Source organism: Aethalodelphis obliquidens, unplaced genomic scaffold, assembly GCF_003676395.1.
Source record: "Aethalodelphis obliquidens isolate GAN/ISIS:26980383/991018 unplaced genomic scaffold, ASM367639v1 scaffold3, whole genome shotgun sequence".
Taxonomy (NCBI): domain Eukaryota; kingdom Metazoa; phylum Chordata; class Mammalia; order Artiodactyla; family Delphinidae; genus Aethalodelphis; species Aethalodelphis obliquidens.
The window spans coordinates 57,020,654-57,092,742 of record NW_020837947.1 but is presented as its reverse complement, the minus strand read 5'-3'; the positions used below and the strand labels follow the sequence as shown (position 1 = coordinate 57,092,742).

The 72,089-nt window shown below is 39.6% G+C and overlaps 1 long non-coding RNA gene across 1 annotated transcript; it reads left to right on the top strand.

The window, feature by feature from the left end:
- The first annotated feature begins 19,390 nt into the window (after positions 1–19,390).
- On the top strand, positions 19,391–54,519 carry LOC113611157 (uncharacterized). The gene is made up of 2 exons (XR_003429369.1): positions 19,391–19,528; positions 51,663–54,519. It is a non-coding gene; the product is annotated as an uncharacterized LOC113611157 (long non-coding RNA).
- The last annotated feature ends 17,570 nt before the right edge of the window (positions 54,520–72,089 follow it).

The following is a 72,089-nucleotide window of genomic DNA, read 5'->3' as shown; positions in this document are numbered from 1 at the left end:
GTGAGGCTCTAAAAAGCTGTTTGTTTCTTCATGTGCTTGGGCAAGGCATTCAGACTGGGGCAGGTCTGAAGGTTCTGGGAGTGATGTCTTCAAGAAGATAAATGGGAGGGGATGCTTAATGTGTTTGAACATATTGAGAGGAAGTTTACACACCTGATTGAAAGTTTGGGGATAAATTAGCGATAGGCATATAGAGAACTTTGCAAACCTAAAACAATAAAAGAACTCCAGGGAAAAAGTTGCACAGGAGGCAATATTAATCAAAAGGTACTATATGGCTCAACCATGAACAGCATTTCAAATGATAATAATGAACACAATAAATGCTGATCTAACCAAAGTATGAAGTAGCTACCAGCAGGATGGGGCAGTGGAGTAACAGTACTACTGGGTTGCCTACCGGTGAACCCAGCCGTTTTTCCTGGTTACCTGGCAATGAGTTAACGGGGACGCATGCTCCCCTCTGCACAGGGTCTATCAAGACTGGTGCGTGACTTCCCGAGGCAGCTGGCACGGAGCTGCAAGGTGTGGATCTCCACTGCATACCACGTTCATCTGTATAAACCCCGTTGTTGTGTTCTCCCCACAAGGCCCCCGCACAAAGAGAGCAACAGGGGCAATGGAGGTGCCCCTCTCCAGAGCACATCCTTGATGTGTCTGGCCATGCCTGGCTCGAGCACGCCTCTCCGTGCGCCCTGCCAGTCCTTCCACTTGTGGGTTCTAGCCTGCACTGTTTGACGCTTCTGGCATTGCCTGAGCCCTTTCCCCAATTCCATTGCCAAAGTCAGTAAATAACACCTAAAACCAAAAACTCAAAGAGTAGTAGTACGAGTGGTTGTTTAAGGCTATTAGAGGTATTGAAATAAATACCAGAAGAATCAGTCAGTGCCTCTGGGAAGCAGGAAATGGGAAGCTGGGATGAGGGATTGCTATTTTTCCTAACAAATATTATAGAACTATGTGCATATATAACTTTCATAAGGATAAAAAATATTTTTTTGAAACGGTTACGCGACTTGCCTTATTGCTGTACTTCTCAAACGCTTAGTAAGTGGAAAATTCCTACGGGTGGAAGAATGTAAGCAGCATTTCCGAAACAGATGTGGCCCCAGAACTTTAACATTTCTTTCTTTAAACAATCACTTATTGACATCTCCAGAGGCACAAACGCTGCCATTTGATAAATCCTCTCTTACAGTAAAGCGCACACATGTATAGAAAGCAGACTATACTCGAGGCCTATAGGGGACACGTTGACGTGGTACTTGCTGAGCGCCCACCCTGGTCCTGGGCATTGTGTTAGATGTCTCGTGTGTGCTTCCTCATCTAACTGGATACTGATCAGATGTGATGCTTTAATTTTGAATTGGTCTCACAACGCATTCATTCAAGAGAAATTCAGTGAGTGTTTACTATGTGCCAGGCACTTCCGAGGGGGAAATATATGAGATACATATGGTTCCTGACTTCTCCGTGAAGATTCCGAGGCCCTCTGGAAGAAAAAGAGAATGGGTAGATGTGAGGGATTCATTTCCTCCAACCATCCTGCATTGCATCTATGGGGATCCGCTTCTGCATGTTTGAAAGTGACTTCTACGTTGACTCTTCAGCTGCCACATGATTTGCTACAAGCTGCCTCAGTCCAAGAAGTTTAAAGCCAACTGCCCGTGTCTTGATTCAAAAGGCACGCCCATGTTCATCCTTCCCCTAGGGCTGCAGCAGTGAGGAGTCTCTGCAATTTAAGCTGTTTTCTCCTGCTTTTGGTCTTTGAAGTACAGGAATCACCGCTATGCAGTAATGCAAAGGAACTGATTCTGCAGTGGAAGCTCACCAAGGTACCAACGAGATTTCTTCAGGACATTCGAACTTTACCTTTTCCCAGTGATGGGCCTGGGTCCTGTTTTTGCGTAGACTTGGAAGATAGTTTATTGATAGCTTAAGACACAAACTCTTAGTTTATACTGAACTCCTGAAACCTAATGAGAGGCATGAACTCAGAATATCCAAACCAGAATTCCTTTTGCTTTATGAGATAAAGTTTATTCAATTATTTTCTTACCTGTAAAGTTATATGTATTCGTTTTAGAACATTTTAAAATTATGGCAAATACAATTTTAAAAATCAACCATAGTCCTTCACCTAAAAACATCCATCTTACTGTGTTTTCTTACAAGATTTTTAAAGAAGCTTTTACCATATAGACACTGATCTTAATTTCTAGTATATTAATGGAACCATGGTGGGTAGGAAGCCACTGGTGGAAAACCTGCATGTACACCGACTGCTTCCCCAGGCCCTGACTCACGACGCACTTGAATTCCAGGGAGCAGTGCAGGCTCCTTGTGCTGCTGTGTCATTAGAGGTTCTGGACCACTTTATCACTCTGAGCATCTTCCTTTAGGATGTAAGTACTGAAGAGAAACAAATCATTTTAAAAAGGGAGAGACAAGGAGATATGGGTTTTGACTGCTAAAACACACAAAGGACATGGATTGCTGGCAGAGAAAGCCTGCATCAGCGGTGTGCTTTGCTGTATAGAGAGCCACTCTCCCCCTGGAGCTGATGGAGTTCGGGGGGACGGAGGCGCGCAGGACTGTCAGCTGTCTGTCAGGTGGGGGAAGGGTGCGAAGCTATATAGATTCCTCAGCTAGGGGTCACTAGGCGCCCTTCATATGCTGCAGGAGAAGACCGTTCAGCAATTGTAAACAGCTATACTGAACAAATGCCTTTGCATATACTAGCTTTTTGGCTTTTCTCTTTTGTTTAACGCTCTTAGCATGCCTTTCACTGTACTGACTTAAAATCTTATTCTTATTATTCAAACTACAGGTCAAGGGTGTTCATCACAATTTGTGTTAATTTCTTTTCCTTGGCTAAAATACCTCACCAGGTTTTTTTTTTTAATAAATAAGGGTGACGTTCTGAGTTATTTTTTACATTACACGTTTAAAATCATTCGAAATGTTTTGTGTTTCCTGCTAGTTTACATTAAAAAAAAAAAAAACTTAAATAGCCAGGACTGGGAATATAAATACTACTCTGAGAGCTGCTTTACCATTTAAAAAAAATCAGCGCCAATGTTCATTGAGTACTTGCTGGATGAGTCAGCTCTTCTTAGCTCTGGTTATAATATCATTCAGCTAAGTCACATCCCTCACATGGTTTCATTTCCTGTACTTCATCTAAAGGTGGTCAGAAAACCAAGACTGAGAAGGACAAATGATTTGGGCTTGGTTACCATAGAGTTGGGAGGGGTACCTGGGGACATCCCCCTTGGGGGACTGTGCAGGGGGCCCACCACAAATGCTACTTTGTAATAAAATTTATTTTTTTAGTCAGCAAATTATTGCCTGATTAGATGAAGCCTGCAGACCTTGCATGTAACCCAGCTAATGCAGCTGGATTAAAACCTCGCAGTTTGAATATAGACATCAAGGCCACGCTCAAAATGTAAGAGTGGCTTCTACCAATATAGTGTAAAAGGATTGATGGGTTCCCTTTGCCTCAGTGGCCAGGTTCCAGAACGCTTGGCCACCTCCGCAACATGAATTGGGTGCCCTGAATGGAGAAGAGCCAGTGACCATCTCTCCAGTGCAATCTGAGACAATAGCACACACACGTGACTGCGTGTACCAAGGTCTATGGCAGAAGGGCTGTTCCCCCACCGGGACCCACGGGTTCTTGGAGCGATGCCCACACCCCTTCTCCATCAGGAGTGGGGTGCGTCCTTGTTCAGAGTCTCCAGGTAAAATACAGGGCATCCAAATATTTCATGGGACATACACCCCCCCAAAATTATTCTTTATCTGAAATTCAAATTTAACTGGGTATCCTGTAGTTTTCTTTACTAAATCTGATAACCTTATTATGGTAGTAAAAAGAAATTACTTGCCTCTCTGGATAGGAATCCTTCATTTTCTTTTTCACTAGGTTTAGGGAAAACAGGAAAAGATATAAAATTTTTGCATGTGAGTCTGTGTTCTGTACTTGAAGGTTGACTCATGTAGAGAAAAAAAAAAAAAAAAAAACCCTAGAAAATTAGTGTTTGGTCAGACTAGTCCAAAAGTCTAAGAAGTCAAAATAATTGCTTTAGTCTGGAGTCCCAGGGTTATATATTCCCAGCATCTACTGCCATCCATGCAACTATTACTAAATAAATCAGTATAACGGCTCAGGCAAATGAGAATCAGGAAGGTTCCATCTTTGCTTTGATTGTACTCTTTTAGAAAATAACTTCCGCATGCTTTCATTTTATCCCTAGGGATTTTAACGGCAGAAGGGATACTATATAGGATAATAGTCTAAGATAGACTTGGTTTTATTTTTAAAATCTGACCATGATTGAGCATCTCAAAGATAGGTAGTCTTAAATAAATATGTAATATTATTCATATTGTAAATGTTTTTCCAAAAATTTTTATTACCTTTTTCAGGTCAGGCATGTTCATAACTGGAGAAGTTGGTTGTTTAAATTATCTGAATTGAAGAATACTTGGAAACTCCTTTTATGTTAAATTATTTTCTCTCCCTAGATGCTATAATACTTAAAAGATCAGCATGGGGCTTCCCTGGTGGTGCAGTGGTTGAGAGTCCGCCTGCCGATGCTGGGGACATGGGTTCGTGTCCCAGTCCGGGAAGATCCCACATGCCGCGGAGCGGCTGGGCCCGTGAGCCATGGCCGCTGAGCCTGCGTGTCCGGAGCCTGTGCTCCACAACGGGAGAGGCCATAACAGTGAAAAAGGCCCGTGTACTGCAAAAAAGAAGATCAGCATGCAATGTTCTTTTTTAGCTGGTCTCTTTTTAAGTCTTCAGAAAGGGATTATTAAAGCACTAACACTTTAAAATAGACCGCTTTACCGGGAGACTGGGCTTCAGACAGCATACGCAATAGGACTCTGAATTGGAGACACTGGAAAAAGAATGAGGTAGTAGTGGTAGGAAGCGGGGATCATACCCAAGAAAAATGTCAACTCCCCATATATGTGGCTATGGCTGGTCCTGACTCATGCTCTTCCTCTCCTCCCAAGTGTGTCTTGTTTACAGTTGAAGAGAGGGCTGATTTTCTGGGTTTTTTTTTTTTTTTTGCGGTACGCGGGCCTCTCACTGTTATGGCCTCTCCCGTTGCGAGCACAGGCTCCGGACGCGCAGGCTCAGCGGCCATGGCTCACGGGCCCAGCCGCTCCACGGCATGTGGGATCTTCCCAGACCGGGGCACGAACCCGTGTCCTCTGCATCGGCAGGCGGACTCTCAACCACTGCGCCACCAGAGAAGCCCAGGTCTGATTTTCTTTAACCAAATCCCTTTCCCTCCTGCTCTCTGAGGGAAAGGACCTATTCACCCCCGGCACCCGGCACCCGTCTGGTCTAGCGTAGGCTGCCAAACAAGCCCAATTCAATAACACAGTAGGATTCAAAAGAGCTTTTCCTGTTTACCACTAATTTGCTGTGTGACCTTAGGCAAACCACTTAACTTCTCTGGACCTCAAGTTTTATCATTATAAAATGCCAGAGTGGTGTTGGTTGGTCTGTCAGTCTGATGAAAAAAGAAAACTTTCATCACCGAGACCTCATAATTTATTTAGCAGAGAACATATATTGTCTCATCCATCACTGTTCTACAGCTCACTAGCCATATGTTCTTGGGTAATTTACTTCATCTCCCTTTGCCTCTGTTTCTTATTTACAAACAGGGAAAAATAATACCTACTAGGTATTATGATGTTATGATAATAAAATGAGGTAGCACATGTAAAACACTTAGAACGGTTGACACATAATAAATGCTTGGTACATTTTAGCTATTATCATAGTTAACAATAGCCATTAGTCCCTTTAAGAATAATTTTTATTTTAAAGAGAACATTTAGATATATCAACACTCCCCAAATATTGCAAACTCTCAAGTAAATTATTGTTATAGTTGGCATCTTCATGAAGACATAATTATTTTTGCTTCCCATTAATAATGTCTAACAAAAACCTTTAAAAAGTAGAAGTGCATATTATCAACACCAATTGCTCAGAATTCAGAGTGAATAAAGACATTCTTTTCACATATATTATATTCAACAAACTGGAAAAATAATCTTAATTCCCCCTCCCAAGTGACTCCCATACTTCAATATCTTGCCATAAAGCAGTTCTTAATATATTACAAAATACAAAGGAAATCCACACATCTATAAAGAAATGATTTTCAAATTAAATTTTTGAAATGCCAAATTAAAAATTTTACTTCACTAAACTAACTTTCAGTAGAAACCCATGTTATTTAATGGAATAGATTGTAGAGATCTGAACAAGGATTTCAACCAAACGCCCTTCCTTCAACTTCTTTATGAAACCTACTGTCAGCTGAAGGACCCTGTCCTCTTCTGTTACCTCTCATCTCTATCCTAGCATTCCTGGTGCATTTCCTAAATTCATCAGTTACTCAGTTTCTATTCATGCGAGTTTCCCCAGAAGCATATTAAAACATTTCAGTGTTGTTCTTAATAAGAAATGATTAAATCATTTATGACACTAATCCTGTCCTGTGTTGCAATGCATTTTCATTTGTCTTAAACATACATCTCCCTCGACTGTTGCATTTACATTATTCCATGTTATCTTTTTTCTTTTTGGAACGTAAAAAATATTAGCTCTGGAAGTGGTTAATGTGACGAAAAACACATTATAAAAAAAACATCCACCTCAATCCAAAGTGATGGTATTAAGTGGAATCCAGTGTACCATGGAATGCCTAATGCACACAAGATGTGGAGCGTGTCCCCTGGTCAGAACTTTTAAATACTAAGTAGCAATGAATGGGAGAAATAAATCAGATGGGAGGAGAGCTGGAATAATAAACAATGAAGATGCTTCATACTCACACCCCAGGAAAGCAATATGAAAACGTGATCCCGGCTGTCGCGAGCTACTACTAAGTGAAGAACTTCTTTGTAGCCCATCTAACTTAAAAAAAGAGGCAGAAAATATACTGGAAGAAAATAGTGTCCTTTCTTTGAGTCTCTCAGATTAGTTGTCAGCAAAACAAACTGCTATGTATCATCTGCTTAGTGACAGAAAAAATACATATTGAGATCAAAGATAATCAAAGTACACCTGGTTATTATTTGTAAAGACTTAACAGTAAGTTTTTAATGATTAATTTATCTGCCACATAACGCCTTAATAGATCATGTGGAACATCAAGGGAGGAATGTGGTACTGCATTTCTAAAGCCTCTTTCTATGTCTCTGAATGATAATAGGCATGGAAGCCGTCATTAGTCTTGTTAGACGATGGTTCCTTTAGGAATCTCCTATGTGTTACCTTTTAGAGGGAAGGTCAACGAAGCTGCCCCCTGGGACTCCCCTGCAGGAGACAACCAACACAAGCATAAACTGTATGGAAATGGCTAAATTATCTTTACTGAGACCTTGGTCTTTCGCATCAATCAAGTCCTTCTGAACTAGTAAAACAGACAAGCACCCCACTGGCAAAAGTGTTACTATTCTTATGCTTGTCATGACTGGCACTACAAATTTAACAATAAACAGGCAGTTGTTTGTCTTACTTCTTTAAAAAACAAAACAAGTGTGCCAAAAGACATACAGTTGCAAGGACAATTCATTTCAACGGGGAGCAGAAGGAAGAAAATTATTGCTAAGTGGATTCTGTGTCACTCTTTCTCTCAGTCCCTCCTGAAAAGACCCTTTATCCAGGAATCCAATCATAAGTGCTATGAGAACACATGGAGAAGGTAATACACATCTGACAGGCCAAAACAAAGCAAACCAGGACCCCAAGGCTGCCGTGTGGGAGGAGTGGCAGATTTATCCACCCTCACGTCCCAGCTTCCTGAGAGTGGAGCTGTGTCAATGCCTCATCCTGACACCTAACTCATGGGGGAATTATAAGTCATCAATACCAATGACTGTAAAACACTTTGTAAATAAAAATGGCTTAGAAGTTCCAATTAACAACGGAAAGTAACCCCTCTGGGAGGAACCACAGAGAAATAACTACAGCCATAAATAAGCAATGGTGAGTTTAGTTTCACCTCCTATTTCAATGCCATTAAAGATGGGCCTCCTTCCCATCTCCAGTCTGGAGACCTAGCTATGATTTCCTTTCTTATCCACACTACAAAATATCATGGCTTATGAGAGAAAGGGCTGATGAAACACAGGATTGAGCATTGCCTGCTGTTTTAATGTGAGTTCTCACATACTCGCACGCATATACCAACCTCTCCCCATGAGACACAACAACAAAAACCTGGGGAGATATAACTTAAAGCAGCCAACTGATGACCACGACGGATGTGTAGCAAAGTGGGCTCAGAAGCAAGAGTCCCAAGAAGTTGCTATCATGCATGTCTTTAGCGTACTTTCACGCTTGCCCCATCTAGAACCTTCATGGGCACGCACAATGCATTATAAGTGAGGTGCAGGAAGTGTCCATGGAGCCTGCAGTATGCTCCATGCATTGTACAGGTCACTTCCAATATAGCTCACTTGTACCTGTGAGGAAACAGGCTTGGGGAGCAATTTGATATGACCAAATTGAAACTCAATGAATAGCCATACAATACTTACTATATGTCAGGCATTATTCTGTGCATTATAAACATCAACTCTTTATTACTCAGAATAACCCTGTGAAGCTCACGCTATTATCATCCACATTTTTCAAATGAAGAAACCCAAACAGAGAGAGGTTGAATAACTTGCCCAAGGTCACGGCGATCTGACACTCGGCAGTTGGCCTCCCGAGTCCATGCTTTTAACCACTTCTCAAAGCTCGAACAAGAGCTCAAGCTCCCTGCTCCGCAACTCAGTGTCTACGGTCTCTGCTTGATTATAAAAATTTAAAAATAAACAAATAAGATAAGACAGGGCTGTGTATCCTGCAGGTGCTCACATACCTGGGCAATGACAGACAGGCAAACACTACAAGGTGATGGGAATCATAGGAATGTGAAAATAGTTGGGAAATACAAATAAAGAGCATTTAAATCAGACTGGGGTCTTAAGAGAAGTCTTTTTCAAAATGCTAATAAATTTTGGTTTCCATTTTCTTAGAAAATCTTGTTGTTTGTGCCCCTGTTTTATTGCAAGCCTTCTTGTAACCTTTGGTGTAACTACGCACGGCATGTCTACAAGTGTAACTTCAGATGTCAAATGAAACCAAATTAGCACCACCCTTAGCTTCCATTAAGGCTCCTGAAAGATCAGAGCCCACAGCAGCAAACACAGGCTTTCGGAGCTTGTCCAGAAACCAGGGCCAATCCCGGGGCTCCAGCGGCCTCTATGAAATGGCTTTAACTGTCAGGCCCCAGGCGTTTCCAAAGCAGCCTGAGGGGGATGGTGGCTTTGGCTGGCTCTACAATCACCGCAGAGATCCTGGCAGACAGAGGCACAGACAGAGGCACTGACAGAGGGCAAGGCAGTGCTTACTCCCCTGCAGGGACCACCTCTAGGAATAATGTCACCTCCAACCTAGGAGAAAGGTCCACTCACAGGGAAAGAGAAGCCATTGTAAATTTACCTCCCAAAATACAATGGAATCAGGACTTTCCTGGTGGCGCAGTGGTTAAGAATCCGCCTGCCAGTGCAGGAGACACGGGTTCGAGCCCTGGTCCCGGAAGATCCCATATGCCACGGAGCAACTAAGCCTGTAGTACACCGCAACTACTGAAGCCCACGCACCTAGAGCCCGTGCTCTGCAAAAAGAGAAGCCACCTCAATGAGAAGCACGCACACCGCAACAAAGAGTAGCCCCCGCTCGCCACAACTAGAGAAAGCCTGCGTGCAGCTACGAAGACCCAACGCCGCCAAAAATAAATTAATTAATTTAAAAAAATACAATGGGGGCTTCCCTGGTGGCGCAGTGGTTGAGAGTCCGCCTGCTGATGCAGGGGACACGGGTTCGTGCCCCGGTCCAGGAAGATCCCACGTGCCGCGGAGCAGCTGGGCCCGTGAGCCATGGCCGCTGGGCCTGCGCGTCCGGAGCCTGTGCTCCGCAACGGGAGAGGCCACAGCGGTGAGAGGCCCGCATACCGCAAAAAAAAAAAAAAAAAAAATACAATGGAATCTATAGGCGTTTCTAAACTTCATATTTCTCCGTGGAATCCTTTTTTGCCAAAGCATCACATAGGACCAGAGACCAGTAGAACACACTTAAGATAATGCTGTTTTAAAGTAATATTCTAGAACCACCTATAAACACATGTACTGTTCTCCTGGAGATAATTTAGAAATGATTTGGCAAATATAAATGTATTATTTTCACCAACACTAATGTCAAAAACAGTACCATTAGTGAGGACATTAAATCAATTCCATCAGGTTGCCTCACCAGAAGCACCAGAGTTTCATTCCAGCGAATAAATGTCTGAACTTCAAATAAAATCTGTGAAATCACTTTCAAGTCAATGGGACCAGTCTGTGAACAAAATAAAATGTACACCTGTTACTGCCATTCATTTAAGTAATCACAGTTTATAAATTTACACACCATGAAAAGCTTTATTCATGTTCATATGGTGTGAAAATTGCAAGAAAAACTTCAAATTAATTACCTTTTTTAAAACAAAGCAATTGAATTTTATCGCAGACAGAAAGGGAATTTATTCACATGCCATAAAACTTCTGGAAATACAGTCACGAAATATGACTTAGGAAAAGTGGCTCATGCCCTAACATGTCCCCAAAATGCAGAAGCAAATTCACCGGCCACAGCTGCAATCCATGGTCTTACAGCTTTGGATCTGGTCCTCTCCCCAGCTTAGCCTTTGGAAGATCTCAAAGGTAGATTTGACCCAACAATATGTTCTGTTTTTCTGGGTTTAGTCAGAAATATCCCCCAGGATCTACATAATCTGGTGACTCAGACCAAGAAGCTGAGCAGTTAAGGCAGTTCATCACACGTTTCCCCTCACACAACAGGAGTAGACACTGATTGAACCACATCTCAGAATCCATTTGACTGAAGGTGACAGGGACTTCTGGGACTGAGTCACTTTTTTTTTTTTTTCTTGGAAGTCTCTTTTTATTTCACACTGAAATAAGCTGATTAGTATGTAGAAAAGCAGCAGTCCCTTGATTTTCACAAACGTGTTTTGATTTTTTTTATTCTGGGCTTCAAGTCCCTTCCTGCATACATTTAACTCCAGCCCACTCCGCCAGGGGTGCATGTATTGGGTCGACGATTTGGGAGGGAGATGTACTTCTCCCTGGAATCTTGCTTACATTTGCATCTGAAAAAGACAAAAATGCTTTTGAGTAATTAGTCATCTGAAATTCTGCACATGAGGAAAAAATTTGCTTTTGGATATTTATGGGGAGAAAAAAATCTATATGGACAATGAATACAGTATTGATGTGTTGGGGGCAGGGATGGGGGTGTAGCACATTGTGTTGAATTTCATGCAAACAATGCTAAAAAGTAACATTGCCACTTTCTCATAAATAGTAGCTACTGTGGAAAAAATAGCACAAAGCTTTTTTTCCCACAACTTGAATTTCTTATATTAATTCTGTGATTTTAAAAAAGCCCTTTCTTTTTGACCTGATATTTTCATGCCATATTGAAGAAACTCATGATCAATATGTATTGATTTGATCACTAATTGCATTAATTTTGCTTTAGAAATTAGAAAGGCCCTAATGAGAATGTGAAGTCGCTTCAAGATAGTACATTACGGGTGGGCTAATTTAGCTGGACTCTGTGCATCAGATGATTTCATTATGAACTGTCAATTACCATACAAACGGATGAGATAAATAGCTTTTTTTCTGAGCAGATTTACATTTTTGAATTCATCTATAAATTTCAAGAGCTTAAGTTAATTTATATCCTACAACCATATTTAATATACAAATAGTTCAATCATGAATGCATTATCTGCATAAACCTTTACTCCAGGCTTTCAGATTATGCTTTGAACATGGGAAAACAGTTTTGTTTTCTTTTTTTTTAAAAAAAGTGTGCTCCTGTTGCATTTACTCTCTTAAAGAAAAATACGAAATGAATATTTTTGCTAAAATTTTCCGTACCATTGCTTAGCAACTGGTGCAATAAAACCAAGAGACCAAGATGTATAATGTTATTCAAGATTTATAAAATCATAAGGATATGAAATAGTCAAGCTGATTTTGAAATTGAGCGCAGATGCTAAAATAACATCCCAAGAAGCAAGAGACCATAGAGGCTTTTAAATTCTGTGAGTGTATTTCTGCTGTTCTTAGGAACCTACCTGTTCAATGGAATTAAATGAAAAGACTCCAGAAGGAGAGTTCTCTATGGTAAAATTCTATCTAATTTGGTCTTTGGGAACTTGAGTGCAGTATTGGGGTATTGGGGTATATGGGAGAAATGTGGTGAGAGGCAAAAGTGGAGAAAATTTTAAGATGTCCAGAATTCTGGGGTATTTTGAAGAGAATCAATGCATCAAAATAAAATCCATGAAACATTTCACATACAAATATTTGAAAGCTCATTCTCTTCTCAGAATGTGTATCTATCCACACCAAAGAAAATGAAATAGCAAACACTAGTGGATCCTTCACGCAGCCCTATGAAGTTCTGAAGCGGTAGTGATGATGAAGATGCTTATCTACTTTGTTGAGATTTAGTATTTGATGATAAAAATCATGGGCACACAGCCTTGGCACCTAATTCCTACATTTATTATTAGTTTATAAGTTTTTAAACTTTAGAAAATAGTCCAAGGGCTGAATTTAGTCCTCATTCATTATCTTGCCCACTGGCATTGTAAGACCCTATAACATGATATGAAAAAAAAAATCAATGGATTGTGAACTTATACATAGTTTAGGATAAAGTATATTTCACAAGCAAAGCCCTTATGAGACAATTTCAAGTTGACGGGCTCACTAGAGATCAGCTAGCTCCTGGGTACTCACTATGTGGTCTTGGATCAGCACCTAGGAGCCAATGTGAACTCTCTGTCCCCACTGTAGACTTACTGAATCCATATCTGAATTTAATACGATGCCCAGGAGATTCGTGTGCCCATTAAACTTTGAGAACACACATCTAGGCTTTCATCATCTTCTGACAAACATGGCAACGGAGGCAAGGAAAGCTTAAGAATTGTTCAAGGTGACAAAAGCCAATTCTCATCGGTCTGTAAGGCTGAAAGCTCTGGTGGTTAACGTGTGATGCTAAGTAAACCCAGTCATGGATCAGGTCACAGTTCACTTCGTTGATGGTTGGATGCTGGCTGAACTACCAGGCAGCTTTGGGAATTGCTTGCCGTGGTTACAAAGAGCGTGTTTGGAGTATGTTGATGGATTAGTACTGAGGTAGCACCACTCCAAGCACAATCATTCTGAATTTCTGCTCTTCAGAATCATTTCATCAGTCCAGCCCATAAGTATCCCCACACCCTGAGCCACTTTCTGTGGAGAAAATTCAAAATATGGGAGAATAGTTGTATCCTCAGTTTACCTACTCACAGAACAAAGTGTGACAGACAACTGTGACATATTTGTCAATATTTCACCACGTAGAAATGAGAACAGCAAGGGATGTAATAAGTGGAGGAATTTTTAGTGTGGTTACCTACAGCTGAGTATGTGGACGGCAAGTCAATAGTGGCCCAGTATAGACACAGCTGAGGGCACTTAATTAGTCACAATTACAACATTGTTCTAAGCTGCCTGCAACCTTGCTCTTTCCCTTTAGATAAACTCTTTTGAGTAAATACAATGTCAAGAAAATGGACAAGCCCTTTGACTTGCTAGAGCACCATGAAAGTGGTGTATTCTTCTTTCAATTGAAACGTGCTTTTTTCAACTGGACTTATTAAGGGGAATTAGACCTAACATTTACTAAAAATTCATACAGCCTACCATCCATACATTATTTATATTAGTTATGTAGTGTTAAATATGCAGCAAATAGTCTTTCTGTAAAAAAATGTATGCTAATAATTATACCAAATCTTACAGTTAGAGCCTTTCAGAGAATAAATACCTATACATATGTTTTGAGAAATACATATTTATGTACATCACTATTTATACCAACTCACTGATGTTTAATCATTTATAAAGGAATAAAACAATCCGGTCTGGCTCACATGGATTAGATATGATGTAGAGATTGTAACAGATTATATATACATTTTGCATTTAAGGTAGTGTTCCTGTATGACATAAGAAAATGTATGTTAAAAAATGATATTAACAGGCAATTGAAGTTGTGGGCGGGAAAAAGTGTCTAAATGACTTGGAGATGGGGAAGTCAGTTTCATAAGCTTTACAAAGAAAATTTAAACATTAGGGTTAGCATAACTTTTAAATACAAAGGAATAAAAAGTATGTAATTTTAATGAAATTTGGCGGAGAAAGGAAACATCAATATCATAAGTAATTATCTTTAAAAACATTTAAAAACTGTACTTTTTCCATTCTGCCACCTATGAAGGCTTAAGTCAGTATAAAGACTGTTCTCAAGAAACAGAAGCCATAGCAATTTTCTTTTCTAATTTTGCAGCTCTCATTTATTGCTTCACAGTAGCCAAAAATAAATGCTATAAATTTGCAATTCCATGATCTCCCAGTGACAACCTGATAATTCTGTATTTCAAAGACAAAGTGAGGGCTTCCCTGGTGGCGCAGTGGTTGAGAGTCCGCCTGCCGATGCAGGAGACACGGGTTCATGCCCCGGTCCGGGAGGATCCCACATGCCGCAGGGCGGCTGGGCCCGTGAGCCATGGCCGCTGAGCCTGCGCGTCCGGAGCCTGTGCTCCGCAACGGGAGAGGCCACAACAGTGAGAGGCCCGCGTACAGCAAAAAAAAAAAAAAAGACAAAGTGGGATGTATGTTTCCAGTTCCCGTACTGGGACTGGAGTTGGGTTTGGGGTTGGGACGAGGAGATTAATTTGCTCTGATCCATTCACCTGCTCTTACCTAGTTCTTTTGAGACCTGTGGTACAAGAAGGGCTCTAACTCATACTGGTCCCTCTGCAAGGTGTTCTAGCCAACTCCGCTAACCAGTCTCCATCAATCCATCAAAATTCATCAATGCCTTATTTTGCCCTTAACTAAACATTTTATGTTTAGTCGTATGGATTTTTCAGTGAAAAAAAAGTCTGGTTATCTGTTAAAGCACTTAGTAATCTTCACCTGGATTTCTTCACTATTTAAAAAATATATATAAGGCATTGCATTCACTGAAGATGATTAAAAGTGTGAACGGAATGGGAAGTATAGGGGACACGTAAACTCTTCCCCATGCCATCCCTCCATCACTGTGCCTCCGCTCCCCCACTTCCTCTTAGCTGCCCTTTGAGACACCTCCCAAATGTCCTTTTCCCTGGGGAGGCTGTCTAGATGGGTCTCCGGTAGCACTGGGGGTTGCCTGTTCTAAGCTGCCATGTTGCTTTTTACACACATATAATTAAGCCCTCAGCACACTGGGTTTAATGATTTAATCATTAGAGCTGCGGTATCTCAACCATCTCTGTATCTGCAGTACCTCACAGCAAGACATTTTTATTACATGAATGAAAATGTTGTAAAGGCCCTACAAAGGCATTCCAGATATTTGAATCTCTGTAAATCCAAAGATATTCATACTCTAATCACTAATATGGTTCTTGATTGTTCTGTTTTGGAAAGGTGGCTTAAAACACAGTTTCAGCAGAAACAGACTCACAGATACAAAGAACATACTTATGGCTGCCAAGGGAGAGGTAGCGGGGGAAGGATGGATTAGGAGTTTGGGATTAGCAGATGCAAACTATTATATAGAGAATGGATAAACGACAAGGTCCTACTGTACAGCACAAGGAACTATACTCAATATCCTGTAATAAACCGTAATGAAAAAGAATGTATATGTATAACTGAATCACTTTGCTATACAGCAGAAATTAACACAACATTGTAAATCAACTATACTTCAATAAAATAAATTTAAAAAAATAAAATAAAATACAGTTTCAGGTTAGCAGAATGAGATTCCATTTTCCTGGTATTACTGTCCCTTGTGGCCAAATCATGTCATAAGAGAATAATCAAAGATAATGTAAATAGGTTGGGGCACAGTCCTTAGCCAGGGAAATTTGAACAGTAGTTTAATCGCTTTAAGCCTCAGTTTTCTCATCTGTGAAATGGGGATAAATAACTGTGACCTACTTCATCAAGTTGTATAAGTGTGAAAGTATTTGTAAAGCAGAGCACAGTCCATGACACATTATAAATGCTTAACGCACATAGCTAACATTATTAACAATATTTTTATTGGCTAAAGGCAATCCACAGCTTCTTGTATGCTTTGGAAAAGTCTCCAGTGAATACCTTTATTCTTTCATTCAACAAACATTTATTCAGAACCTAGTATATAACTCTTCAGTTATTCAACAAATAATTGGTACATACTAGGTGCTCTAAAAAAATAAGACATTGTTTCAGTCCTCAGGGAGCTTATAAGCAAGAAGGTCGATAAGGAAAGTACACAAATAACTGTCATGCAAGGAAGAAGGCAAAACAGACCATGTGACTGACTTACAAGGCTAACTACGTCAGTCCTGCAGCCAGCAGTGCTCGCAAGAGACAAGGGCCAAGCATTTTCTTCTTTCTACCACCTGCATCAACACAGTACACATGTCACCCAAGGAAGGGAGGATGGAGACAGCAGCCACTCCACCTCCCTGCCTCCTGCAAAGATGAGCAGGGGCGCAAACACTCTGACCAATGTATGTCTGGTATTTGTTGGCTTTTGCAGGAAATGCGGTGTATGTAAAGTGAATCTCCTTTTATTTGGGGTGTTAGTCATCAGGTGTGCGGGAGTAGAAAATGCTTGACCTATTAAAATAATAAGTATACAGGGACTTCCCTGGCAGTCCAGTGGTTAAGACTCCACACTTCCACTGCAGGGGGCGCAGGTTCGATCCCTCCCCGGGGAACTAAGATCCCGCATGCTGCTCGGCGTGGCCCAAAGGAAAACAAAAAAGTAAGTATACAAGTTAATTTCTTCCCAAACTACTTCCAAGCTTCTTTGATTTAACTCAGCACAGGACCCCAGGTCACACCAGGCACACCCGAGAACTTGAAAATAAATGCTTTGCTGGTGGTGATGACTCCCTCGCGGTCTCTCAGAAGAAAGGCATTAAAGCCCAAGAAAGGCTTTAGGACTCAGTGTTTATTTTTATGGAACTAGATTCAATCAGGGTAGTCATTTAATGAGTTCAGAGAATAACTGAAATGACTTTGGGCTAGAATGTCACTGCCCTACTATCGTATTAAGAGATGAACATTTTCTGCCTTTTATGGACTGGAGATAAACTGTCTCCCACCAGTTATTAGTTTGAGATTACAATCAGCTCCGCAAAAAGCGGTGCTCCAAATAAAGCTACCTAAACTCTTCCTTAACAGCACAATCTCACCATCCGCGAAGCTTTCATGCTTACGACAAGTCCTGAGAGCACTTCTCGAAGCCCCGATTCTGCCCTAGGTTACCTGTGCACCTGGAGCCAAGCCGGGCCCTGAGTGTCTGGAATTCATCCTCCGCATTGCACCTGTACCCCTGGGGGCTGAAGTGCTGATTCCAGAGCTCCATCACGGGCAGGGCAGAGGATGAAACTTTCCCTCCACAGGTCGTCTGCTCGATGCCCAGTACCCGCTTGACCGGCTTCCTCCTCTGGCTTAGACGGGAAACCGTAGAACCACGTCTGGCAGGTTGCTCTGGAACTCTCCTAGCAGGGCAGCGTTAAGAACGGTGGTTTTTCACATTCCTCACAACCAGCAGAGGGAGTGAAGGTTCACAAGTCAACTGGAACAAAATAGAGACTGTCTTTTAAATTCTCGTTGATCAAAATAAAATCTGCTGGCTGTGTCTGGGTGGAGAAGTGTGACCTGTGTGGTATAGGTGCTGGCGGCCTGCTGATGTTTTGCTGGGTGAGGGTCCAAATGTAAAAGTCACAAGGGGAAAGAGATAAAGTCCAAGAGGAGGCAAAGGGGCCCGCGGTGGCGGCGAAGAACAAGGGATCGGGGCCGCGGGGAACAGAACAGAACACGGGACCCCTAGTTTATCGTTTCCAGTCATTCCCCCGAAAGCAGGCTGGGAGATAATCGATAAGCTTTCAAGAAGAAGAAAAACAGATTAACCAGCCGTGTTCTGGGTCCACCACCACCACCAATTCTTCCCTCCAGCTAGCTCGCCTCCATCCCCGCCACCCATCGGCTCAGCTACTTTTCCGGGAGAGAACGTGCCCTCATCCCAGAGCCGGAGCTGAACCTTTCACGCAGGTTACAGCAGCAGCCCACCATCACCTCGCTGACCTCCCGATCAGAGGCTGCCTTCTCATTCTACTCCGGCCCCACTGGCTTCCTGGCCATTCCTCAAAGGAGTCAAGTTTGTTCCCACCTCAGGGTCTTTGCACTTGCTGTTCCCTCTGCCTAGAACATCACTCCTTGAGGTACCTGCAAGGCTCATTCCCTCTTCTGTTTGCCTCACCAATGTTAATTTCCTTGACGACCTTATTTCAATTGCAACCCATCCCGTTTCCACTGTCCCTCCTGCTTTATTTTTCCTCATCTACATACCCTATTGTATGTCTTACTCTTTGTTTCCTGTCCTCCTAAATGCAGGGATTTCTGTCATTTCCTCACTGCTGCTGGATAAATGAATATGTGAGTGAATGAATGAATAAAAGAGTGAATGAGTTGGAAATTCAGTTATATATGCAGCATTCCAAGAAAGAAATGCAAGTATTTTCTAATGAAAGAGACATTATGTGCACATTGGGATTCTTTCAGCTTTACCTAAAAATGACTTGTTTCAATCACTAGCATCCGTGTTGCTATATGGATTGAAGTTCTAATTATTTGGCTCTTAGAACAAGTATATTCATAACTTTACCATATTGTCACAAATATCAGTTCCTCAGTAAGATAATGCTCTAGTCACCTCCTTCTACCATAACGTCTAATTACCTCTCTTGGGGTCTCACATTTCTTTGTGAAAAGCTAACATAGCTGATATATAACACTCATTCACAGTCTTTGTATGTTTGGTATGTGTGACCAAATGCCTTTTAATATGTTCCATACTGATATTACATGAATATTAGTGAATAGTCTAGTATAAATGTCTATGAGACCGCTTAAGTAAATATGTGTTTAGTTGGTTATGTTTTATGCATATTTAGAATTCGTTTGCATTATCCAACTTCACATGTATTATTTACCTAGTGGGAATACTCAGCTTTCTGCCACTCTATTTTATCCTATGTACAAATTCACGTATGTTTTACAATATGCATAACGCTTCCACTAAATCATCCTGATGTTTGGTATATTTATCATATTTTATGAGGTGCTTATCTACAGCTAGGCGTTTACTTAATCACTCATTTTTTGTTTGTTTTCTTTTTGCTTTTCCTCACTGTAGACAAGTATCTGTTGGAAAAAAAAAAACAATTTGTGAGAGTCCCCAGAAAGCGAGTAAGCTCCACAAAGAAACTTTCATAGCAGATTTCCTGAAGAAAAACTTAATGTGTCAAAAGTAAGTAAAGCATAATTAATTTCTTGAAAGTTTTGTTTCCTTCTCCAGCTCATAAAAAGAAACCTCTCTTGAATAGCGGTCAGAGTGAAATCTAATTGCATGATATTTATTATTTCATTCTCAATTTTAATTGCTGCAATTAAAATAGTTAAGTGTTTAATGGCTTTCCACTTCACATTTTAAAAATCTGGTCATTTATCTGAAAAGGTTAAATCTGAAGAACTAAAATTGAGAATAATTTAGAAGCTAAGGGCAGGGGCGGGGGGGGGTGGATGAATAATTTGGTTACTTTTTCCTGTTCAATCAGCGCCTCACGAGAGTTTAGGAATAATTCTATTTATTTGTCTTTCTTATGTGAAGCTAACATAGGTGACCTAACGCAGGCCCTTATATCCAACTAGTTTGCTGGCTTGTTTGCAGACTATTTGATTATGTTCTTGATTTTTTTCATTAAAACCTTTATAAAGGCTAAGTGGCAATTTCATGTTGGAGAAATAAAGCAGTGAAAATTACTGTCACATATCTATCACCTAAGTGGAGTACTCGGGACGCCGTGCTTCAGTACCACAGCTTAGTATGTCAATGCTGTCAAATAATGTAAAAATCTTTTAATAGATACTTTGGACAGGAATTTCTCTGCTATGTTTAACCTAGAGGAATACACGTGATTGCAATTTAAATTGCAGGAAAAAAGAATTTTTTTTGTTTTTTTTTTGGCTGCGCAGTGCGGCTTGAGGGATCTTAGTTCCCTGACCAGGGATCGAACCTGGGCCCGGCAGTGAAAGCACCAAGTACTAACCACTGGACCACCAGGGAATTCTGCAGAAAATTTTTGTATCTGTTTGGAATTCAAAGGAATTTATTTTGATGGATTGATTCTCTGCCTTAGAAGAGAGATATTTAGAATGTTTTCAGTTTTATTTAGAAGTTGCCAAAAGAGAGAGGTCTTGTGTACCCTTCACCCAGTTTCTCCCGTGGAAAAATCTTAGATAATTATAATACTTTAATAGATTTTAAAAGTGAAGATACTTTTGATAGGCCTGTGCCTTCTGAGGCAGGACAGTTATAATGACACAGAATCAAGCCCACGAATTATCTCTGAGAACCAGAAACCAAATGCCATGATTCTTGGGGCAGCCCCAAGAATTCAGCTGCAATGCTCTGTATTTCCATCTGGTTTACTTAAATGAGTCCAGCCTATAATTTGACCTATTAGCAAAAGAGAAAAGCAGAAAGAATAAAGCAGAAAGGAACACACCTTCCCCACCCCCTTCCCACCCATATCTGTTCCCCTTGCCAAAAACAGTATTACTGGAGAGATGTTTACGAAACCTGTGACTTCTCAGGCTTATTCAGCTTTGTAAGTTTTGGGGGTCTTGTTCTCACTGTCATTCAGAATGGACACTCCAGGAGGATGAGAACCAAGTCTGTCACAGATCTGTCCATCACCTAACCATTGTTTTGAATTTTATAGTCAAGTATTATGTAGCCATTTCTCTATTAAAGACTGCAGATTAAAAAAGAATCTCCTGTTTTTCTTGAATAGAGTAGAAAGAGTTATTCTATCTGAAAAGATGGATTCTACCTTGTCTGATGAATTGCTGGGGGAAAAATAAAGTTGATTCAAAAGTAGACTTGCTGCCCTCTTTTATTTTTTCTCTTTGGTTCTGAGTCCAAGAACCTTTAACCTTTCTAGTCTCTTGGAATGCATTTTGTCTCTTGTCTCATTCTGTACGTAATCCCCTTGGGTAGTTCCCTCCAGGCTTCAGCGTCAGACATGATATCAAAACCTTGTGACTAGAGCAATTAAAAACAAGGTAATCTCAAGGAAATATAAATTAAAATACATTCAATATATATCCACCAGAATGGCTAAAATGAAAAAGACAGAAAATGCCAAATATTAGTGAGGAAGTAGAACATTTGGAACTCTCTTATATTGCTGGTGTGAGTATGAGTACATACAACCACTCTGGAAGGTGGCTTATCTACTAAATCTGAACATTAGCACATCCTATGACCCAGAAAGTCTACTTCCAGCTTTATATCCAACAGGAGTGTGTGTGTGTATACTTTCACCAAAAGAGATATACTAGAATGTTCATAACAGATGGTTCACAATAGCCCTCACCCCTTCCTCCAGAAGGGAAACTATTCAATTGCCTATCAGCAGCAGAGTGAATAGATGGTGTTGTATTCATCAGTGGAACACGGCACAGCAGCAAGAATGAACAGACACAGTGTATGATAAATGCGGATGAATCTCATAAACAAGATGAAGAATGAAAGGAACCAGACCCAAAATAAGACGTCGTGTATAATTCCATTTACATAAAGTATAGAAACAAGCAAAACAGGAGACCAGCTATTCTCGGTGAGGAGGGTTAGTGAGAGGAAGGGGCCACAAGGAGACCTTCCAGCGGCTGGTCATGTTCTGTTTTCTGATCTGGGTACCAGTTACACAGGGGTGCTCAGTTTGTAAAAGTTCATCTTCTTATACACTTTACTTCTCCAAGAATATCACCCTTGAATAAAAAGTTAAAAAATAAAAATAAAAACAAGGTGTCGTCACCTGCTGGCTTCCTCTGGTTTCTAGCCCTCCTTCAGACTGGCGCCCACCCTTCTCCTACTTCCGTTATGCACGGAGCAGGTGCAGCTCAGTGCTTGTTTTTTTCTTCCAATTGCTGTTCCCCTGCTCAACGTGACCATCTGTTGGCTGGAGAAGAGGGCAGGGCCACTGGGAAAGCAACAGGGAAGGGGAGCAGGGACCTTCCCTGCCCAAGTGGGAAGGTCTCCCCCCCACCCTCCAAAGAGTTATGCAGACCTGACAAGGAAATAGAAAAGTCCTTCTGCATGTAAGGTTTAAAATCTTGTTTATGAGAATCTGCTTCAAAATGAAATTCCCCCCAGTGTAAGTCACTTATCCCGGTTCAAAGGCTGAAAATAATCTTTACTAAAAAAGTCATTTAAAGTCTCCTTAAAATACATCTTTTAACTCTTTAACCATTTCAGCAACACCATCTCTCTTTTCCTTTGTTTTCTCCTTCTCTCTTTAAAAATTATACTTTTAAAATTATTTTTCTCCATGTCTTTTCAGGCATAACAATTTTAAGAAGTCTCCCATTTTCCTTTAAAGCAGTGACTGCAGACAGAACAATTGAAAGTCCTTTACCCTGGTACAAAGTAGTCGCTTGTAAAGGATTTTCCAGCTTCATTTGCCTGGGAGAAGCCCCTTCCCCTCCAATTTTTGTAACAGTTCTGTATCTTTTCTCTGTGACCTTGGCAGTAATGGCAACTTTTTAACACATATTCAGCCAATATTTCTTTTCTGAGCACCTCCTTGGGACCGGGCACCATTGTAAGTACTGAGGACATAGTGGTGACAAAAGAGATAATTAAGCAGAGCTTACATTGTAATTGGGATGAGTGGAAATAAACAGGTAATTGACAAAAAGAAATATACTATCAGAAGGAAATTGGGATCATGAAGAAATGGAATCAGAATGATACTAAAAATCATATGTGGGCAGGGACCAGAGACTCCTTGAAATGGGTGCAGAGGGAAGGCCTCCTTGAGCATGGAATGCCTGGGTTGAGTCCTAGGTGACAAGAAAGAGCAGCCATGAGAAGATTATATTTGAGAGAGCATGAGAAACAGGCTGCAGAGAACATCAACTAGCTGCCTCCTTCAGACCAGCCATTTCCCCCAAATACAGACGCTAGAGCATATTGTCTTGTTGACTACTTTCCAAGGAGAGAATTTTGCAATTTTATGTCCATATCTATATTTATATAGATCTATATAAATACAAATATATATGTAAATCCATGAAAATACTTCTGAGAGACCAAGATTTAAAATAAGTTAAATTTAAGGAAAATATGGGCATAAGATATGAGATAATAAAAAAGTTAAAATAACTTTATTTGGTTAATACTCTATTCCTATATTAAATGAACAGAAAACTTGTTACCATTTATAATTTTAGGTACCTATACATAAATACATAGAAAGTTATAAGCTATCTCAGTTCTATTAACTAAGGAGAGTTCTTGAGGGCTATATCTGGATAAAAATACAAATTCATGAACTGGTAATTTTTATAGTTCCCCATCACAAGCAATAACTCAGGGGATCTACATGGGGCATCTGGTAATCAAACTAAACATTCCCAGTTCCAGATGCAAGACATAATTAATTGGCTAACTGCCTTAAAATGTTAGGCCTTAATGTTTATTAAAAATAGATGATGAAAAAAAAGAAAAAAGTTTAAAATTGTTTTTCATTTTTTCTGAAAAATATCTTTATTATCACTATCTTTAGCAAATTTGATTTTAAAATCACTTACTTTCTCCAAGTTTTGAGGTGGAGAAAATACAATACCGTAGTATCATGGGGAGGGGGAGAATTTCAATATTGGCCAAGAGAATTTTGAAGCAGTGAACTGGGATAAGAAAGGAAGTGAGGGGTGAGTGAAGGTCTCAAGTCAAATGGGGCAGAAGAAAGGACCCAAGTAGTTGTGACAAATAGAGGGAGGACAGCTGCTGACCAGCCTGGTGACCTTATTTATTATATGCAGAGGAGAGCTGGCCAATGACTGAAAGGAAGAAAACCATATCCTCCCTTGGGGACAAGGTATAAAGATCAAGGGATCTGTGAAGTCTTGTGTGTCTCACAATGATGATGACGGTGATAATGACCCAGCAGTCCCTAGAGTGTGACACCACAGTGAAGGGGAGGAAAAACATACCCACAAGGAAATGAGGAGCATTTTGCAGTAGATGGAAAGGCTTCATTTGATTTCAAACACTTTTGAAAGGAACCCACGCCTCTCCCAGATTAGAATTGTCTCCCTTCCTGTCACATCCCTTGAGTAGAACAAAATTTAGGGAATGTCCATAGGGTTAAGATTCTTTGTATTAGGGAATGGGGGGGCACCCATGCACTGGCAGCTTTTCCCTTCCTCCTGTGAAAATGTACCATATCCCTCTCTTAATAAAAAAACAGAAGAGGATAGAAGAAGTTTTAGACAGAGGTTATTACCATAATGCAAACAGTATTTTGAGTAAAAGGAAAGACGACTCTAGAAGTATGCTGTCTCTTAACAATACAAGGAGTCAGAGGAAACAGATGTTCCGGCTGTTATTCAGTCTTACACACCCACTCTCTTTCCTCATCACCTTCTCCATCACTTCTCAGTCATGAATAAGTTATAGCATTGACCACATTTTACTGTGTTTTGAATTCATTTTCATGGATCTATCTATCCATTTGAATAAAAATGCCCTGCTATATATCTCACAAAGAAAAGACCTTCTAAAAATGTAAAACCTTAAGCACAAGATGAAGAAAGGCATAAGGAGAATTTGGGTTTCAGGACTAATGCTATTTTTGTGGATTCTTCCAAAACAAGATGAAGCATGCACATCACCAGATAAATTTGGGTTTCATTCTATCACAAAAAAATTAGTCGTGAAACTGCATAAAAATTATTATCTTATTTTGGAAGCAGTAACACTCAGAAAGCATGCTAAGTGTGGATGACAGAAGGCCACCCATGCACTGATGTGTAATGTGAAATGAGGACCCCACAACAAAGTAGAAACTCTATACACTGAAACCCCACCTCACATGTAAAAGCATAAATAACAATTGCTGAAAAACTCTCTTCTCTGCAAGGTGTTTAGGACCCAAGATACTACTGAGATGAAGAGTTAAGAAAAGCGGTCACAGCCAGTGTTAGATTGCACATAACAGCTGCCACTGAGTCTGCCTGTGAAAGGTGTGAAAGCAAAGCTCACACATTGGTTCCCACATCCACAGCCTCCCTTAAGGGCCGCCGTTGGCAGCAAGAGTCAACTGTGCAAATGAAGTGAGTCATACTGAACAGAAACAGGCAGCCAGGGCAGGAAGCCTGTGACATGTCACAACCTCTCAGATGCCCTGGTCTCCTTCTCCTTCCTCCCAAGGTAAACCATTTGGAAAACTCTGAATTTTTTCTCATTATGAATTAATCTCAAAAAAATAGAAATTTTATTGATATTTCTCCAATCATCATTCCACTTACTTGTATAGACTGTTATTTTGGAGGCTACATTGCTAAAGCAACTGAGAGTCCCCAGATAGAGAATGATTTTGGAAATAAGGCTAATTCTGCTTAAGTACCATTTCATTTCAATTGAAGAAGACACAAATAAAGGGAAAGATATTCGTTGCTCATGGATTGGAAGAATTAATATTGTTAAAATGTCCATATTATGTAAAGTGATCTACATATTCAATGCAATGCTTATCAAAACTCCAATGGCATTTTTCACAGAAATAGAATAAACAATTCTAAAATTTGTATGGAACCACTAAAGACCTTGAATAGCCAAAGCAATCTAGAGAAAGAAAGACAGAGCTAGAGACATCATGTTCCCTGATCTGAAGGTATACTACAAAGCTATAGTGATCAAAACAGTAAGGTATTGGCAGAAAAACAGACACATAAATCAATGGAAAAGAACAGAGAGTCCAGAAATAAACCCACGCAAATATGGCCAACTAATTTATGACAAAGGAGGCAAGGATATACAATGGGAAAAAGACAGTCTTCAAAACATGGTGTTGGGAAAACTGGACAGCCACATGCAAAAGAATAAAACTGGGCCATATATCTTACACCATATACAAAAATTAACTCAAAATTAAGTAAAGACTTGAATGTAAAGCTAGAAATCATAAAACTCCTAGAAGAAAAACAATCTCCCTGAGATTGGTGTTAGCAATGTTTTTTTGGATCTGACTCCAAAAACAATTGCAACAAAAGCAAAATGAAAAAAATGGGACTACAGCAAACTAAAAAGCTTCTGCACAGCAATGAAACTATCAACAAAATAAAAAGACAGTTACTTAATGGAAGCAGATATTTGCCAACCATGTATCTGATAAGGGGTTAATATCCCAAATATGTAAAGTCATACACTCAATAACCACAGCGACAGCAATAACAATAACAACAACAATCTGATTTAAAAATGGACAAGGATCTGAATAGACATTTCCACATCACTAATCATCAGGGAAATGCAAAACAAAACACGATTATGCTTCTGCCTCAAGGATCTTTGCATTTGCTATTTCCTCTTCCCAGAATCTTCCTCCAGATTTTCGCATAGCTCACATCTTCACTTCCTTCAAAGCTCTGCCGAAGCCTGTATAAACTATCACCCACATATCCCCATTCCTTTCTAGCACTCATCTTTCTTTTTATCATAATGCATATCACCAACTGGGGGAATAGGGCAGTGGACACAGGACATAAAAGCCAAAGTGGACCCCGAGTGAGTGAGCCCCTCGGGAATCAGTAAGAACTTTCTCGAGGATTTTGGGGCCTGACTCACTCCTTCATCCTCCATTGTACTTGTGGGGTAGAGAGGCTTCAGTGGCGCCCTCTGTGTTACTTGACCAAACTTCCCTTGTATATAAAGCCTCTTTTAATGCTAACCTTTACAGAAATGTAGTGACTTGAAGACAAATATTAAGTTACTTACGAACTATGTCCAGGCTAAAAATAAAAAGGTAATTTCACCATTGTCTTCTAGAAAATTATTTCTTCCTTTCTGTTAAAAAGGTTTTCTTTCCCCCTCTGTGTTTGCTTCGGTGCCTCAGATTTCTTTTATTTCCCTTAAAAACAGAAGAAATCTAGAGTTAAAGCGGGTCTAAAACTGAGTAGTGAGGAATGTTCCTCATTGTCTACATATATTCATTCTATTTAAAACATAATGAACTTTATGTACATTAAACACGGACTTATCTTGCCAGTTCATATGTAACTTTTAAAAAAAATTTTTTTTACCTGGACCATTTTTAAAGTCTTTACTGAATTTGTTACAATATTGCTTCTACTTTTTATGTTTTGTTTTTTTGGCCACGAAGCATGTGAGATCTTAGCTCCCCAACCAGGGATCAAAGCCACACCCCCTGCATTGGAAGGTGAAGTCTTAATCACTGGAACGCCAGGGAAGTCCCCACATGTACCTTTTAGTATTACTCTGATATTAGAATTTCTAAGTTCAAATAATTATTTTTATAAAAATTTGGAGATGCAAGCCATACTATTCTTTTTTTTTTTGCAAGCCATATTATTCTTGCTACCCAGTCATAACAATATTTCCTGGTTAGTATCTTCATATTAAAGTACATAGGAAATTTATCAGACCTTATTGCAGCAATGTCTAAGTTACTGTTCAAAGTCTTTCTGTAGAAATGTGGTAGGAAACATTATTTGAAGCAAGCATGGCATTGTCTGGAGCTCAGAAGTCTATTTTGAAACAATAGACTTTCATGTAAAGATAATTTGATACCCTAATGGGTTTGAAGTCATAGTTAAACACACTTAACCCATCACACATCCCAGAATTAGTGTGCATACACCACGATTATGCTATTGTTGAAAAATACATAATGCAACTTGCAGATCTACGAAGGTGGTCTAGAGGAGAGCCCCCTTCCTTTACACTGCTCATGCTGTTGATCAGCTGCTCCAGTGAACCCAGAAAAGTTGACAATTAATGATAGGGACCCCAGGGTTTCACGAGAGTTTGCAGCTGTGATTCTCCTGGGTTCTGGCAGTGCCAGGATTAAGGCTTATTGGAGCTGCTGACGCCTGTGCTGTCTTGTCTAGCATCCTGGAAATGAAAAGGAGACAGAAATTGAAGAAAGGAGGGCTTGTCTCAGATAGTAACTCTTACCTCCATCAGCGGAAATGAGGTCTCTTCCCCAGCCCCTTCAATGAAATAACTCATTTCCATGACCACTGCTCCCCACTGCCAACCACTGACCCCTCTCTGCCACTCTCTTTTACATGGTCCTCCAATTCAAGAAACAAAATGTTTAGAACAATGACACAATCCCCCACTTTCATCAAACTTTCTGCTTCACGTGATGCTACCCACTAGAATACCTTAAGCCAAAGAAAGGTGATAGTTTGTTTTTGGTTTTTCTGCTTGTTTTTTTAGCAGTACGTGGGTCTCTCACTGTTGTGGCCTCTCCCGTTGCGGAGCACAGGCTCCGGACGCGCAGGCTCAGCGGCCATGGCTCACGGGCCTAGCCGCTCCACGGCATGTGGGATCTTCCCGGACCGGGGCACGAACCGTGTCCCCTGCATCGGCAGGCGGACTCTCAACCACTGTGCCACCAGGGAAGCCCCTTCCAGTGTATTTTTAATTTCAGTTATTGCATTGTTCATCACTGTTTGTTTGCTCTTTAGTTCTTCTAGGTCCTTGTTAAACGTTTCTCCATTCTATTTCCAAGATTTTGGATCATCTTTACTATCATTACTCTGAATTCTTTTTCAGGTAGGCTGCCTATTTCCTCTTCATTTATTTGGTCTTTTAGGTTTTTACCTTGCTCCTTCACCTGTAACATATTTTTTGGTCATTTCATTTTTTTTTTTTTTTTGATGGGTGGGGCTGTAATCCTGTCTTGCTGGTTGTTTGGCCAGAGGCATCCAGCACTGCAGTTTGCAGGCAATTGGGTAGATCCGGGTCTTGGAGCTGAGATGAGGACCTCCGGGAGGCCTTACTCCAATTAATATTCCCTGGGGTCTGAGGTTCTCTGTTAGTCCAGCGGTTTGGACTCAGTGCTCCCACCACAGGAGCTCAGCCCTGACCCCCGTCCTGGGAACCAAGATCCTGCAAGCCACGCGACATGCAAAAGAAAAGAAAAGAAAAAAAAAGGAGCAGTACAATAACAAATAAAAAATAAAATAAAGTTAGAAAGATAAAAAATATACTAGGAAAAATAAAAATACAGTTGAAACAACTACAACGAGGCATAACAGAACCACAACAGAAAAAAGAAATTAAAAAAAAAAGGTAACACACCAAAAGGAGCAGAACAATAACAAAGTATAAAGGATAAAATAAAATTAGAAAAATAAAATATTTATTAGAAAAAATAAAAATATAAATGAATTAGCAACAAGGTAAAACAGAACCACAACCTAAAAGAAGAAAAAAGGCTGGAAAAGACCTTGGCTGTGGGTGGTGGAGCTTAAGCAGGGGCAGGGTTTATGGTAGGGGCGAGGCCCAGGCTTAGGACCTGAGCAGCAGCGGAAAGGTAGCACATCGCGAGCCAGGCCTCTGGAGTGTGGAATTCCAGAGTTTGGAGGTAAGGCCCTGGGTGAGGGTGTGTGGGTGGAGTTTAGGCCCAGCACAGTTGGAGGAGGTCTCCGAGTGCCACCTCTAGAGGTAGGGCCCTGAGTGGGGATGTAGGGGCAGGGCTTAGGCTCTGCGATGCTGGAGGGAGCCTCTGAGGGCAGAAGATTAGGCCCAGGAGCCCAAGAGGCTCCCCGGTGCCCAAGTGGGCAGAGAAAGCACTGGCCACACCCCCTTCTGTTTCTCTGCTCTCCTGAGCGTCTGCCCCAGTCACCGCTGAATTGTGGGTGGGTCCCACCAGGTGTGGGAACTCCTCCCCTCCCCCCAATGCCCCCTGTTGGTCCGGCCTTTACTACTTTTGCTCCCCCTTCCCTCCTTCCCACTCCCTCAGGACCCGCACAGATGTAGGGGACCTCGGTGGGCAGAGGATCAGGCCTGGGATCTCAGCATGCTGGCCATGCTCCCTTCTGATCCTCTGCCCTCCCAACGGTTCCCCCCTTTCCCACTCCTGGCGTGGGATCCCTTCCCCTCCCCCAGCTGCCCCTCAGGGGGACCATTCCAGCCCCACCTCCACTTCTCCTCACTGCTCATTCCCTCCCACATCCTACCTGGTCCCTGGGGGTTCCTCCCATCCCCTTAAGTGTCCGTGGTCCCCCACCAGTGCCTGGTAGGTGCCCTAGTTGTGCAGAGACTCGAATTCCACATCCTCCTAGTCCGCCATCTTGACTCCGCCCACTATAATAGCCATTTGATGTCCAAAATGGTTCTTTTCAAGATCAATAATAACTGACATTTATTGAACACTTACTATTGAACACTTAACCACTATTTAAGCTTTTTACTTGTATTTACTCATTTAATCCTCCCAGTAACCCAATACTTAGGTATTATTATATTGGGGATTGTTATTCGTATTTCTCAAGTGACAAAAAGATTAAGTGATTCAACCAAGGTCACACAGAAAGTAGCTGAACAGGAACCAGACAGACTGGTTGCAGATTTGTAAGATTTTTTATAAGCTTTGTTTCTTTGAAACAAAAAGATCTATAATTGTAAAGAGTAAACAAAACTTAACGGCACACCTACTTTAACACAGAAACAAACAAACAAAAAACAAAAGAACAAAGGCAAAAGCCATTCAACGGTGTGCTGAACATGGTTTTCACTGTTGAACTCTTTCAAATTGTGCAGAGCACTCCAAAAGGAGACGATATACTCCCTCGAGAACTGAACCCGGACCCAGGTATGACTTACTGGGCAATCACATCTCATCCATTCATTTACGATTTGACGGATAGGACAAGGAACAGAAACTTAACAGTTAAATGGCAAACAGCTGCTGTGAGTGCCCCTCACCCCCAAACAACTACAGAACTCCTACTCTCACACCTTGCTATGATCTTTGATCACAGCAATAAGACTAAGATATTTCTGACGGAGTTAAATTTAAATTTCCCAGACAGATATGTAGTAAAAATATAGAGTTCATCTTTCCTTTAAACTATGTGAAACAAAGTAGGACATATTGACTTCACTAAGCATGGGATTTCACAGTGGATGGGCCTAACCAACCCTAAAATGTAATAATCTTCTTCTGACCAGTTTACAAGTGGAAGGACATCTTATAGTTTGGTCCATAAGTGAACTTGGACAAAGAAACAAATACAGGGATATAAAAATACAGGGATATAAAAGATAAGAGTAAATAAAATAGGTATAATACTGTACTGTTGCTTAGAGAATAACACACACACTCACACATGGAAAATTAATGCAACACTTATAAATTGGACTATGGTTTTAAAGAATCAAATAAGGAACTTGGATGGGAAATGCAGGGGCTGGCATGGAAATGATGAAGAGATCTATTTTAAAAAGAGATGACAGGGTAATAGAAGAACTCTTGTGGGTGAAACCCATACTGTGAACATATTTCCATATCAATAAACATAACTCTACAAGGCTGTTCTTAATGTTGCCCAGTAACTCGTAAAATTGTACAATGGTTTATGTGGTATCAAGGTGTCTCTGGCTTGTTCATTTTTGTAAACACATTTTGTGTGTTTGTCTGATCCTTTCCTTAGGGTAAATTACTTAGGCTACAGGGTGGAAATTGCCTTACTACAACTTGGTGTGTAAAAAAATACTAACTTTCTTATTTCTTACTGCTTATTAATTTTCTTCTTCTTATTTAACCTAGAATTGATATGATCTTGCTGAGGAATCTGTATTCCCACTCAATATTTGAAAAACCTTAAATTAGCTAATTAAAGATAATAACCTAGTCACTAGTTTAACTCAATCCTTTTCCGGCATAAATACACTCAGTTCAAAATTGAAGCCACCTATCTAGGCAATACCGTCTGCCCTCCGTATTCATGAGTTTCCCAGACATGCATATGGAGGCTGATTGCCTTCTTTGTGCTGTGCGTTTTATGTAAGGGACTTGAGCATTCGAGGATTTTGGTATCCACAGGGGTCCTGGAACCAATCCCCTGTGGATACCAAGGGACGACTGTACCTCTTCTCTTTTTAACTTAAAAAAAATTTTTTTTACTTTTTATTTTATATTGGAGTATAGTTGATTAACAATGCTGTGTTAGTTTCAGCAAAATGATTCAGCCATACATATAAATGTACCTTTTCCTTCTCAAACTCTGTTCCCATTTAGGTGGTTACACAATATTGCGCAGAGTTCCCTGTGCTAAGCAGTAGGTCCTTATTGGTTATCCATATTACATATAGCAGTGTGTACGTGTACCTTGTCTCTTGAGGTTTTTAAACTTTGCCTCCTCCTCCGCAGGACGCCATCTGGGTGCAGGGGTAGCTTGTAAATGGGAATAGCTCTGTGGGGGAAGGTCTCATTCTACTGGTCCCTGGGCACCAGCCTGAACTTGTGTAGCCCCATAAGCGGAGTCTGCAGCGAATAAATCCCTTGTTCTACTCTCTGGCCTGGGCCATTCCCAGAGACTGGTCTGGGAGCTTATCCACGCCCCACCCTCAGCGCACTGGTACCTTCAGGTTGCCCCTTCACCGGCTACCATCCTTGAAAGATGCACCACTTTAATTCTCAGTTGTGTACGGAATTCTTCCGCGGGCCTTTGACAATCGCTGCTTCATTTCTAGCTATGTACAGCCCATGGAGACCCACCCCTCTCTACTTTAAGCTACTCGTGTTGCCATTTCTACTCTCCCACTGGCACAGGACACTCTGCAAGTCTCCTGAAAGGGTAGCAAATGAAAAACAGAGGACATGCTTTGGTTTCCCATTCAAAACACTCCCTTTCTGTGATGTTCAAACGGGAAGGGTGGAAACAAGGACATTTGCCTTTGACTCCTTGCCTTCTCTCCCTTTCTCTCTGGCTTCTCCTCTTTAGCCCCAGGAAAGGCTTACATAATATTCTAGATTTTTCCCTGCTTTATCATCTATTCTGTGGTCAGGCCTTGAAGTTCTAACTCATTGAAATGTACACACTTTTCCCGTTTCTCATTAAAGTCTGGCTTTTGAAAAATCAAAAGAACTCGCTTTTAGGCTATTAATTCACAGTGGATTCAATATTCTCCGTTTTGAAATTTAAAGTTGGGCAATGATTCCCTTTTTTTGGCAGCCTCCCTCCCCACTTCCCCATGGCAATGAATTCCACTGATCCACTGGGTGGAGCAGCTGCCAAAGAACTCTAGAAAGGGCCTTGCCACATAGCACAGAGGTTTAATGTCTCACAAAACGCATCCCTCATACCACTAGAAGTAGAATTGTTGAGTCAAAGGAAATACGTTTTATCTATTCCTTATAAATTTGGCAGTATTTTAACTCTAACCATTTTCATCTTCATCTCAGCCATTATTCCTTAAAGACTTTTAATACCTTTACTAAATTATCCTCCAGTAGCATATGATGCATGTCCTTTTAAAATCCAAAATGTGTTAATATAAAAAATGAGTATTAACATGTTTTAATATTTGTCAAATTGATAAATAATAGTATCTCATTGCTTTAGCTGCTAAAAACTATGAACAAATTGGATGATAATTTGGTGGTTATATCCATTTATTCATTCGATAAAAATGTATAGGATTTTATATGTGTGTTAGGCAACGGAAAACATCCGCAAGACGTGACTCTATGACTCATATTCAAGAGGCTCACAGTCTAATGGAGACTGCTTGTAAATAAACAATTACCTTTGAGCATCAAAATGAAGAAGGACAAGAATGGGAATAGCACGTTAAATATTTTTTAAAAGTTCACAGGGCTTCCCTGGTGGCACAGTGGTTGAGAGTCCGCCTGCCGATGCAGGGGACACGGGTTCGTGCCCCGGTCCGGGAAGATCCCACATGCCGTGGAGCGGCTAGGCCCGTGAGCCATGGCCACTGAGCCTGCGCGTCCGGAGCCTGTGCTCTGCAGCGGGAGAGGCCACAACAGTGAGAGGCCCGCGTACCGCTAAAAAAAAAAAAAAAAGTTCACAAATACAAAATGATACTTTAGAACCTTATTTTTTACGAGAGAGATGGAGAAAAGGAGAAACTTTCTTTATTAAAATTTTAAAAAGTCAGCTAATAAATGTAGAAGGAATGATAAAAACAGAAAGTCATCGTTTTACTAGCACTATAAAAAAATTTGCTCAGTTAGGATCATCCTTGGATGCTAGAATTATTGGATGAAAGCTTGTTGGGAGCAGTATATGGAGAAATTGAGTTGAGAGACACTATTTACTAGATTACCAAATTTAACAACACTAATAGCAAAGACTGGCATCATGTGACTTTGATATGATTCAGTAAAGGATATACAATGTCATCTATGTAATATTCTTGCCCAAAATAATTAACCTAAATTAATCATAAAGAAACATTCAAGCTGACAAATTCAAATGGAGGGATATTCTGAAAACAACTGTCCAGGGTTCTAAGAAAACATCAACAACACAAAAGCTCCCTCTTTATCTACCCCCATCCTCCTCAAAAGACTAGGAAACTGTTCTAGATTAAAGAAGAAAAAAGAGATATAACAACTAAATAAAACAAGTTTTATTGTTGATTGGATCCTGAATCCAGAAAAACCAAAAAAGCCATTTAAGAAATAATTGGGCAATGAGGGAATATTTGTATAGGAGCATGCATATTAGATAACAATACTGTGTCAATATTAAATTTTCTGGTTGTGGTTGTGAAGGAAAATGTACTTATCATTAGGAGATGCATATTGAAGTAGCTAGAGGTGAACATAGTAATGTTTACCGATAATTCTCAAATGACAGATATAAAAATGAGGGTGGAGGGAGACAGAAAGCAAATATGGCAAAGTGCTAACAATCCATGGATCTAGGGGGAGAGTATATGGTTATCCATGGTGCCATTTGGTAAGCTTTTCATAGGTTTGAATTATTTGAAATAAAAGCTTGGGAAATTTTTTTAAATGATTGTAAAAAGAAAAATAAATAATTGCCGTACCTTATAAAAATGCCATGAGAAAGGTAGTGGTAATGGACAGTATGCCATAAAGAACAGGGTGGCACCAACCATTCTCCACCAAAAAATCCCTGAATAGTTAAAGCAATCTTGAGAAAGAAGAACAAAGCTGGAGGCATCACACGTCAGTACTTCAAACTATATTGCAAAGCTATAGTAATAAAAACAGTATGGTATTTACATAAACACATGCACATAGAGCAATGGAACAGAATAGAGAGCCCAGGTGTAGACCCATGCACATATGTTCAAGTAATTCATGACAAAGGAGCCAAGAATACACAATAGAGAAGGGATAGTTTCTTTAATAAATGGTGTTGGGAAAACTGGGCAACCACATGCAAAAGTATGAAACTGAACCCCTATCTTATGCCATATAAAAAATCAACTCAAAATGCATTAAAGACCTGAATGTAAGACCTGAAACCATAAAATTCCTAGAAGAAATGATAGGTGGTAAGCTCCTCGACATTGGTTTTAACAATGAATTTTTGGATTTGACATCAAAAGCAACACAACAAAAACAAAAATAATCAGGTGGGACTACACCAAACTAAAAATGGGTAAAGGAACTGAATAGACATTTTTGCAAAGAAGACATATAAATGGCCAACAGTTACTTGAAAAATCCTCAACACCACTAGTCATTATGGAAAAGCAAATCAAAACCACCATGAGATATCACCTCACATCTTTTAAGATGGCTATTATAAAAAAGACAAGAAATAACAAGTGTTGACAAGGATGTAGAAAAAAGGGGAATACCTGTGCATTGTTGGTGGGAATGCAATTTGGTACAGCTACTATGGAAAACAGTATGGGGGTTTCTCAAAAAATTAAAAATAGAATTACCATATGATCCAGCAATTCCACTTCTGAGAATATATTCAAAGGAAATAAAAACAGGATATCAACAAAATATCTGCATTGTTATGTTCACTGCAGCATTATTCACAAGAGCCAAGTTATGGAAACAACCTAGGTGTCCATCAGTGGATGAATGGATAAAGAAGATGTGAGATATATACACAGTATGTGTTTAATATGGGTATCCATATATATAAAATGGAATATTACTCAGCCATGAGAAAGAAGGAAATTCTACCCTTTGCCCCTACATGAATGAACCTTGAAGACATTATGCTAAGTGTAATAAGCCAGACCAAGAAAGACAATACTGCATAGTATCACTTCAATGGGGAATTAAAAGAAAAAAATCAGCCTCACGGAAAAAAGAGTAGAAAAGATTGATTGATTGATTGATTGCCAGAGGCTGGGGGTTGGTGGAAATAAGCAGAGGTTGGTAAAAGAGTACTAACTTTCAGCTATAAGGTGAATAAGGTCTGAGGATCTAATGTAAAATATGGTGACTATAGTTGACAACACTGTATTATACGATTGAACATTGCTAATAATAGAGTAGAACTTAAGTGTTCTTACCAAAACAATAAATAAATAACTATGTGAGGTTATGGACGTGTGAATTAACTAGATGACAGGAATCCTCTCACGACGTATCATTATATCAAATCACCAAGATGTACACTTTAAATATCTTACAATTTTATTCATCAATTATGCCTCAATAAAGCTGAAAAAAGAAGAAGAATGTGAGGCATGTTGCTACCTACTTGCAAACTTCTCTAGTAAATTGTTGAAGCAGCTGCACACCAGGAAGTGTGGGCCAAAGAAGCAAAATTCAGCACTTCTCTAACTGTGGATGTTTTCAGACAACTTCTTAGCTTCCTGGAACTCATAGACCCCAAAAGTGAGATGATTTGGTGAGCTCATAAGAATAAACAAAGTTTTAGCAGAAACTGAGTATCAAAGTTTTTCAAAGCATCTGAAACTCCCTTTGTAAAATTCTCACATGTAGACATTTCATAAATAAAAGATGCTAAGGATACTCCCTTGAGTAACTCAAAGTTATTATGATAATATAACACAAGGAATACTTCACGCTGATTTTAGGTACCTTTTTTTTTTTTTTTTTTTTGCGGTACGCGGGCCTCTCACTGTTGTGGCCTCTCCTGTTGCGGAGCACAGGCTCCGGACGTGCAGGCCCAGCGGCCATGGCTCACGGGCCCAGCCGCTCCGCGGCATGTGGGATCTTCCCGGACCGGGGCACGAACCCGTGTCCCCTGCATCGGCAGGCGGACTCTCAACCACTGCGCCACCCAGGAAGCCCTTTTAGGTACTTTTTAATCATAGAAGGGATTTCAGAAATTTTTTGCATCAGTGAGAATGCTTGAGTAAATCACTCGTGTGAATTAACATGTCACGGCAGAGAAGCAGACTCCCGATATAACAGATTGAAGGGACCAGGAGGGAGGACAAAATCCTCCTTGGAGGATTTGACATCTTAATTTTTCAGTAGACCCTGTGACTTAGGTGTCCACATTCTACTTGAGGTAATGTAGTTAAATATTGGTAACCAAGCTACTTTGGTTTTCCCATCACCATAACTTCTAGACCATGTCTGATACAAGAGTCCTGTGTTGTTGCTGCTGCTACTACTAGTACTAACAGTTAATGTATGTCACAACTTTGGTTTTTAAAGTATTTATGTAAATAATCTCCCCCCCTCAATTTTCCAAAATAGAAGTGGAAGTGATATATAAGATAACCAAATCTGAAGATATACACACTTAACACTCATGCTGCCATTTCTTTTCCCACACCAAAGGTAGACATTACTAATCAATCCTTCTTACTAAGCATAGATTTCCCTCAGAGTCTTTCTCAATTTTTAGTAGATGTGTAGGCATCCACTATCAATCTCTCGTAGTTAGCATTATAAGAAGTATATTTGCTATTTGGGATGGAGCACAACCTATCTTTTTACAGATAAAGAAATGCTCACAAAGGGATTGTACAGCAAATCTGTGGCAGAGTTAGGGCAACAGTATGTCTCAGCTGCCCACAGTATATCTCACCGGCCAGTGCTCTTTCTACAGCCCCACCTGTAGTTTGCCAGAATATGCCACCCAAATGACTAATCAGATTCTGGTTTCAAAATTTAAAAGCTAACAATGACTTTTAAATGTCATTATTCAGAAAGCTATTCTAAGAAAGAGACTTTGGTCCAATATATTTACTACCTCAGCTGGCCACCATTCTTTACACAGCAAGTATAATCAGTTATCCCTGGGGGGCAGATGATGATTTCAGCAGTTGGCGAAATACATGCATTTATAAAGACTGCTAGTACGTTCACATCCTACAAAAGTGCACACAGTCAATCTCAGAACGTCACCAGCCCTTCAAATAGAAGGATTCTAGCTACGTGGGAGGGGTAGCTAATCAAAGTCAGCTACGACTAATAAACATGAATAAGAAGAGCCCAAGAGAAGGACAGATGCTGGTGAGTACTTCTTACCATTTTAGACAACTCAGAATTCTAACCATTCTGCTAAAAACAGACAATGGACTCATTGCTGTTGTTTTACCGATGAACTATTCTCTCTGCTTTTTCCCAAAAGGCACCCTGGCAAACTTTGCTTAGTAAATATTGACACCTGTAAACCAAGCTGGCTAATGCCGTTGGCTCCCCAGCTATCTTCCCATCTGTTGCCTGAGAATTTTAAGCTACGTATTTGGGGACTCTTGCTCTCCTTCCATTGTGAACTGTAAAAAACGCTACCCAGAAACTAATCCGAAAGCCACATGGCCCTAGAGGGGCCTGGGGTAAGTTAAGGGAAATGTAGTCTAATATGTAAAATGCGTATCCCACTGGCCTCCTCGGCCACCCCGTCTTTAGTTAACAGCATGCCGGGGTAATCTGCTTAGTTACCAAGTGGGGCTTTTTTCCCTCTTCCCCATGAGATCACCCAGACCACGATCAAAGCCCAAACACACTCTCTGCCAGCTCTATTGTTCCCCAGAGTGGGATTAATGACTAATTATGTCAGGTCACTCATCCAGATGGCCTCTCAGATGTTCCTTTGTCATTGTCTGACCTTCCATATGCCCCTTTGACCTTGAGGTTTATTTCCATGGAAACATGAAGCCTCAGTTTCCTTGCTGAGACTGCCAAGAACTGGCCAAAAGGAGGGATATGGGATAATCTACCCACACTTTGTATTCTGCTTCCATCTCATGCCTTGTTAAATCCAATGAATAGATAAAAAATGCTATCTGGTCCCAGCTGAGTGATGACCATGGTCATGATTCTATGTTACATGCTATGTTTTTTAAATTAGCAGACAGCTTTGTACATGGAAACGTGCATTCAATTTGAAGAACATCAATGGCCATAATGTGATCTTTTTATCTCATTAATGTTAAGCAAGGGTAATAGAATGGAATTACAAAATATCACTGTGAAAGGAATACAATTCAGAGAATTATAGATATCCCCCATTAAAGCCCTAGAGATGTTTGGATAAGTCAACTTGTTCAGTTTCATAAATTAAAGATTTCTTTACTTACTACCTTTTCTGGGGTTTAAATTCTAGCCTCAGATGTTGATCTTAATCTGGAGAAGGATTTTAAAGTGGTTAGTAAAATGGAGAAATTTCCTCAAAACTACCAAATAAGTAAATAAAAATAGAATAGGAGACTGACTCATGAACTCAATTATATAAAAGAGGTTGAATATGTATTTGCATGGGATGAAATGTATTTCCCTTTGCAGTTTAAAGAAGACGAAAGAATAATTCAACTGTCTAAAATGTGGAGGCTAATTCACCTCTCCCGAGTTCATCCAAGAATGAAATGTCTCTCTGCTCTATGCAAGCACAGAGCTCTCACGGGGAATGCAAACAGAGTGGGAAGTATTCACACCTGCCCAAGTTTCCCTGGCAGGGTGGTGATTTATCAATCTCCTCTCACTAATGGTCAGGAAGCTGCAGACTCCAGCTGAGAGTTATCAGTTTTCTTAAGAAATTTAAAGAGCTAGGTGAAAGAAAGGATTGTGTTCCTTGCATTGTTGTTTATGGGCCATTTTGCCTTCTGAACCCAGAAAGGAAGACTTGGGTCAAAAGGAAGATCTCACCCTGGTTAATGGCATCCAATCCCTTCCAGCCCCCTCTCCCAGAGCTCGAAGGCCCTTTGGAAGCAGCGATGGTACCTTGCTCACTACTTACTCTGGCATCTCCAGTACTTCCATGCCCAGCACAGTGCCTGGAGTAATCTAGGTTTCTAAAAACTTTGCTGAATGAATGAACATTAGTGCCAATTTATGTGTACCAGAAAGCTTGACCTTGCTCTCCTTTTGTTTTCTTCCAATAATACTGTCAGGAATTGTTTATTTAAAACACCTCTCTGTGTATGCAAATTCAGCCTCAAGGAACACAAATTCAATAAACAGTGAAATCCTTTCCTTTCACTGAGAGAGACAATTTTATTTAAAGAATGATAACTACACAGTAGACTTCCACAAAGCGTAAAAGGACAGCATGTTCCTAATCATTTGAGAATGTGGCCAGAAAACTCCTGTCACATTTCAGGCAGTGTTCTAGGCCTTTTGCAATGGCTCCATTCCACATGAGATACTAACTGCATCTTCTGGGCTAGCCACAACACCCGCAGATGAAGATTCTCTCCTTTCTCAAAATGGCATTGCTCAGAGACACGGCAAACTGATAGCCCACAAGGTGGACAAGGAGGGGTGGCAGGTGACCTGTGGACAGTAGTAGCTATAAATCTGCCACCTTCCAGATTTTGCGTTAGTGTAATTTAGTGGTTTTTATTATCTCCATTTGCAGAAGACAAATGTTTTCCTAGGAACAAATCTATGTAAATAATCTTTTAAATTTCTAAAAAATGCTTTGTCATTCATAAGATTTACAGACAGAATCATCTTAATTAGCAACATATCCCAAATGTTGACATTCTATCTCAGTAGAAATATGAACCAAACATAAATTCAAACCTTCCATTAACCAAGGCTCATCAACAACATCGTCTGACACTTGTCTTGGTCCCAGTTTCCTCATCTGCAAATCACAATAATGTGCCCCGTAAGTCCTTGCAATAACAATGAGTTAAAATAATTTTCCCAGCAGGAGGGACTTGGGATTCTCACAGGCTGGAACTCAAACTCTCACGGTTGCCTACAAGATTCATGAGAGTCAGCTAGTATATTAGAATATTGCATCAAAGGGGAAATTACTGTATCAGGGAACTGGAGATCAGTGTCATCCAAGTACTGCTTGTTTGATTTTTATGGTCCTTGTAAATTGCCTTGTAAGTAATTTTATACCAATGAAAAAACATTTGTTAAGTGTCTGCAATGTGCTAGGTCCTGGCTTAGTTTCTGGAGATAAAATAATGATGTCCTCAAATTGCTCTTAGCCCAGTAAGGAGACTGAGGAGTAAACCCAGAGTGACTCGGGAAGGCAAAGGACAGCTTCCTGGAGGAGGTGACGTCTAAATAAGGGCAGACCTAGAAAACAGGGGAAGAGTGAAGAAAAGTAGCCAGGTAGAGGGAACAATTTATGCCAGGTCCTCTGGGGAAAAATGGACAGGCCAAATTCAGAGATCTGCAAGTAGTCCAGTATGACTGAGGTTGGGTATGAGGATGAGGCTGCAGAGAAGAGTGGGAGCCCCATCTTCAAAGGCCTCATATACCGTGTCAGGGAATCTTCAGCACAGAGGCATCCAAGCAGACACTGCCAGGAGATCCACTGTGAACTCTATCCTTGGGTGGCTATGCCTTGGACTTCTGGCTGGAGTTCAAGGGAAGGATTCCAGTCCAGAGAAAGGAACGACCAGGACAAGCCAGGGCCCCAGTCCTGGAAGGACTAGATTGGTAGACAATCCAGGCAGAACTTGGGCCCTGGGAACAAGAGGGTGAAAATTATCACAAGGGGACTGGTTTTAGACACAAGGGAGAAACCCAGAAGTCTCTCGTTCTCCCAGACAAGCATTGGAGGTAACTGGGAGCAAAGTTTCACTGTGCCATTCTAGAGTATCTTAAATCTCCTCTTTCTAGAGAGAGGGATTGGGTAGGGTTGGAGGGGCCAGGCTAAACCTTTAAGAAGGAAGAGGCCTGGGTTGTAGAAAGAGGAGAGAGGCAGAGGCAAGAATTAGGTAGGTCTTTCTCTCGCAGCTATGTGAGACTGTGGATCTGGAGTTGGTTAGCTATGTGGCTTTGAGAAAATTTCCTTCTTATTCTCTCTGAACATTCATTTCCTCAACTATAAAATGAGAAAAATGATGTTAACAATCCTCGCTGGATTGTTGAGTAAATTAGAAATAATAGAAGCCAAATACCTGGCATCTACAAGGCACTTCGTGATGGTAGTAAATAAGTAGTAGCTTTTATTAAGAGGGTGTATAGACCTTAATGTAGCTGTGGGAGACACGCATTAGCCACAACAGGGAATAACTAACAATTATCTTTGCACTTACTTTATCTGGATCTCTTTCATAGTGTTTTCATTCCACTTAGCATTAGTAATTACGCAAATATTATGATAATTCAGTTATCAGTATGTTTTATATTATGATTTATCCACTTTAGTATCCCCTGGGGTGGCTATTACAGCTTTACATGGGATGTGTGCCTAGTAAATAATTGTTGAATGACTAAATAGCCCCTTTGGGGATAAAATATGAATCACAGGGCCACTCCTAAAAGTTGCTTAAGTTATTTGTAGTTAAGTATTTATTCCTCCACTTAATTCAACACTTATTTATTGAGTACAAATTTTGTACCAGGCATTGTTCCAAGCCACGCCATCCATCACCAATCCCTAATTGTTTCAGCAAAGCGGTCAGGATTTGTTTTTATTTTGTTTTGCTTTTCATTAATGCCGTGGTTCCAAGGAAAGATCAGTTTTTGGATTCTGTCAGCGTGCATTTGTCAGAAGCAGCCACAAACGTATCCCTCATCTTAGCTGTTTGAAAGGAAAGAAATAAAGAATGAGAAAGTCTCCCCATGGTGCTGTCATATGAACCCAGATGGCATGAGAAACCAGCAATGGAGATAACCCATGACAACTGCCAGCCAGTGGACCCCTCCCAGTGCACAGCCATTGACTCTGTGTCCGAGTATTATCTTTGCTTTAGATTTTTACAATTTGCTCCATTAGAAGCTCAGGACATAGCCCAGAATAACTGTTTAATGAACTGACTTTTCAAAGGGTCAGTACAAGGGCAGGAGGCCCTATAAGACATTGAGAGACCTACATTTCATTCCACTTTAAAATGAAGACATCTTTCTTGAGTGAGGGAAAGAAATCTTGAAAAAGAATTCTTTTAGATTTAACAAAATTTTATAAACATATTCTCATTAGCAAGGTAAAAATTACATAGGTAAATACTACTTTAATAATAAATTTACTAAGTTTAAGAATAATATGAAGTATCCAGGATGATTTTATGTTTGGTACAGTAAGTAAAGTACCAAAGGAAATATAATTACATCTTGCTGAGGCATCACTCTTATTCGTCTATTTTCCCATCTTGGACAGCAGAGTAACTTTCAGCTCTCCTCAGCTACTCAGACTCTTATTTGGCACTTTATTTGATCTGCTGTCTAATCTAAATAAACAGATTAACTCGTACTTGAGAGAAGAGGAGATGGAGAAACAGCAGAGAGAATGATTCAAAAGTAAGCTTCAAACATACAAATGGGATAGTTCCTTTATGAAAACATTTCTATTCATAGCTTTGCTAAAGCTCATGTGCAAAAATACTAAAATTCAATATGGTAAGTTTCTAGCTGCTGTGTATGTAATCAACTTACTGACGTGATATCCGTCACAACAATTACAGATACCCAACAAAATCCACTTTAGGCTGGATTTCTGTTTAACAGAGTCTGCCTCTTCGGCATAGAAGTGATTAACAACCTAATTCTGAGTATTTCTTGACTTCTGAAGTTATTTTTTTCAAGATATCAGGTTTTACTAGTAAAAGAGAAATGCCATGTTTTAATAATAATTATTTTTGTGAAATATAAGCATATGATAGAAGAGAAGAAATGTATGAATGAATGGTAGTCAAAGCCTCAAGTAGAAAAGAATCTGTGAATTTAATATTCTATCCCCCAGAGATAGGGAACACATGACTAGCCTGTTTAAGAGAAGCAGCTTGATAAATTCTACCACAATTAGTGTTACAGGAAAAAAAATTCTAATGTAAAAAGAAGTGAAATTGGGCTTCCCTGGTGGCGCAGTGGTTGAGAGTCCGCCTGCCGATGCAGGGGACACGGGTTCGTGCCTCGGTCCGGGAGGATCCCACATGCCGTGGAGCGGCTGGGCCCGTGAGCCATGGCCGCTGAGCCTGCGCGTCTGGAGCCTGTGCTCCGCAACAGGAGAGGCCACAACAGTGAGAGGCCCGCGTACCGCAAAAAAAAAAAAAAGAAGTGAAATTCTGAAGCAAAAGAATTATAAGCTGGACATAATTGATTCTTTGGCAAATCTGTTATCGCATCCTTCATTTAAATACGCAAAACTTCCATATAATTTTTTCTTTCAGGAATAAAGATAGCAGACGTAATTAGCTCTTGAGCACCAGGACATTTTACGTACTTACGTACTTTATAACAGGGGTCTCCAACCCCCGGGGCCACGGACTGGTACCACTCCTCATCATCCCCCATCTACGCTCGCATTACTGCCTGAACCATCCCTCCACCCCGCCGCACCCCCGGTCTGTGGAAAAAGTGTCTTCCACAGAAAAGGTCCCTGGTGCCAAAAAGGTTGGGGACCGCTGCTTTACAGGACAAAAAAATGTGTTGCAATTTGAGATGTGCTTATGAAAGGATAGCTCTTTCCCTACCACCTCCTTGCCCCTGCTACTTAAGTCACATCTGCTTTTCTTACTAAAGAAATAAGCCCGTGGAACAAGGGAGCTTATGCAGCTGAGGAGGAAAACTGCATTCCTTTTTGTCTGGTGCATCATCAACTAACCTGTCAGCTACATTCCAAACGCAGAATCTTTATTTTGCCTGATGATTCTAGGAGGCAGAAAGCACAGCTTGGCTGACTGATCCCAGGTGGAGTCTGAAGTGCTGACAGCAAGAGAACTAATGTTTAGATTTATAAACTGAGTGAAGTTGATGTGGAAATCATTGCAAATGAATAAATATAGAGTCTTGCATTATCATTTTTATCAGCTCACTTTGCTCACTATAACCCTTTCTATGTAATTACTTGCAATGAATGTAAGCTGTACCTACAGCAGACATATGTACCTACAACTGCCACATGTGTATGAAATATGTAGCCTCTTGAAGGGAAAGAAACACACCAATTTATTCAGCATACAGATTGCAAATATGAAAGGCAAGCCAGCATCCTATGTAATAGGGAAGAAAGAGTCCATGGCTTGTATAATTCATATCCTTAAATGAGTCAAGGAGTATTCATACCCAGGAATGAAGATAAAACCGGTATTTTATTGATGACATTATATAAATGTTAAAATGTATATATTTTATATACTAAAAAAGGAAGATAAATAAAAGCTAAATCAAAGAAAAAAATGGGTTGTTGGTAGAGCACTCTGTCTTTCATATTGACTGGAGTATATAGTAAGCTGAGCTACTGAAATTACATTGAAATAATTATTAAAGGTGAATACATTTGAGCAAAAATATGTATTTACTAATATTAATAGGTTTTATCTATTGATGGCTATTAATCTTACCCTTTATCTGTATCTTTTGTTTCCATGAGTTAATATATACTTTATGCATACAAACATTTCGTTATGAATAGTTTTGTATTTTTATGCCTGGATGAAGCCACTGGTGGCCAGACTTCACTAAAAATCCTTTTGGTGTGAAAACAGAATCCAGCTACAGAGGACACCACCACTCAGATGCCTTTGGATCTCTACCATCCACAATGTGCCCATTTTTGATGCTCTCCCTTGGCGATGGCTGATTTGCAATGTCATGGCCAGAGTGCATGATGGCATGTCGACTGCAGTTAGGGGTGAATGCTAAGCATCCCTAACTTTTCTGAAGAGGCTGGTTTTAGGTTGCTTGAAGGTACATCCAAGGGTACATTTTGCACTATCAACACTAAATGCATACATAAATGTATGAGTAAAAAATCATTTCTTCCTTCTAATGCATAGAAATAGTAAGCTGTGGGCGTTCCCTGATGGTCTAGTGGTTAGGATTCTGGGCTTTCACTGCCGTGGCCTGGGTTCAATCCCTGGTCAGGGATCTGAGATCCTACAAGCTGCACGGTATGGCAAGAAAGGAAGGAAGGAAGGGAGGGAGGGAGGGAGGGAGGGAGGAAGGAAGGAAGGAAGGGAAAGCAGGAAAGCAGTAATATCTATAACAATTTCAATATAAAATTCCATAACTCAGCTAGGATAACATAAAGTTTTATAGATAGATAACACCTTGTATATGAAGTACATATTCTTTATCCTGGCATATTATCAAAGATTCTTAATACATGAAAGCTATAAAAGAAATTTATAGCTCTCCCTACTTTAATTAAGTAAAACAAAATGCAAGTTGTTTTTGGGGGCATCGCTTGAGTTTTTTATTTAACTTTCTTATAGGTAATACTATTCTATACTTCAAATATAATGTTTCACCAAAGTTTGTACTTACTAAGAAACTGTAATTACCAACAATGTATTACTATGAATAACATTATAAATTATTTATTTGAAAGTGACACAGTAATTAATATTCACTTTTTTGGATAATGAGAATATTTTTGTAATTTCTCTTCCCTGGTTTTCAAACTATATAACCCAACAGGATTTCATGCTGTTGTGTCAAAAAAAAAAAATATGTGATATCTTAAAGGTTTTTTCGATTCCATAAAACCAAGTTGAATGGATCCAACATTTATTTTAGCCAGTTCAATCTGGGGCTAGACCAAACTCTGGAAAGACTACTGAAAAAAAAAATTGATTCAGTGGGTCACTCCCACGTTCTGTCTGATTCTACAGAGATGTATCCAAGACAGATTAGGGATGCAGTACATAGTGAAATGTAGTGGAAAAAAGCACTGCTACTAGCCCGAGAGGGAAAACATCACAAAGTTTTCCTCCAAGTTTATTTAAGAATGTGACTTTTGACAGACACTTAAGCTTTCAGCGTCTTGGTTAAAATATATAAATAAGAAAAATAAATCTTAAAATGCAAGACTACAGGATGGTCAGTTTAGAGTAGTAAGTAAAACTGCTATATAAACTGCAGGTGCTATCTGCTTCAAAGAAATGGTATTTATCACAATCATTCAATAATATTCATATATTAATGAAACTCTTGCTCCCCTAAAAGGCCATGGCAAAAAGTATAAATGGGATACAAAAACATTAGAAAACTCAGAACTAACTGACCAATGGCATGTCTTTAAAGGACACTGGTTTGGGGATTACAGCCCTAACCCCTGAGACAGACATTAGCCATTATCATGGCAGCCTACGTAGACAGTCATTGATCAAGGGCTGAAATAACCACAACTTCTATTGAGGATGTGAGGCTTGGTTTTGAGTAAAATGAGACCAATCACAGAGCCCGGCACATAATTACTCAGTAAATATTTACTGAATTAAGGTTAAGAAGTGAAAGTTGTCATTCCTCTTACTGTGGCCTCCCAATGCAGTAGGAGAGGTTTCTAGTAGGCAGAGAACACCTGTGTGAACTGTAAACCTTACTCAGGAAAGCTGACTGAGGTCAGCATGACTAGTTCAAGTTCTTATTCAGCATTCCCTTCAAACCTCACTCCCAGGCAGCCATGGGAAGCATGGGAATGAAAAATAATTTCCTCCAGCCTGAGCCCCAGAAGAAGGAGGAAAAACACAACATGCACTTTGGCAGGTGACTGCTTCCTTCCTCTGCTCAAGAAGCCCGAAGGAGACATACGAAGGTCAGAGATATCTCTGTGGGTTATTCCTTAACTAATACGTTTTAAAGTTGTGGTAAACTCTGGATAACATAAAATTTACCATTTTAGCCATTTTTAAGCATACAGTTCAGTGACAATAAGAACATTCACACTGTTGTGCAACCATCCCCACCATCCATCTCTAGAACTTTTTCCCATATTCCCAAGTGGAAACTCTGTACCCATTAGACAATAATTCCCCATTTCCCCCTTCTCCCAACCTCAGGCACCACCATTTTACTTTCTGTATCTATGAATTTGCTCCGGACACCTCATATATAAGTATTTAGAATCATACAATGTTTGTCTTTTGTGATTGGCTTATTTCACTTAGCATAATGTCCTCAAGGTTCACCCATGTTGCAGCCTGCCTCAGAGTTCCTTTCTGAAGACTGAATAATATCCCGTTGTATTATATACCATATTTTGTTTATCCATTCATTCATCGATAGATACCTGAGTTGCTTATACCTTTTGGCTATTGTGAATAATGCTGCTATGAATGTGGGTGTACAAATATCTGTTCAAGTCTCTGCTTTCAATTCTTTTGGATCTATACCCAGAAATGGGATTGCTGGATCACGTGTTAATCCTATTTTCTATATTCCATAGTGACTATACCATTTTACATTCCCACCAGCAGTGCACAAGGGTTCCAGTTTCTCCACATACTTTCCAACACTTATTTTCTATGTTTTTAATAGTAGCCATCCTAATGGATGTGAAGACCCCTACCTAGTATTAATATTTTGTAGTGTTTTTCTTATCAGAGCCACTTCCCTTCCTGTAAGCCACGTCACGCATACATGCTTCAGCGAACCACTCATTCCTACCTTTTTGTCTTGATTAATCAACAGTCCTGCACAGGATAACACTTGAGCTATCTACTGGAACCAAGTCATAGTCTAGCCCACTGGAGCTTTCAAGAACGTAAGCACTTTGGGGAAGATGAATCTTCTCATGAAGATGAATTTCATTCTCATACTGATGTGGGCCACATCAGGCTGTATAAGGTTTAGCTAGAGCCAAAGGAAACAGATTCTGAAACATAACTATCTTCAAACTGTTGAGAAATATCACATTAAGTCTTCAGTATTCACTGTCATTAAACCTAACAAGGAAGAGGTAAAGTGAGACAGTTTAGAAAACAAACAGATATTTTTATTTTAAAGAAAAGTATTACTTAGAAGATATATATATACTTTAGATGATGTTCAGGTTGTAAGAGATTCTAATGATTACATTTATCAAGTCACTTAAGATGTTGTTTTCTTCCCCAAGCAAAACAATCACAAATTCCCAAACGAGTTATTGACCATTGGCAAATTTCTTTTTTGCCTGTTGTCATTCTCCCTTCATTCTCAGTTCTTCCTGCAAAAGAGCATATTACAGAATCAGACACAGTGACAAGCAAGAACCTTGTCCTCCAATGCTTTCTATCTTAAATAATTTTAATCATTATCACCCAGAGCCACACAGCTGGTTCTTCTTGGAGAAATATTTATGACATTATTTAAAGCTTCAAATTAATAACACTACAGAGGAGAGTAGAATCATGTCAGAGGCATTAACCAGTAACATCGCAATAAGGGTTTTATAGCACTATAGTCACCTGTCTTACATTTATGAGATGCAGAATATTCTTTAACTCTGTTTAAGGATTTTGGTGAACATGTGATTAATTAGAGTGGCTTTTACTGCAGGTTCAAAGTACATTGCTTCTTACCATGAATGTAATCACTGATGGCTTGTAGCATAGACTATTATATCATTACACCATGTGCCACTGTAGTTTAGGCTGCATGAGATGCCAAAGATTTGTCATTTATTTACAAAATCTCACCAATGGTAAAGTGGTGGGTAGATTCTACCAACAATAAATGTGATGACTTCATAGTTTCCTGTACTGCCATATTTAAACGGAGTTAAGCTCTTGCACTGTAGATTGCTAGCTTCCTGTACGTTATGCTTTGGTAGGCACAGAAAAAAGGTACTTAAAAACGCAGACAGGGCTTGTGACACGAGGCACCACCACAGAGGAATGGATCTGAGAGGACTGTCATCACTGTGATCATTGACTATCAGCAGATGTATTCAAAAGGAACAATAGTTCTCATAGAAACATCATTAGGTATTCTTGATGGCATTGAACTTGGGTACAAAAACGAACATAGGAAGGTATAAACATTGAAACTCACCAAATGCGGGGCAAGTGGGAAAATCTGCCTACAGCACCCCTGAGGTCCTAGGCGTTTCAGCCTCAGGCAAATCAACCTTGGTTCACCTTGGCACTGACAGGGCTCCATCAGATATTACATCCCCTGCCTGTGCTTCTCTTATGCTGATTGACAGCCTCTCCCCTCCCGGCCCCCAGCTCCCTGGGCCAGGCCGCCTGTTTTGTCAGCTGCCGTCTGCCTCACCTCACCGAAGGCTCGGCTGCCACTCTGCATCCGGGCCCTGGGAGACCTCTCGAGTCTGCAAATAACACTGGAGAATTCAGACTAATCGGTTCAGCTTCCCTCAGGCAAAGGGAAAAAAAAGATTTCTTAAAAGGAAAAGGATTCAGAGAAAGTGAGCAAAGTCTTGCCTGGTCTCCACTTAGGGAATCAGAAAGAGCACAGTCAATTGAATAAATGGTTCACCTAATCATGGGGAAAGCAGGGAGGAAAAAAGCTCTGCTTTGTGGCTTTTTACTCTTGTGAGGTCGCTTATAGAATCGTGTAATAGAAATAAGTTCTGAAGGTTTAGGAAGTGGAAGTCATTTCCTTCATTCCTCCACGTCCTATGTCATGTAATTTTCTCTCTCGTTTTCTTTTTTGAAAGCGCACTTCTGCTGTTGGCCACAATCCTTCACGCTGTGCACTTGGTACATGCACACATGCACACACACGCACACACACACACACAGATGTCTCTCATTACTGACCCATTTTGAGGCTGAATTAGTTAAGATAGTAGCTTACCTTAAAACAAAAGTGTAAGTTGGGAAGACATCTACGGTTCTGATATAGATCAAGCACCATTAGATTCTGTCATGAAAGCGCTCTATATATCCAAACTAGGAATCCATTTACCAAGATTTTATTGGAGAATATGAGTGACTATTCTGGCGTTCTTTGTGTTTGCCCTTTCTGAAATTTACCTGGGTTTTCCTAAGAGTTCTCTAGGCTATTTTTTCTGGACTTCCCAAGCCCTCTTCCTCATGAGTGATACTTGCTTGGAAATCGGGTGTCCCAGTGCAACTGCTTGCTAATTGTAATTTAATTTGAATCTCACTTAAGAAAGCCTTTTCTTTGGCGGGGGAAGAAATCTTCAAGGAAAAAAAATACCTTCAGATCTTGATTTGTATAACTAACCCCTTGCACTTGGCGGATCATTAGATCTCACTAGTTTGTAATGCAATCAGAGTCAGCATTCTGCTCTTAAGGGCTGCTCTGTAATTTGCCTGTTAATATATTAGCACACAGCATTGATCAAATGGCTAATCCAATCACACGCTTGTTATTGATCCCTTATTGATTACCCAGCCTGGTGATCACTTTTGTTGGGTTCAGTCAATAGCAGATGCCCAGTAGCCTTTCACACACCTAATTAGCTTATGAAATAAACCAAACATTTTGCTTGGCCCCGAAGGCAAAGATCAATGGAAAGCTTTGGGGCTGAATTCAGATGATTTTTTCATCAACTTTTCTTCTTCTCTTCTGCAGCCACTCAAGTTCACATGAACACTCTCCCTCCGGTTTGAAGACATCTGAAAAGCAGCTGCCACGGCTGAGACACTGAAGCAGCTGGAAGCCATAAATCACGAGGGTGAGGGATTCTGGGTTGCACGTTGGCATGTGGTCTGTCAGGCCAGAAAAATAGAGACATAAAAGAGCCAAAGGTCGGAGGTATGTAGAGTTTAGAAGCCTGAACTTGTGCTATATTTCATGCAAGGAAACCTTGGCATTGGTGGTTCTTTCCAAATGCTCTTTCACTTTGCGGATACGGCACTTGGTTAGATCTTTACTCCTCTGAATGGGCTGAATTCAGCTTCCTGCTATTCACCCTGCTACTATTAACTTGATCATGTGCTTCCATGCCATCATGCAGGGGACCAATTCCTTCAAGGGAACCTGGACTAAATAAGAACTTTCCAGTTACATCAAAAATCCCTGACCCTTCTGAAACAATTTATGTTACCTTAAACTTTAAAATGAAAGCAATATTTGAGATGATTTGGTTGTTCCTTTCACATGACTCTAAAAACTATCCACTCCCCTGGGCCGAACCCTATTTCCCAATTTCCTTACCCCCCAGGCTGGACCTCATCATAGAGATATTTGCCCAGGGGCCTGAGTAATAACAGACCCGTTTATTGATTCAGAGCAGGAAAGTGAGAAGAATGGCTTTCCTGGAAACTACCAACAGCTACACAGTTAATTTTCCTGAGCAGTGTGTGGTAATGACCCCCAATGATGGGAAGTTCCAAGTTCCAAAACACAGCACCAGGCTGGTGGAGAGGGATCAATGTCTACTGGCAAAGTGAAGGTACATACAACTGAAGCATGATTCCAAAATCAATCCCAGAATGTTCCTGCCCAAACTGCCAATGTTAGAACAGAGAATTCACCAAATGTCTTTCAATTTAAAAAAGAAAAGCAATTTTCCAGATACCACAGTTGACTTATATACTCATGACAAATTTTCCTATGGATTTAGGAGAACAATGGATTTAAGGACAAAAATCAATCAATCAGTCAGAGAAACCTACCTACATGGTAGGGAAGACTAACTGTTCTTCTCCTTGTCAGGGCATATAGACACAAGTAATCTTTCCTTAGGAATCACCTAGACAATTTCACCAACTTTTCACCTTACATTGGAGATAAGATCTATGTTTACAATAAAAATGAAAGTTTACCTATTTGTAAAGGCTTTTTAACATTTTATTCTCCAAGTGATTTTTATTTAGAGTTGTTTTATTTGGGCTACTTGCTTTTTTGTTTGTTTCTATGTTAAACAAAAAAGTTATCAAAACCAGTGACATGTACCACCATACAGAATGATGACTTCACATTTAAAAATACCTATGCTCATTTATTTTCTTTTGTAGAACCAATTTATTTATTTGTAAATTAATCTGAGAAGTAGAGAAGAGGTAAATTTATCCAACGTAGCATGACTTAGCAGAGCTGAGATAAAACACAGATTCTACCTCTGGGAGAGATCATGGGATCAAAGCTATCTCCTTCCCTGAACAGATTGTAAAACTGATCTGAAGCAAAACTGAAGTTTGTGAGGTAGGTGGTGGGGCTCCTACACTCCTTTTCTAGGCTCTTGTCCCCTCACAGGTTCTCACCCCCAGGTCTTTACTGTTCTCCATATGGAACCAGGTAAATAGACAGTAATTGCTTAAGATCTAGAGCTAGGCTAGCTGGGTTCAAATTCCCACGCTGTCATTTACTGGGACGTTTTATTGTCTGCAGAAGGGGGGATAATTATAGAATCTACTTCATCATACTTTTATGAGAATTAAATGAATCAGTATATATAAAAGGCCTTAGGACTGTACCTGGCACCTGGTAAGCACTCTAGAAACTCTGGTTCTTCTGGCCACTATGATCCCCTCCTGCTATTTCTCCAACCCCTCATGTTACCCAGCTCAGGACCCCTTCAAGATAGATCATCCCCATCCAGTACCACCCACAGGTTTCAAATTATCTGACAGTTTATCTCAGAAACTCCACCTTAAGCAGTAGGACGTGGAAGAAAGAAATCTAATAAATACCTTTGCAGGTAAAGAAAAGATGACCTACAACAGTTCAACTTGTCATCCCATCCAGGGTTATTTGTATTTAAAAATAAGTTGCTCAGAGGCAAGAGTGAAGTCCCTTCACATTTCCAGATTTAACTCTATGGATTCAACTATTCAATGCCTGGTCTCAAACCTGAGCATTGTCAGTGGGTCAAATTTGACATCAGTGTGCTAGGTGGGGACATGGGGAGCTAGTTGGAGACAGCTACTGAGTGGACTTAGCAGACTGGATTGCCTTACTCGTCTTAACGCTGTGCCCCCATGAAAGATGGCCAACTACTGGAGATTTTGTTGGGAGTGAAGAGAAGGTAATGGTTGGAAGAAAGTGATGGATTTTCATTCCTCCAAAAGTAGTCTTATGGGGAGATTGCTGTATTTTGCCCAGACTGGGACAACCAGGTAGAAAAGACAGTCTTGTGAGCTTGCCACTGAGGTGTTCCTCTTTAAATGAGCCAGAGATGGTTTTGTACCTAGTTTCTCCCACACTGAAATGAAAATGGACATAAGCAAGTCATATATAATTATTAGTCTTCTTAACACTTAATTAGTGTAGCTAAAAAGAATAAATTATGTAATATCCTTCTGTGGGAAGCTGTAAAAATAGGACAGAGCACTACCTTTGGGTACTTTCATAGCTACAGTGTGCCTGAAAGATTTGTTTCTAGAGAGTTTTCCCCTCTGCTGTAAGTCTGTGGTTCTGTCATTTCAAGTTTTATTCTTCCAGTTTTTCATTCACTGCACTGGTGAATTCAAGCTAGGAAAAAAAAAAAAAAGCACACCATCTCTTACTACTATTTACAACATTTAATCGCCCAGCACTAGCAATAGTAAATTTATAAGGGTGTCTCATCTTGTAAAATAATCATAACCTGTCTACCACTGGAAATAGTTGCTGCTCCTTTGGTAAACTATACATTATTTCCCTCACATGTAAATAACATTCCCATTGGCCGTAATCTTCTAGAATATAAGAACTGCCAGTTATATATAAAAATATCAACAAACTTTAGTGAACCTATCAGAGCTAGCAGGATCATGAAAATCTGTTTTTCTGATTTGAAATCACCAAATATACTGTGAGTTCTCAACTGTTGTTTTAAACATAAAATAAATATACAGGATTTTTATTATTGTTTCTAAATTGGAGTTAGTTGTTTGTGAATATAACTACTGAAAAATTTTAATGAATTTGGTTAGTTTTAAATGTAGGCAATCACTTAAATGCACTCAAGAGAAATCAATAGACTTGATGAGAGTGTACGTTTAAAAAATATTAATAAGTAGTTGTAATCCCAATGTCAAAAATTATTACATTTTGTGTAAATATTTCTTTTAAAATGATATAATTTGCAGATGTGAAGCATATATGTTCAGTCTACTTAAGGATAATTGTAGCATTGAACAAAATAGTAATTATAAGAATGTATAAAATGCACATAGATACCAGTTTTCATATGATAACTCTAATCATTTAAAAAAAATTAAGTGTGTGAATGTCTTTCTCCTCCATAAATACAAATGGAAAGTAAATCATGAGATCTATGTGTATATTAACAACTAAAAAATGCTTTAATGCCTGGTTTGATTTTGGGCGGGGCAGGGAGAGGAGGTGATTTGTTTTATTATTAGTGAATTAGCTTTGGAGGTTAAAGGATGGAAGAGTATTTTAAACTATTAATTAAAACATAAAGAAATAAACATTCAAAAAAAATAAATGTTTCAAAAGTTAAATGTAAAATATATTTATTCATTTTAGTGACACCAAAATTGTAAGCAATATACCATTGTGTATTTAATAAGGTAAAAGCAAACACTTTCAAAGCAATGAAAGCTGGTTTAAATGAGCAAAACATACACTTGATGTTTATACGAATCAACTCTTTGATCAAATTGCAGATGTCTTCCAATCAATGAAATTCAAACACACTTCCTAAGTGAGTTCATTACAATGAATGTTTCATTAATTGTAACCTTGTTTTAGATATAATATAATATTTAGATATAATATGCTAATAAGGCGTTAACCTGTAAATTCTAGGTTCCTGCTGTAGTACTGTATTTCAAATATACTTTAAATTTTTAAGAAAGAAGTAAAGAAAGTTCTTGAAATGAGGCTGGAAACCAACTTGTATCCATCCATTGTGTTTGCTTTTAAAGAGCACACATTTTAACCAAGAAGGAGGTGACACACAACATCAGGTTTGCCAGACCAAAAGTTCATAAAAGTGACACTTGATCTGGCGACACTTTCTGGAAAAGTGATTTGGCAGTGAGGTCACAGTGTTTAATGTAGGGACCCTGGATGGTGACCTTTGTTCACCGACCTTCCACCATGGAGAGTATAGTTAAAGAGAGGGACGAGAGAGTGAACAAACAAGCTTTTTCCTATTTCCCTTTGTCATGCCCATCTAGGGGAAGGCAGAGCGGGAGAGAAGGAAAAGAGGGACAAATAGGGGGTCTAATTAGGTGCAAACTTTGGTCATCAGCCACTTCATTGTGGAAAGCCATCAAAGTAACAGGCGGATTACTAAAGAGTTTTGTTAATCCAAAAAATAGGAATTTGAAATTCGTCTTCTTGAGTCAATCAAGCAGTCTTACGTTTACATATGCATTCATCAAACTTCACCAAGTTATTTTTACTCTCTATAAAATAACTATTACATCTGTTAAATTACACAAAACATTTTACGTGCCCCCCAATCCAGAGCCAGTCGGCTACAGTAGTTTTCCCTCTGTTACAACTAAATTCTCTTTTCAAAAGAAAGAGGCAAAGGGCAAGAAAACTATTTATGTGGTATTTACCTAAAGGAAAGCAATTTTCAAAGTAGGTGTTGAGATCAGAAAACACTAAAAGTTAAAGAAGGTGTGTTAATGACGGCTAAGACTTAGCACTTGCACTCGCCAGGCCAGGCGTTGTGCTAAGACATTGATATGAATTAACTTATTCAGTCTTCACAGCCTCCCTTTGAGGTAGTTACTATTCTTTATATAGATGATAAGACTGAGGCTCAGAGAAAATAAAGAACTTGCCCAAGATCAAATAGTACCTAAAGAAACTGGGATTTGAACCCAAGTAAGAAAGGGCTCAGAGAGGATGAGTGGAGGGTCCACCAGCGGCCGCTTTGCAGAGTTCTGTCCAGGATCTGCATTCAGATAATGAACTCAGATCCTGAGTATGTGTCAGCCATCAACGATCGGGTAACATGCCATTTGCTACGTTTACAAATCAGTTTTTAAATGTTGTTCTAAGACTTAACCAAAAGGACTTTCGCATTAAATCTAAATTAATCAGGATATTGGCTCAACCAGAAGGCCCTCTTCCTCAACCACCGCTCCTAAACAAGGCTTGGTGGCTTTAGAGCTCAATAGAAGAATATTAGAAGAAAGAATACTTACCGCAACTAGAATACTTTAAAAGAAGTAAAAAGTTTCAGCAGCTGGAGTATAATTATCTTAGAGAAAATTTAACTGCCATATAGCATCCCCCTACATAAAAGGACAAAATGCTTTGTAAATATTATACAAGAGCTGCTAACTCTGGGCGGAAGAAAATACTGCTGGCATCCTTTCCTTCAGCGCTGTACTGGGACTTCAGTTATAAGCCAGGTTTAGAAAGAGCGGGCACTGGGCAGCCCCTTCTGATACCTTCTGTTACATAGAAGTCATTATTTATTAAATCAAATGCAGTTGAAATCAGGGCGCAAAACATTTTGTCATTTCTGAAACAGAAGATCAGGGATGGCCATAAATCTGGGGATAGGGATAAGAAGGAGGGATGGGAGAACAAGAGTGAGATCACACTATCATAGATTTTCCTATTTTAAATAAAATTTCTACATCTCTAACCACAGCTAATCCAGTTTGTAAAAGACAAAGTGCTGGGAAGTCGATCCTTGCTCCGGTAATGAGATGCAGCCACGGTCAAAGCAGGGTGTCTGCAGGCACCGGGGTGGGGCTCGGCTGGGAGAGCTCAGCACAGTTTCCAGATCCTTCTCACAGTGCTGCCCTGACTCAAGCGAGCCCCTCTGGGGCCATCAGCAGGGTTTGGCGGACTAACATAGGGCAGATTTCATGCTGGCTTGAACTTAATACCTCTCTGTTTCCATTGCATTTTTTATTTACCAAGAAATTTGCACAAAAAACTTAGAATAAGATTTCAAAGTTGTTTTGGGGGGAAGTGAGGGTCTGGCTGCAAGTTGTCAGAGGAACATAAAACCCAAAACACCACCTTGGCCTCATTCTGAGTAATTTCAGAAGAAAACAAGCCCTTTTGAAAATTTATGCTCCTAACCGAGGTGGTGGCAATATGGATTTGCCATACACATCGGAGCCAGGCAAACCTTAGCTCATGTCACATTTCTGCATTTATTAGTTGTGTAACCTTGGAAAAGCCACTTAATTTCTGTATTCCTTGATTTCTTCACCTTACAGAGGGCATTAAGAGACTGCTTACTTCATAGGAATTCGTTATTAAGTGAGACAAATCATGGAAGACAATGTTTGCAGTGCCTACTATGTAGTAAGTGGTCAATAAATGCCAAGTAAGATTTGCAATTTGGTTAAACTTCATTAAGATTCCAGAAGATCCTCTCCCTCCCTACCCTCTCTGTCTCTCTCACCTACTTCAGCTATATTCTTTGCCACCATACTTAGGCTTTAACAACAACTGATCCAAAACTACTTCACAAAAGGATGCATAAGTGATTCTAGGAAGCTAACATGGTAATCTCATCAGGTTTGGCATGTTACTGGGAAAATGCAACGACTAAAGAGATTTGAGGAAAACATGCAATGGAATTTGAATTCTTATTGGATCAAGTCATTCCGAATGTGTTCATAAGATACGTTCAGAGTGACTTGGAGAAAAAGTAAAGACAAATTTAAGGGAATGCATAATATATGTCATTCACGCACACAAAAATCTTTTTTTACTTTGGGACATTTTAAATGACACCGTGAAAAGATTTTTGGATTTAATATTAAACTATTCTCACTATTTTGCAAGGTAAAAGGGAGAAGGGGTGAAAGTATATAATTTTCTATAAAGTAAAAATGAATACAAATTAAAGAGTTAAATTCTTAGGTTTAGAAATGTGCTTGACTTCAAAGAGTTGTGTGATTCACTCATATGCTCACATTTATTTAATGAAATGTAACAGGCTACTAAAACATTGCTTTCCACCAATACTTTATGCCAGAGTCTAAGAAAAGCTGAAGATTAATAGCAGAGAAAAACAGCTCTCTGTTTGGCTGAATAAACATTGCACAAACACTGAACTGTGTGTGGGATCATTAGTTTTTTCATCATACTATTTCTAGAATTGAAAAATCACAAATCCCTCTCCAGCTTAGTTCTTTTATGCAACAAAAGCATTACCCAGACCAGCTAAGATGTATTCTTCAGGATTCTGACATCCTTGGAATGTCAAACAGGTTCAGTAGACACCAAATACAGATTCTCTCTTTCATGTAGAAAGGTTAAGTAAGAAAAGACTTCATGTGAGACAACTGTCCAATAATTCACAGCTATTTTAATTTAATCTGAGTGTGTTTCAATTTACATATAGACTGGAATGCAGTCTCAGAGGGAAAAAAATCTATTTTGAGTACATCAACCCTTAGGGAGAATAAAACTGACCATTTAAAAAAAGCGATGCACATTTTAAAGCTCTATATGCATTTGAGAGACGTCAACATCCATATAACGTAAGATTAGCATTATTTAAAAATGAACTATCCATAAAAGCGTTATGAGTATATTCTCTGATTAAAAAGGTTCAGCAACCTTCTGAAATTTTGAAAGACTTACGGTCTTTAATACTCCATAGCTTTTAACCAGACGAGCATATTCTTCTGGAAGTTATTCCTTCGGTAGAATATAAATGAACCACAAACATGATGAAATGGCCAGAGCTGGCAAGAATGAGAGAGAGCTGGATGATATTCAAAATTAAATGAATAAAATATTGTGAACCTTTATCAACAAATATTTAACCATAAAGTTATTTTTATTTTAACCTTGAAAGAGGAGAATATAATTGATAAGTAATATATTTGTATCTGCTTCTTAATTACAGTTGTTCAGGCTTAATCCGATTGACTTGCAAGAATGACGGTAACATTATGGTTTTCCTGCACCTCTTCACGATGTGATTGTAGTCCCTTTGCTTAAAAGTTTAATTCAAATCCTAATTATTTCAGTCCCCTTGAGAAGTCACTAAATGGCTGCATTTAATTTAACCTTTAGCACAAATTACGCTGATTAACTTTAAGGGTAAGTCCAGAGAAGCCCTACAATTAAGATTTAGGACACTCATCTGTGGAAGGGGATTTAAGGGTTTTGCTTTTGTTTTTGTTTTTTCCCACAAGGTCTGAAGTCAGGTTCATGCACAGATTATAGTATCTACTTTCGCAAATCATACCTGTGAGGCACCTTCCCGATGTTTCTTTTACGTCTGAAATTGCATCATTAAAACTATTTCTTTTTCTGCATTTGCAGATGACTTGGTTGTCTAGGTAGAAAATTCTAAAGAAATTGCCAAAAATGTACTAAAACTAATAAATGGAATTTAGTAAGTTCCCACGGTGTCAATGTAAAAATCAATTGTATTTCTATACATTAACCATGAACAATTGGAAATTGAAACAAAGAAACAATGCTGTTAGCAATGAAGGAGGGTAAGTAGGAGAGCATTGAAGACAAACTGTCTCAAAATTTTCCTCAATTAGGCCCTATCCACTTCTGCTATCATCCCTTCTTGCCTCAGATGATGACCATTTATCTGCTCAATTTCCTCTTCTGCAATATAGTAACAACTAATACAGTCCACAAACATATTTAAGCAAACATAATAGTGGTGCTACAGGGATAGAATTGTTGTTAACTTCTCCATAATACTATAAATGGGGTCTGAAAAAAATCCAATCATTTAAACTTTAGTGTCATTATTGCAAGATTAAAGAACTGATCAGAGAGGGCTTCCCTGGTGGCACAGTGGTTGAGAGTCCGCCTGCCGATGCAGGGGACACGAGTTCGTGCCCCGGTCCGGGAAGATCTCACATGCTGCGGAGCGGCTGGGCCCATGAGCCATGGCCGTTGAGCCTGTGCGTCCGGAGCCTGTGCTCCGCAGTGGGAGAGGCCACAACAGTGAGAGGCCCGCATACCGCAAAAAAAAACAAAAAAAAAAAACAACTTTCTTAGAACTGATCAGGATAAGGCTGCTGTGGAGGGTAAGACCCCATTACCAGTTGTGTCAAAGCCAAATGTGTATTAACACGGGATACATTATCATAGGGCTTCTCTGTATGTAAATGAAATTGTTATCAGCATTAATTTTTGTGGGAGAAAAAGCTAGTCTATGAAAGGTTATTTTCTAGTGTCATATTTTTGGATATATGTACTTAGAACAAACTATGGGATGTTCCCTGATACAAAGCTATCTCTATGGAAATTCAATTCAAATAATTAACTCTCAAAAAGCTTAGTGTTTTGATTCAACAACAAACATTTATTGCACACTTAATAAAGGTCAACCATCATTCTAATTGTTCATGTGTGTTATCTCATTTAGGATCCTACAACTCTTTGAATTAGAGCTACTATTTCTTTTTTTCTTTTTTTTACAACTGAAGCTCAGAGAAATTATTTGCCAATAGCTCAGAAATCACAGAGGCAAGATTTGAAACCAGGTCTTCTGACACCTGCACTCTTTCTGCTACCCCTCTAGCCTCAGCCGAAGTAATGAAAAGGTCTTTCTGCTTTAATAACATCTCTTGACCTTATTATTGTATTTTCAATTTTTATTAAACATAATATATCTGTAAATAACTGCTAAGTAGTTGAAGCGGGTGTGGCGGGATACACTGGAACAGGTGTGACAGTCCTCACAAAGCAGGTACTTTGACCCATTTTTCAGAAGAAGAAACCAAGACTCAGAGAATTTAAGTGACTGACTCAAAATGACACATTACTACAGAGCCAGGATTCAAACCCAATCTGTCTGGTCCAATTCCATCTCATGGTACCCACAGCCTCTCTATTTGTGGATGCAGAAAAAGGCAGCATATATACACTAATATGCATAAAATAGATAACTAACAAAAACCTGCTGTATAAAAAAATAAATTAAATTAAAAATTTAAAAAAAAAGAAAGAAAAATGCAACAGCCTATAAAGGCTCCACTTACTTATGTGATAGAATTATCTCTGGAATAGGTTAAATTTTATAGCAACACAATTAGCTTAAATGATTCACAATCTCATGCCAGAAATTCTATAACATTCACCCCTCACACCACTACATTGGAATATGACACTAGAACATAAACAAAAAAAAACAGTGCAAATTAGAGAAAAACTATTCTAATCAATCAACTGTAAAAATATTCATGTAGTTATTATAATAAAAAGAAGAGTATCTTTAATAGATGATAATATTCTATCAGAATATAGCAGAATATTCTATCAGCATTCATCAAGTGTTCCTAAAACGTGTAAGGTTATTCATGTTTTACAAAAGAATATGAGCCAGAGATGAGGTCAGCCACCAGCAATTGACTTCTCTTCGCGTCAGACTGACCTGGCCTTAGCTATAATTTCTGGTGAAGGAGCCAGAATCATACCTTGTCATTTAGATACTTGGCAATCTTTTTTGGTCGCTAAGGAAAGTGAAGGCAGCTAGATAAACACTGGGCAGGATGATCCAGAGAAACTCACTGCATTCTGCATCTTGCCCAGCACCCCATGAAGTCTTGTTGCTTTATTAGGGGAGCCAGCAAGGGCAGCTCCAGAATTTCCATGCAAGAGGACTTAGGGGCAACATTGCCTGCAATTCACATTAGATTGAGGAAGTGTCATTTGTCCATATCAGTGGTGGGTTGGAGTGGGGGACCGAGATTTGTGGAGATAATGAAAGGAGCAAGGGTGAGTTTTCCAACAAGAGAACAATTCTTTTGTACCTGAGACCAGAGATCTCCACCAACAACACCCCCAAGATTCACCCCAGTATAACAGCAAATGAGTCCATGCCCTCTGAGGACATGGGTGGCAGCTGCAGGAATCTTGTACTTCGGAATAAGAAATAGCCCTGCAGAAATCAAGGGACCAGCTCTGGAGAACAGACCGGACTGAGGATAAGTCAGTAGGTGCCATTGTAGAAAGGCAGACCCGCCCCAGATTCCCAGCCCCACCCTTCTCCTTCCGTGGGCCCAGGTACTATCACACCACCTGCAATACAGGTGATACAACTCTGGGAGAAAGGGTGTTTTCCCTGAATTGACTGAGATGTTTTGTCATGGGGCAGAAGATCATCACAGAAATTTTTAAAATACTCTTATTCTTTAAAATTATAAAGGTAGCCTTTCAGGTACATTTGAGTTTGTGGACTGAGTTTTATCTCTCCACCCCTGTGTTAACCTGCTGGGCTGTCAGCCAGACAGCTGCAGTTGGTGTGCCCGGGTTCTGCCTGTTTCTGTCCCACTCCCATGAATAGTGCTGGTGTGTTCACTTCTTCTTTGCTTTTCGTATAAGTCCAACCCCCTGCTCCACCACTCCCATGATGTGTGAGTAGCTGGAGGCAATCTCACTTGGTCTCAGTTTTCTCATTTGACAACTACAGATGGTATTATATATCCTATCATTCTGCAAATGGAACACCAGTGTTAACAGTGCTTTCACCTTTAAGCCATCACTACCCATCCACACACTATAAGCCTACCTCCAGGAACACAAGTGCAGACCTCCACTACAGTTCTAAGAACTCATTCTAAGCCTCACCTCCAGCCCTCAGTCTTAACCCGCTTGCCCTTGGCCTGACTTTGCTCCAATCTCATCCCCATCTGGTCTCAAACTCTTGATCTCTGACCCTGCCCTCAATCCTACCTTTGGCACTGTGGACTTGATGTTTATATGTGGTCTCCCTGGATGTGACCTTTGACCTCTTCCTATGGACTTTGACTTGACTTGTATTCCCTACTCTCAGGGTCTTATTCTACCCTGAGTATAAGATTCTGTACTCCAAGTTCAGCCCTCCTGAATGCACATCCTCACCCTTGCAGTTCAACAAATGTCAAGTTGGGCCAGCTGTGGCCTCAATGTAAATGGTGAATTTTGGCAGATAAAATGGAGGGGAAAGCTCTTTGAAAGTTTTAAATATAAAGGCATACTGTTAGTGATCACCATGTCTCTAGTAAACATCCAATACCTAAAACAACACAGTGGCTGCTCTTTCTCACTGTCATCCTGAAATCCTCTGACTGCCACCCCATCGGTTCCTCTCCCACTCTGCCTATCTACAGTCAAGTCTCCATATAGTAACCCCAAAACCCAGGAAGTTATTTTAGGCTTAGACAATCTATGAGAGACAGCACGTGGTAGAAGGATGGCCATGGATTCAGATGAAGTTCAATTATAATCTCCACAATTTACCATTATGAGCTGTGGCTTCCCCATCTGGAAAACAAGGGTGACAGTGTCACTCACGGGCTTCCTCTGAGGATAAGCATATGTAAAACACCTACCCCAGTGCATGGCACAGAGCAGGCGCACAATATTCCTTTTCCCTACTCCCACCTTCCCTTACTTGGTCTTCAAAGTTGGGTTACTTGGCTCCTGAAGGGCTCACCCTGGGACACCCTGTTCTGGAGAGAATACAACTGAATGGGTCACTTCAGTGGGTAGATAAGGATGGCGCATCTTGATGCTTCATTGTACCCCTTTTAGCAATCCACTGCTCTCTGTCTGTGACGTTGCCCCATGGGTTACTCACTGAGGTGTTATAGGAGGCCAGTTGCAAAGACCGGAATTCCATCAGGCCCACTTGTGTGCTCCAGTTCTGGCATAATTACTTAAGAAGAGAACAATCACTTCAAAACCTGCCTGTCTGTATTTTATCTCAGATTTAGGTGGGCTGTTCCATGACTGCTAGAATAGTCTCTCAGTTCTTCCAAAGTGAACCTAATGCCTGAATCTAATAAGCTGTTAGGTCACTACCACACCCAGAAAGCAGGGCAGTGGGGATGGGTTTAATGCTCTTCCGGGGTCAAAATGACAGTGTCCCTACTGAGCACCCACAAGGTGATTCATTGTGTCTGTGGGACAAAAAGAATGTGGTAGGTGGAGAAAGGCAAAGGCAGACCCATCAGCCCAAAAGAGACGAAAAGGCAGCCACTGTGTTTCTGAAGATTCAAAGTGAAGTCTTCTTTCTAGTTTCTCCAGTTAAGGGACAGGAGGTCAATCTCTCTTCCCTATCTCTTGGGGCTGGAGTGTTTGCCTTTTGTCAACACAAAGAATCACCTCGAGGTGATTATTATCACATCCTTATCACCTCCAACAGCTGCTGGCTACTCGAGGAGCAGGAACCTCCCGGGATGACAAGGAACAAAACCATCACAGGAGGGAATGTGAGACGGTTGGATGAGAAAATTAAAATGACTTCCACACCTCTGTCAGCTAAAGTAAGAGAGAACGCTGAAATGGTTCCTTGTTACTCTTATTCTAAATGTGTCCCACATATTTTGGGTTTGTCTGATTGTTTTTTAAAATAATTTCCAACTTTTAAAGATGGGAAGTACCTAATATATAAATATATAATACCTGAATCTGAGCATGTAAAAAAAAAAAAACCTCTCAATATAAAGCTTCTGTAAAAAACATACTAAGTGTGACCAAAAAATAGTGTGAGATATTGAGAAATTCTTGTAGCTGTGTCTTGAAAGGTTGAAATAACCTAAATTATAAAGTGATAGAGGTCCCTATTGAGAGTAGATAATTTATGGTGTTTATACAGGGAGAGACATTAGCCAACCGCAATTCATGCTAAGGAGGATTTTGAACAAAGTCCAGATGGTGTTTCAGCAGTAAAATGCAGTTATCCTGGGACTATCTGGTGAACAACAAAATCACTGAAGTCAAGCTCACCGTCTTTATAAGAATCAAGTTCAACAGAAGCAGAACCAGAAAAAATGGAAAACAGTTGCGTAATATTTTTATATTAGGAATGGTGCTGTTATCTTTATTGCCTAATTTTTATTTAATGCACAAATGATTTTTTTTTACTGCAATAAAGGAAATAAAAGGGGAAATTCCACATTCCCATCATCCAAATACACATAATTACAAACCCACGTAATTCAACACAACTGAAATCAAAACACAGCTTCAATTTGCATTCTGGTTTTTTCCATTACTAAATATTATTTAATATCATTGTGTTTCATCCTTTTTTTGGTAGTTCAATAACATTCTGTCTCATTTATGTACCATAATATACTATTCAAATCCCCTCTAAACTTGCCAGTTAGGATGCCTTCAATTTTTTTTTTTTTTTATTCTTATAGATAAAACTACAAAGCACATCTCAAACAAACAACTCTTGTCCTTTTTTGAATTTTTTTCTTAGGCCGCATAGTCCTTTTATTTAGACTGTGACAATAAAACTCCAATAGTTCCTTCAAATGAATTTTAGAACTTTTAAAGAAAGACAAATTATTGTTTTATGTTTAGTTTCTTCACATCTGTGCTATTATCTCCACCTTTACATTTTCCATTTCATAAAGCTGTCACCAAATTCGACTGAGCTCAGATGACTGCTCACGGTTCCATTTTACTTGGCTCCAATCAATTACAGGAATATAGATGATTTACAAACCAAATCATCTGAGCACATACATTTCACATAGGGTAAAATGGAGTTGACAACCTCACTTGAAAATGTTAAAAGGGTGGTCCATGTTTTCATGCGTGAGTAAGTGATTTCTCAGTTAAATCTGAATGAATTTGAATACGTAATGGAGCCCAAATAGCACACAAGTCTGGATTTTGTGGAATGCACAGCATGGGATCATTTCGATACTGAGATTAAACATTTCATTAATTAGCTAAGTCTCAAATCTATTTTTCCTTTTTATTCTTGATTCAGTAACTCCCTTCATGCTACTGCTTCTTTTTTTTTAGAAATAGAAAGAGATGGGCATATTTTTCTTAGAAAAACTGCAAAAGTTTTGTTTTAAAACTGCTTACAGAAATCTGCTTGTGACCATATTGGATGGTTTCTAAATTATCTAAAAGTTTATTACATCCTTAAATTGCTTTTCCCTCTGTCCTCCCCTTCAGGCTTGTTTCCTGAAGGACGGTGTTAGAAGGCAGAGCACACCTTGTCACACAGGGTGAGAGCAGTGAGTGGGGCCGCTTTAGGAAAGGTCTGGACACCAGAGAACAAGCTTTGAGTTGGCCCCTTCTACAGATATTGTCAAGCTTACACAATTCATATGAGTATTGAAGAGGTATTGGTACTGATAACCTTATCAAAAAAATCATGTTTGAATTATTATAGAGTCCTCAATTGCCCTAGCAAAGCCTGGTGTGGGGATTATAAAAATGAGTTGTTACATTTTAAAAACATCATGTGAGTCATACTTTCAGGGGGTGGGATGATAGGAGAGAGGCTCTAGGTTTTAATTTGGAGCTAGAAATAGCAAAGGAATTCAACTCAATTCTCACAGATAATAAATTTATAGTTCAAAATCAATGATTAGAATAAAACTCACTAAAATGAGAGGAAGAAAAAAATAGGTAAACATAGTATTCCACACATCCCACAGCTAGAAGTGAATTATCAATTTACTTATGTGTCTGACGTTAGTCTGATCTTTATGCCTTTATTCTTTATAACACTGTCTCACATGAAACAGAAGATTGAACAAAATCAGATCTAGGAAAGAAATTTGCCTGACAGACCAATCACTTTAGGAAAGAAACATCATTTCGCATTTAAAAACATCATTCTGGCAGATTCCACACCAAAATAAAATGGAAACGATTGGCTTCACTTAGAAGTATTGGTCTGGTGAGGAGTAGGGAAGAAGGAAGAAAACTTCAGGTAGAGATGAGAGATATGAATGAGAGGGCTTGGGAAGATTTGCCAACTCAAACTAGTCCAGCAGGGCTGAAGAAAAAGGAACACTTGAGGAGATACTAGAGATATTCTGGGGAAGATAAAGAAGCATCAGATTATTACAGACTGTATTTCACATTCTAAAGAGTCTGAACTTTGTTATGAATGTATTGGGAATCCCAATAAAGGATTTTAGACAAGGACGTGACACAGTTTGATGAATGTTTTAGAACAAACCGTCTAAAAACAGGATAAGGGTGAGGAAGTGGGGGATAAAAAGAGAGGAAAGGAGGCTAATTTGAGGAATTTAGTTTACTAAATCTTTAGGAAGACCCAAATTAAGATGCTGGGAATGAGAATAGAGAGGAGGGAATAGATTAGAGAGTCATGTAGGAGGTAGAAAGGACAGGATTTGGAAATGGGGGTGATGAGGGATGTCTAGGATGATTTTTAGGTTTAACCTTTCAATGATTCCAAGATTTCTGGTGCCGATAACCAAAGTGAGTAGGAGCTGGTTTGAGGGAAGAAGATAATATGCTTTGCATATGCTAAGATTGAAGTCCTGTGGCATATCCACTTGGAAATATGGACCTGAAGCAAAGGCAAGTGTCCTAAGGTAGAAATCTGTTTTGGAGTCCTGGGCTCATGAGTGGTAGTTAAAAGCCCTGGAAGAGGATGAAAAACGAAAAGACCCAGAACTCAGCTTTAGGGAATCTTGCATTCAAAGGGCAAATTAAGGAAGGTCAGTAAAAGTCAAGAAAAGGATATCAGAGAAGTTAATGAAAGAGAGAAAAAAGGAGTGGTCAATATTTCAAATGTCACAGAGATGTCAAGAAAGAAAGTGTATGACTGTGCATGCATATATACAGAGATAAGCAGGTATTATTAACATAGAGATATATGTACACACAGTTATGGACTGAATGTTTATGTCCCTCCACAAATACCTATGTTGAAGCATACCTACTCTGATGGTGTTAGGAGGTAGAGCTTTAAGAAGGTAATTAGGATTAGATGAGGTTATGAGGGTGGAGCCCTCATGAATGGGATTAGTGCCCATATAAGAGTCACAAGAGAGCTTACTTCCTCTCTGCTCTCTGTCATGTGAGGACTCAGTGAAAAGACAGCCGTCTAGGAAGTAGGAAGTGGGCCCTCACCAGACACTGAATTTTCCGGCATCTTGATCTTGGAGTTCTCAGCCTCCAGAACTGAGAAATAAGTTTCTGTTGCTTATAAGCCACCAAGTCTGTGGTATTTTGTTATAGTAGCCTGAACGGACTAAGACACACACATGCACACACACACACACACACACACACACACACACGCATATCTCCATTGTTTCATTAAAATGTCTTGGAACCAAATGACCTTCCAGATGTTAGAAAATAAAATGAGAAGATGAGCACAGAAAATTTCATTCATGGACAAAGGAAAATAAAGATACTGCTTGGAAGTCAGCTTCTTGTACTGTTGTCATTTAATCTTTATGAGTGTGGAAGTTTTAAAATATGTGATATGAATATTGTATCATGTATAGTACCAGGAAACACCAAGCACTGATGCCTATAAAAGTGCTGAATAAATAATAAATAAAAATCCAAGAGGTTATGGAGTACACATTTGTTGTGATCTGCTAACCACCTCATCTATAAAACAAAATTATTTTGAGTAATAATTATGTAATAATCAGTAATCATTATTTATATAATGTATTTATGTAATCATTTATTATTATGTAATCATTTTTTGAGTTGTTCTTTGATTTTAAAGCAAACACTTTTAAAAGAATATATTTAAATTTTAAATATATTTTAAAATTTGGTAAAATATTGCATGTATGAGCTAAAATTTTCACACAACATTGTACTCTTTTAAGTTTTAAACTCAAATAAAAACTCCAAGTGATCATTTAACATGACAGAACTGAAGTAACTCAAGTTCTGTCTTACAATCACTGGCTAATTTTGACTCTTCCATTTAAATGCAAGAATATGTGGAATGTGTAGCAGCACAGGGATTGGTGACAAGAACTGCTCCTGAGATGAGCTCAGCAGAATCGGAACAATTTTGAACTTATTCTTGAAAGGAACATGTATAGCAGCTGAGTTCCCATGCGCTGGGTTGACTGTATAAAAGGGAGGTTTTTCAAATCAACTTTCATGTAGAATACAATGTTTATTAAAGGACAAGTAATTAAAATGTCCTAATTTAAAGATTGTATATATAGTTACATAACAATGGTAATCACAGCAGTTGTTTAGAATGGAGATCAACAAAGGAAATTTTTTGAGGAGGAGGAATTTCTCACTGACTTTTTAGAATTACTGGCACATGGTGAAAATAAAAGGCAGATCAACTTCTAGTCAGTTTTATTGTTTTTAAATTCTACACGGAAAACCCATGCCCTTACTGCCTGCCTGTCCCCAGGACAAACCGCTCCCACCCATTTGCACTTGGTCAGCCCCTGGGGATAGGATCTGGCCAACAAAATTCGGTAAAGCTCCCTGCTCACCACCACCACCAGGCTTCACCCTACCTCAAGTAAATCCTACTGGGAACCAATATGTGACATGGCTTCAGAGAGTAAAATATCCAAATGAGGGACCTTGAGAAATCATAGGTTATTTCCTAGTTTCTGTGCCTGGAGTGAGTTGGCATATGACACTGGGGCAAAGAGTAAGGGTTAGAATGTAAAAAGGTGATCACTGTGGGAATAGTATTTTCAAAAATTGGTATTTCTTCAAGGGAGAAAGTATAAGGAGACAAAGGCATAAGCCTGGCTCTGGGGGTTGGGTGATGCCCCCATATAAGGAAAAAGAAAATAAGAGGAAAGCCAGTGAGTAGTTTGAGGTTTAAGTTAAAAAAAAAAAAAAAAAAAAAAAAAAGACAAGTAAAACCAGGAAACAACAGTATTCATGAAAACCAAGGTCATTTAGAAAGAGGAGTGTCAACACTGGCGGAACTACAGAAAACCCCAGGAGAATGGGGACTGAAAGAGAGCCTCTATGTTTGTCCAGGAGCTCACTGGTGATTTTTGAGAAACTAGTTTTAAAAGAATAATGGAGGGAGAAACTTGCTTCTACATGGAATTAGGGAGTGGATGAAATGGTACCAAAGTGGAAGGCAGAGGGTTTGGATCACTCACTAGAGAGCTTGAAACAAAATTGAAGAAGTCAGTTGGATCCTGATTAAACGTATAATGGTGCACAGGAACTTTTTTTTGTTTTTGTTTTTTTTCTTTATTGGCTTTGATTTTTTTTTTAAAGATGTGAAGGCACATGTATACTATAAAGAAAGGGGAAGGAGCTATGCATAAAGCATGCTGGTAATGACCTAGGTTAGTGCTACGCCGTGCCAGCTGGTCAGTGGATGAGAAATTCAAGGAAGGAGAAGGCAAAAGCGTTGAAGTCCCTGACTGTGGCTTGTAGACGAAAGTGGGCTCCAAGGGAGACAGGGGTGACTGGTTGACTAAAGTTGGAGGAGTCAAATAACTGGAGGCTTGTTGCAGATGGAGAGAAGGTTTACTAGCTATGGAAGTTGGGAACACGCAGGTTGTGGTCATGGAAACATTCATTCAAGATTATGGAGTTGGCGCCATCATCAGCTGATGATTCAGCCAGTTGGGATTCCAAACCCTAAGAAACACCTGCATTTGAAGGCTGTGATTAAGGAAGTGAATAATAAACAAGTGCTCTAGAGAGACCCTGATGAATCAGAATAGCAGTCATAGCCTAAGGTTACATCTGAGACCACTCTTACAAAGAGTGTGCGGTGAAGTACTTTTCAGACACATGCTAGACGAGGTACGGGATTTTTAATCTGGGTATCTTTGTACCTTAAGTAAGGGATCTGTAGGGTTCAAGATAGTTTTCATTGAGATTCAGATGGCAAAGCCCTTAACACTTTTTTCTTATTATCTCTGGCATTAACCACTTCTTCTGCTAGAGATGAGATTTACAGATTTTTCAGGATGAAATAACACCCAGAGGCTGACCAGAATTTATGAAACCTAGTAGGAAAGCATTTAACCATAATTAACTTTACCAAGAAGTTTTTCCTTATCTTTTTCTAATTATAAAAATAAGGTACTCTCGATGAATAAATTTTGGGAAAAAATACAGAAATGCATTAAGAGGAAAAAAACCTCTTCTTTAAGTCCATTGCAAAAAGCCCACTCAACATTATTCATATTTTGCTGTATATGTATGTGTGTATGTGTGTTTATATATTTTGAAGAGATGACAGTTTTGGAAAATTGTGGCAGTTTCCTTGGTAGACATGAGAACCTCCTCTAAATACAAAGATATGAAAGAAATTGGAAAGGGACACAAGAATTTCAGCCCTTGTTCTCCCTTTTTTAAAAATTTTTGTTGAAATATAGTTGATTTGCAATGTTGTGTCAGTTTCAGGTGTACAGTAAAGTGATTTAGTTATACATATAT